This window comes from Berghia stephanieae, chromosome 4 (genome assembly GCF_034508935.2).
Source record: "Berghia stephanieae isolate SIO BIC M18660-M18661 chromosome 4, UCSD_Bste_1.3, whole genome shotgun sequence".
In the NCBI taxonomy this organism is placed as follows: Eukaryota; Metazoa; Mollusca; class Gastropoda; order Nudibranchia; family Aeolidiidae; genus Berghia; species Berghia stephanieae.
Window position 1 is genome coordinate 36,174,388 of NC_088363.1, and position 72,089 is coordinate 36,246,476.

General features: G+C 36.1%; 4 protein-coding genes across 6 annotated transcripts in view; 3 read left to right on the forward strand and 1 right to left on the reverse strand.

Moving 5' to 3' along the window:
- The window catches only part of LOC144970484 (uncharacterized), an 8,543-nt gene extending 3,940 nt beyond the window's left edge, over positions 1-4,603 (forward strand). Inside the window, exon 3 of the mRNA XM_078910181.1 lies at positions 643-4,603. Coding sequence (XP_078766307.1) covers positions 643-854 — 212 coding nt within the window. The 3' untranslated portion in view covers positions 855-4,603. The remainder of the gene's footprint in view (positions 1-642) is intronic.
- Positions 4,604-10,178: 5,575 nt separating this feature from the next.
- Positions 10,179-43,071, reverse strand: LOC144970485 (uncharacterized). Of its 3 annotated transcripts, none has more exons than XM_078910182.1 (27): positions 42,785-43,071; positions 37,117-37,325; positions 36,560-36,637; positions 35,321-35,376; positions 33,442-33,509; positions 32,304-32,431; positions 31,411-31,529; positions 30,840-30,910; positions 29,826-30,154; positions 29,379-29,469; positions 28,448-28,640; positions 27,835-27,937; positions 26,958-27,084; positions 25,711-25,900; positions 24,759-24,819; positions 23,810-23,984; positions 23,259-23,365; positions 22,138-22,261; positions 21,106-21,179; positions 19,074-20,129; positions 18,761-18,842; positions 17,873-18,109; positions 16,910-17,164; positions 14,732-14,854; positions 14,148-14,209; positions 13,359-13,484; positions 10,179-11,626 (listed from the first exon to the last, which is right to left on the reverse strand). In XM_078910182.1, exons 2-27 carry the CDS (start codon positions 37,264-37,266, stop codon positions 11,189-11,191), a joined length of 4,623 nt encoding a protein of 1,540 aa, XP_078766308.1. In that variant the 5' UTR covers positions 37,267-37,325; positions 42,785-43,071; the 3' UTR covers positions 10,179-11,188. The 3 variants fall into 3 exon arrangements, with proteins under 3 accessions (XP_078766308.1, XP_078766309.1, XP_078766310.1); XM_078910183.1 differs by having other exon boundaries at positions 42,767-42,864; XM_078910184.1 differs by having other exon boundaries at positions 42,771-42,844.
- Positions 43,072-43,536: 465 nt separating this feature from the next.
- On the forward strand, positions 43,537-55,313 carry LOC144970486 (eukaryotic translation initiation factor 3 subunit F-like). Its single transcript, XM_078910185.1, has 8 exons — positions 43,537-43,682; positions 48,724-48,794; positions 49,402-49,481; positions 51,020-51,157; positions 51,896-51,987; positions 52,875-53,011; positions 53,659-53,772; positions 55,132-55,313. Exons 1-8 carry the CDS (start codon positions 43,574-43,576, stop codon positions 55,207-55,209), a joined length of 819 nt encoding a protein of 272 aa, XP_078766311.1. The 5' UTR covers positions 43,537-43,573; the 3' UTR covers positions 55,210-55,313.
- Positions 55,314-63,659: 8,346 nt separating this feature from the next.
- The window catches only part of LOC144970488 (uncharacterized), a 15,976-nt gene continuing 7,546 nt past the window's right edge, over positions 63,660-72,089 (forward strand). The window contains exons 1-8 of the mRNA XM_078910186.1: positions 63,660-63,917; positions 65,504-65,604; positions 66,501-66,570; positions 68,116-68,246; positions 69,211-69,299; positions 70,100-70,243; positions 70,732-70,809; positions 71,744-71,996. Coding sequence (XP_078766312.1) covers positions 63,734-63,917; positions 65,504-65,604; positions 66,501-66,570; positions 68,116-68,246; positions 69,211-69,299; positions 70,100-70,243; positions 70,732-70,809; positions 71,744-71,996 — 1,050 coding nt within the window. The 5' untranslated portion in view covers positions 63,660-63,733. The remainder of the gene's footprint in view (positions 63,918-65,503; positions 65,605-66,500; positions 66,571-68,115; positions 68,247-69,210; positions 69,300-70,099; positions 70,244-70,731; positions 70,810-71,743; positions 71,997-72,089) is intronic.

Here is a 72,089-nt window from a genome sequence, read left to right on the forward strand (position 1 = left end):
GCAAATTTGAGCTAGGGCGAGGTGACTTGCTCAAGGCCACACAGCGCAGCAGCAGCGGGTGATCAAACTCGGTAGCTTTCGGGGACGAAGCAAAGACTGTACCGCTGAGCCACGCCGACCCCTTAAGAAAGGGTGACTTTATCCATTATCAATGAAACATACTTAGATAAAGACTAACAAGACGTGTTGACTTTATGCAGAAATTGATTTTAAGAGGGTTGACTTTATGCAGATTCCACTGTAATTGTGGTGATTATAATTGTTGTTCTTTCTCTATCCAGGCCATTCATTTTTATTGACTTATTATTTTTTTATTTTACAATAACCAGTACTGAAACAGTTGAATAAATTGGCAGGGTGTGATTGTTATGTTTTATATTATAGTGAATAGGGATGATATAGTATGTTAGTTTTCTTATGCAAGAAGTATTTAGTAGCAGTAGTGCTTTCAAGTTTGTTGGGTCTTTTCATAACAAGAAATGGAGTGAGTAGGAAAGTGCCAGAAGACAACAGAGAATTAAAATTTTGCGGCAGCAGTTGGGGGGGGGGGGGGCTCGAACCCGCAACCTTACTGGTACGTCAACTCCGCCTGGGTTTTTTTAAAGTTTTATTTTCTCACATAGTTGTTTGTGTTTCTTGCAGGTGGAGGTGGAGAGGTCAGACGTGTGGAAGTCTGGAGAGGATGTATAGCACGCCAAGAAGACCGTTGCTTTTCTGAAAAAGCCAACGGATTGGATCAGCACACGTGTGTGTGTAACACCAATTTTTGTAACACTGCAGCAGTCCCTCATGTGCCAAAATATTTATTCTTTTTTTGTATTTTATTAACACTGTTCTCATTGAATTATCATTGAAAGGCATGCACATTTATAAGTAAGAAACTAATATGATATTTCTTTCAAAAAATGGTCATAATACAGTAGAACACACTTATATGAACATGCTTGAAACAAATTGATGGAAATAACAAATGCATGTTTGTGCTTCATTATTTCTCATTCTTTTTTTTTTCAACCATTGATATCAGTGATGCAATTGATTTTTGAAAAAACAAATAAAAAAACAAAAAAAAATGAACATGAGCGGAAGCTTCACATCTCATCTAAAACGAACCTTGTAAATGAACAAATAAAAACATCTCTCTTAACTCTCCCCTTTCCGTTCCTAAGCAGATGTATGGAACCAGTAAAGTCCAATAAATATATCTGTGTGGCTATGTGGTCTAGTGGTATGATACTCGCTTTCGGATCAGAAGTTCCTGAGTCGAGCCTCACTTGGCACATAGTTGAGTCTTTGGAAAAGGCTCTCTACTCACATTCTCTCACCATACTCAGTGTAAAAATGAGTAGGCCTACCTGCCCGTTAACAGCTTTGTCTCTGTCGGGGAAAAAAAATGTAATATCACTTAACAGGCGTCATGTCTCGTTTTACATGTTATGTGTTGCTGTTGGCGAGGGACCCTCTGTAAAGTGATTTGAGCATATTTAGTGGATATTGCGCTATATAAAAGCTCACATATTTTTTTTTGTTTGTATTTGTTTGCTTTTTAAAGATGGCTTGTAAATGTGATGAGAGAGTCATAGAGATTTTATTATCCTTGATTTATTGAACTGAGGAAAGTAAACAAACCAACAAAATGGAAAAGAATTAAATTGCCCTTCATTGATCTCTTTTATGAAGTGTTCTGATCCTACTGAATGTTTCCTGTGTCCCAAATATTGGAATATAGGTGATCATATTGATTGTCCTTCAGACCCATAAGACATGTAGAGTTTATTCCGGCTTCTATATCTTAAAAAAGACTATAGTAATTGTTGCCCTTTGGATAGAATGCAAAGTACGGTCCATCTGATCTAAAAGACACAGCTACCCTATCACTGCTGGATGAGCTGATGGGTCAGACACAATCTCGACTGTACTAATGGTCGACACCGGGCCTTTGCATGTGGAGTGAAAACAAAATGAGTTTATTTTCCTCTAAGCATAGTTTTAGTTGGGTCTCTGCTTGTTGAATCAGATTTTTACTATATGGTGATTTTGTTTTATGGCACATGACGTTTCCATTTGAAATTATAATAATATAAAATATATATTAAATTATCATAAAAACTGCTGAACTGTAACTTCTTGTCAGAGATGAGATGTATTATCTGGTATTCATCTTATTTAATTTATGATTTGTTAAAACTTCCCATCCATTCAAATGTCAATGTGTTTATTTTAATTTTATAGTTGCTATATGTGTTAATTAAGCAAATTTAAAATTAAAAAATACTATATATTGCTATTCACGAATGCTTGCTCAAAATGTAATTCTCCAAACTTCTGGCAGTTATAAAGTTACATGTTCAGTCTTTTCTTTCTTTCTGGGTGGGGTTCCTACCTCCCATAGCGGGCAGGGAGGTACTTGCTGTGTCTTCTATCCCCTCTTATGCTCTCCAATTGCTTTCTGTCTTTATCTTGGAATGGGATTGTTTGGTCTTTTTCCTGACCCTGGTCGGAGTCCTGGCTGGGAGAGAAACAGTCAAATGCATAGTTATTATTGTTTTGTTAGATGATATTTTTTTTCCCTTGTAAATCTGTTATGCATTGTATTATCATTAGTTTACATATTATATTATATGATTGGTAAACATTTGAGTGTATTCCTCTTAGTTGGGACCCGTGCTTGTGTCTGGATGAGACTTTTAGGTGATCTCAAACTAAGTACTTTGACGGTGTGTTCTTGGAATCTACATCTGTTCCCTATTTGAACCAATTCCCCTTTGTCTTACCTTTTCTTTTGTGCTGTAATTGTAATTCTAGAACTTTTTACTATCCCATTTTCTTCCTTTTTATTGGCGCTGATATGACCTTAATGTGTTGCAAGCGCCGTAAAACCCTTAAAAACATAAAACATTTTCTTTCTTTTATTGATACATTGTACAAAGCTATCATTTATAGCTGTGGTATAGGAATTATGACTCGCAATGTAACTGTTCTTATTATCTGGGATAAAATAGTTTTGTCAGAAGTTTTCCTTTTGTTTTTTCTTTTCTAAATGATAAACAAGAAAGCAGTAATTATGTATCTTTATTTTGAGATAAAACTATTAATATCCTTTATTATAGAGGTGTGGGAACTTTTACACAAACAAAACAGGAAAAAATCCTGGTTTAAAGATGAAGTCGAGGTATGGTAACTCATAGCCATGGGTTTGTTTTTTTTTTTGCAGACAATTTTTTTCTCCTTACATGTAAATAATTTCTTCGATGTCTCATGCATGTCCTTTATTTGTCTATTTTATATTGTTGTAAGTGACACAGAGATGATCTCAGTTTCAGCTCAGCCTTGGTCACCGTATCTTATAACTGCCTTTTCAGAATTCCGTTGACATTGATGTATTTTGCCATAGTGATACCAGGCTGTTAGAAGCTGTGGACTGTAAAAAGTAATAAACAAAAATGAATATAACAGCTTCAAAATAGAACAAAATACCACACCCGGAACGTTTCAGGCTCAAAACCCTTCTTCAGCCAACAACAAAATACAATAAAGACATAAATACATTACTAAATTCTAGATAGACAACAGCGATATTTTGTAGGTCCTCTCTGTAGAAAAAATGTTTCCGACTAATTCCCCTTTGTCTTCCGTTTTCTTGGACACTTTAATTGTAATTCTATAACTTTTTACTATCCCATTTTCTTCCTTTTTACTGGTGCTGATAAGACCTAAATGTGTTGCAAGAGCAGTAAAACCCTTCAAAACAAACCAAAAAAAAAGACAGTAATGTGTATTTCTGCCAAGAATATTGCTATTAGCAATCTTTGAAGCAGTCAGATTTTTTTTTGGTATGTATCTTAGATTTTAAATTGGCTTCCGTTGTCTCGTGAATGGAGAGAAGAAGGCTTTCTAAACATTGTTTTCATCAAATTTTATACTTCGATTATGTAAAAAGCTCAGGGACATATGAGGTATTGATTTGGCACTTATAAATAATGTGTATTATAATGATTTATTATTTAATTATATTATTATTACTGTTGTTATTTTTACTATTATTATCATCAATATTAGAGCATTGATCATTGAGCAAAATGTTAAAAAAGTGTCATGTCAATAAACGATCTCGACCAAAAAAATTTTCTGATCTTGTAAACTCTCATCTTCAGCTGTATGATGATTTGAACCAGGATGTTAGCAACAGTTTCGTCAATGGAGACTTCCCACTGTGTTCCCTTATTTTATAGGGGACAGCGCGCTGTGTGTCCTTAAGCAAGTCATCTCGCCCTAGCTGACGTTGCAGCGTTTGGAATAGAACCTAAAGACAAATTTCCCCTTTGGGATAAATAAAGGGAATTTTAATTTTGACTTGGTTCTCAGGTTCTGCCCCCAGAGGAATGCTTCTGAGCCCTTGACGCAATTTCCTTAAAACTGATGTTACTTCATAACTTCTGCCTGTTACACAAATATATTCACCTTATTTTTAATATATATATGTAGAGCAGCAGACGATAAACATTCCACTATTTGAATTAAATTATGCCTTGATATTATTTAAGTTAAATTTTTATATATATACACTCGTTTCAATAAAACATTTATATTTGATCAAATAAAAGTTTGGATTGTTAAATTTATCCTTTCTTTTTTGCTTATATGATGACATGTATAAAATTTCAACATGCTCAACTCATTTTGTTCATTACACAGGCAAGACCGCAATATTTTCTCAGAAAAGAGTCAAATTGTGTTTATTTTTTTGTTTTAAAATGCCAATTACATTTTATGGTCATCTTAACACAGTTTTTGATAGGACTCTACCTTGTGTCCCAATTCTGAATTGCAACACAAATGAAGAACCACGTGGCTGTCTGTTCGCAACTGGCTGTTGCCAAGGTTTGACGTCTTTTGTCCTTGTGGTGCTATCTGTTTAGATTCTGTTGTTTTTACTTTTCATTGGATTACTTCTATTGTTGTATTGAAATAACACTATTGCTGTCTAATATTTTTCAACAAACCCCCCCTCCCCCAACCTTATTCTTGATATATATATATATATATGACGTAATGATATAAAAACTGTATATATATATACAGTAGAATTACTTTAAACCGAAATTTTGGGGACCTTCTAAACCATTTCGGTTTAAAGACATTTTGGTTTAAAGCAAGTTCCCGTTTTGCAATGTTTTTCAAAGGTAGTAACTATAATTTAAGGAATTTGCTCATTTAATCGTATCATGGGTTTCCCGTTAAATGGAGTTGTTGAATAAATGCCGTCTTCGTAACCATTAATTATTTTTTTTGTGTGTGTTTTAAAAATATTTTTGGGGGTTTTCGTTTTAAATTCAAAATTGTTGAAAGAGTTGAGTTCGGGATGCCGTGTATTTTACATATCTCCGTCTTGATCAACTTTTTTTTTCATCGACTTCACATGGTATTTTGATTTTAAACTCAAACGTGTAAGCACAGTGTTTAGTTTAGACATCTTTTAGTAAAATGCAAAGCTAAAATAAGATCGAAAGTTCTTGTGCGATAATTGATAATGAATGATGCGCAGCTACTCAGAGGTGAAGTGAAATGGAAATGAAAAGGCGTGTCAATGCTAAGCTGTCCACTACACATCTCTCTTTTGTTGAAAAGCCATTAGGTTCAAAGGCCTAATTACATAGAACCTCCCCCCCCCTCCCTCTCACACACACATTTAAACAAAGTGGAAATGAAATGGCATGTCAATGGTAAGTTGTCTACCACCCCCCTCCTTATCGTCGTGTTGAAAATCCAGTCAGTTCCAAAGCATCAACACACGAGCGAGAACATCTCGCTTGCGTGATTCTACACCCCAACTCCCCCTCTTTCCTCATTTTTCGCCTGCCAGTCACCTGCTGTCTTCCTTTTCCAGTCTGTGCGACTGTGGTGTTGGCCAAGCCCAAGTGCAGTGATTGAAGTGTTTGCCTACCCCTCACCCCTACCCATCACCCTCATCTTATACTTACACTCTGTTTAATATCGCCGGGCATTATTACGTGTGGCCTCCTTCCCGAATTTTTGAAGAAAAATATAGAGAGAAAAAGGGAAGATGCTCTCAAGTTGTTTCGGTTTAAAGAAAGTCCTGCTTAGAAGTATTTCGGTTCATCGTAAGAATTAGTACAAAGAAAATGAAGAAACTAGTACAATTTATTAAATTCTTTGCGGTTTAAGGTATTTTTCGGTTTAGCTTCTTTCGGTTTAAAGTAATTTTACTGTATATATATAATATATATATATATATATATATATATATATATATATATATATATATATAATATATATATATGTTTTTATATCATTACGTCATCTCATTGTCACTCTCTCTTCCATTGCACACACACACACACACATTTACAAATTTTCACCTATATTATTATGACAATCTAATATAAATATATATGTATTTTGTGTTTACTTGAAAAAGGCCAAGGTTGTTCATTCATGAGTCAGATTTACTCCCTTTATCTTTATCTGGCATCTGTTTCGTCAATAAAGCATGCAATACAACAATAGAAAGAAAAATTTGTCTACTTCTTTAAGATATATCAGTGCTGATGGTGACAAAAAGTGAAAAAGTAGGAAAATATTGAACGATTGCCTTTAAGCCCCATTTCTACTGCACTAAGCCCCACTTTTAGAGCAATTGAGATGATAATCATTGATACTCTAGCTAACTTCTGGAGAATGGGAAACTGCAACTGTGTGTTCCACCACACATCAACTCTCTCATTGCTAGCACATTGTTTCAAGAAAATGTAATTTTTAAAAGGAGGAAATTCCTCCTCTGGACTCCAAAATTGCGGATCCGAGGAACACCATCAGCACTGATATGTATACTATTTACCACTTTCTTTTCTCTTATGCGAGAAAATAGCATATACAAACTGTCTAGTTTCTATTGAAAATGACTATATACGAGGGCTCTTTCAGAAATAACCGAAAAATGCCCATTGCTCAGCAACCAGTGGAGATTTTAAAATTCTGTAAACATGATATTCCTTATTTCCTTACGGATATTCCCAGAAATTATGAAGTGCATAATTTTGCACAATGAATTTCTAGACGATTTTAAAGATGGCGGCCCACCTTGAAACTTGGTCAAAGGAGGAAATCAGAGCTGTCATACGTTTTTTGAACGCCAAAAGTCTGAATCCTACTGAAATTCATAAAGAACTTCAGAGTGTATATGGTGAGCATGTTATAAGCTGTACACAAGTCTATCACTGGTGTAATTTGTTTGAAGCCGGCCATTCCGACTTGACAGACAGGGAAGGGAGAGGGCGTTCGATAACTGCGACGTCAGAAGACAATGTGAAGCGAGTTGATGAGCTTATTCGTCAAGACAGGAGGTTGAAACTTCATGAAATCGCAAGCAGTCTTGAAATTTCGGAAACTTCTGCCCATAGAATTGTATTTGATGAACTCGGCTACAGAAAAGTCAGCGCAAGATGGGTTCCTAAGCAATTGACAGACAATCATAAAGAACAAAGATTGGACATCTGCAGGGAACTTTTGAGAAGAAGCAAGAGCTCATGCAGGGTTCACGGGCATACTGCCAACGCCGGCGGAGACTTTCTAGGGTACGATGTGACTTTTCTTGACAGCATAGTCACCGGTGATAAGACTTGGTTGCACCAATGCACCCCAGAAACAAAGCAAGATTCGATGACATGGAAACATCCATCCTCACCTGTCGCGAAGAAATTCAAAGTCATGCGGACAGCAAAGAAAATAATGGGAACTGTTTTCTGGGACAGTCGTGGTGTTATTCTGTTCGAAACCTTACAACCTGGAGAAACAATCAATGCTGCAAGGTACTGCCAAACTCTTGACAAGCTTAGGGAGGCCATTCACAGAAAGCGCCCAGGGCAGTTGACCAATGGGGTCATTTTGCAACACGACAACGCTACACCCCACACAGCACGAGTGACGCAAGGTTGGCTAGAGAAATATGGATGGGAGATTTTGCCACACCCACCACACAGTCCAGACCTCGCACCATCTGATTATCACCTCTTTGGGCCACTGAAACGTGAGCTGGCAGGAAAGCGCTTTGATGTCGATGAAGAGCTTGTTGACCATGTGCGGAAATGGCTACAAAACCTTGACGGAAATTTCTTCCGAGAGGGTATCTATTCCATGGTGCGGCGTTGCAGAAGTGTGTCGACAGACTTGGCTGTTACGTAGAGAAATGAAGGACGAATCAAGGTATGAACACGTGCAAGAATTTTGTTGATAGCATAAAAAACGCGGATTTTACAGGCATTTTTCGGTTAATTATGAAAGAGCCCTTGTATATATATGTAAAACAAAAATAATACCGTGCACAATAGAGAGATGATTAAGACAAAAAATATCATCTCCCAAAACTATACATTTGACTTTCTGATTCCCTCCCAGACAAAGCCAAGTAATCTCATTCCAAGACAAAGACAGAAAGCAAGTTGGAAATCAGATATAGAGGGATAGAAGACACAGTTAGTGCCTCCCTGCCCACTATGGGAGGTCAGGAACCTCACCCAGTACAATTGAAAGCACACAAGAAAAAGGGGGATGGTTCAAATAGGGAACAGATGTAGATTCCAAAGTCTCGTCCAGACATAAGCACAGAAGCCCACCATGAGGAATACAATCAAATGTTTACAACCCACTATATATTAAAAACAAAACATTTAACAATACATAACAAGAGAGATGGTTTACACGTGAAAATACAGTAAAATTACTTTAAACCGAAAGAAGCTAAACCGAAAAATACCTTAAACCGCAAAGAATTTAATAAATTGTGCTAGTTTCTTCATTATCTTTGTACTAATTCTTACGATGAACCGAAATAATTCTAAGCAGGACTTTCTTTAAACCGAAACAACTTGAGAGCACCTTCCCTTTTTCTCTTTCTCTATTTTTCTTCAAAAATTCGGGAAGGTGGCCACCCGGAATAATGCCCGGCGATGTTAAACAAAGAGCATAAGTATAAGATGAGGGTGAGGGGTGGAATGGGGGGGGGGGGTAGGCAAACACTTCAATCGCTGCACTTGGGCTTGGCCAACACCACAATAATCGAGCAGACTGGAAAAGGAAGACAACGGGTGCCTGGCAGGCGAAAAATTAGGAAAGAGAGAGAGTTGGGGTGTAGAATCACGTAAACGAAATGTTCTCGCTCATGTGTTGATGCTTTGGAACTGACAAATTTTCAACATGACAATATGGGGGGGGGGGGGTGGTAGTGAACATACCATTGACATGCCATTTCATTTCCACTTAGTTTAAATGTGTGTGTGTGTGTGTGATGGGCTAAAGGGGAGGGGGAGGTTCTATGTAATTGGGCCTTTGAACCTAATGGCTTTTCAAGAAAAGAGGGGAGTGTAGTAGACAGCTTAGCATTGACACTCCTTTTCATTTCCATTTCACTTCACCTCTGAGTAGCTGCGCATCATTCATTATCAATTATCGCACATTTTAGCTTTACATTTTACTAAAAGATGTCTACAAGAAAGCACTGTGCTTACACGTTTGAGTTTAAAATGAAAATACTATGTGAAGTCAATGAAAAAAAAGTTGATCAAGGCGGAGATATGTAAGAAAACAAACTCAACTCTTTCAACAATTTTGAATGAAAAACGAAAACCCAAAAATATTTTTAAAGTACGCCAAAAAAAAAATACAATTTAAAAAAATCATTTTAAAAATGGTTACGAAGATGGCATTTATTCAACAACTCCATTTAAAGGGAAACCCATGATACGATTTAATTAGCAAATTCCTTAAATAGTTACTACCCTTAAAAAACATCGCAAAATGGGAACTTGCTTTAAACCAAGATGTCTTTAAACTGAAATAGTTTAGAAGGTCCCCAAAATTTCGGTTTAAAGTAATTCTACTGTATCTCCCAAAGCTAATACTACACATTTGACTGTGTTTACACCTTTAATTGCAATAGGAAAGACAACACATTCGGTGATGAATACCTAATTTGATCAACCTTGAATGGCAATCCAAGACGTGACTCGATTGTTACTTCAGGTGTGACAGATCTTTTGCGTGTCAGTATTGAAGGGGGGGGGGGGGGATAGACGACATGGCACAGTTAGCCAGTTAGCCGATCATCATTAGTTTCTTAAATTCTTGGAGCAAAAAAAAAAGTAAAGTCGAAAACAGCTTAATTCATTCATTACATTTTATTCAAACAACTCACTGTTGTTTTCAATACACATTATCACTATTTTATATACAATTTTTCTAAATTACAAAAGAAATGAATAGTTTAACTGTGACATTCTATTACCAAAATACTTTTTTGCCCCAATAGCATGACTAAAATGAAGAGTGTTTGCATTAACATTTCAAATCAAGACTTCTATGATTCCCTGTTATGCTGGCATGTATATGTTTTCCAACATAATGCTATAAAATGAGATTCAGTACCTTAAAAAATGATCTAAATTTTTTTTAAAAATCAAAACAACTGTACTGACTTTTCATCACCTTCATCTTCTGAAATCAGCTGAGATCAAAAATCTAAAACCTTGACAATCTTTATAAAACTATCATTTTCCCCACTATCACTGACACAAAACTGAAATATAATAGGCATCAATAAGAGGACACTTCAGATGAAGGAACAATAATAATTGTAATAAAAATGTATTTTGTTGACGAACGGTTTACACCAAAACTGTTTTCATTTTTATGATGTTATCCTTTGAAGCCTATTCACCATTTCAAACTTCAAGCAATCCCCTATTGCTCTTTGCTATTCTCAATATTACATATATGTCTCAAACATAAAATATACAACGTAAGATACACACCTGTAATACCAACCAATACGTTTTTCCTTCTACATTCAATAATTGCTTTTACATGAATAACTAATTAAAGATTTCTATAAGAATAATCTGCTGCTTTTCAATAAGTTTCCCTGTATATCTAGTGATTTCATGTTTAATTGAGCATGTGTAAACGTGTGTGTGGGTCAGTATTTTCTTTTCATATTTTAATTGCTTTGCAATTTCTGAGAAATTGTCTGAAAAATGATCACAGGATTTTTTTATTTCTCCGAAAAGTGTTAAATGTATAAAAATAAATAATATTGTTTTTCGATGAGATGGAAAATTAAAAAAAAAAAAAAAAGAATAAAAATTACAAAACACAGATAGGTTTGGGACGTATATCAGCTTTGTCCATTTTCACCCAATTTCTTTGCTGCAGCAGCAGCCAAAAGGCTGGTGCCAGCAGGTGTATTACTATTGGAGTTATCTCCCACTGCCCCTGCAACCAACATGGCTACTGTATTATTGTCATCACCCCTGGGCCCTGCCATGTGGATGGTTGTGGTGGCACTCCCTGCTTGGGCTGGCATTGCCAGTGTGACCACAGGCAGTTGATGAGTGCTGGCACCAATCTTCGATGTGGATGCAGCCAGTAACTTGCCCATGGTTTGAATAACATTCACCCCTCCAGGTGCTGCAACAGACCCCGACACAGGAACATTGGCTAGTTTGAGTCCTGGGGGTGGAGTGATAATGCGAGCATACACTGGTTGACCCTTTCCTTTCGGTGACCCTCGACCTGTGGTCGTTTTAGATGTGGAAGTTGTCTGTTGGATCATCTGAAGATAGAGGAAAATACAAATCCCCAAAGTTTATTATCATGCAATGGAATTGGTCATTGAAACAACAACGATTTTAAAATGGGCATGTGTAAAGTGCATATCCACAGATTCATCACGCTAAATGCTTAATTAATTCCCCCAGCAGATCATATGGAATTAAATTTTCATTTGATATAGTACAAATTACATGTAAGGTGTCCTTTGTTTGTTTGTTTGTTTGTTGTTGCTTTAGGTCTCTTCCAACACAATTGAGGTTATATGAGAGACCGCTGAAACAAAAAAACAAGCAATCTAACAAAAATAGTACAAATGTAAATCAAAATCATAACCTAAAGATATCATAAGCTAAATTATAAATAACCAACAACAAACAGGCAGAAGATTTACAGAAAAAAAAATATCCCCTGTCAAAAATACAATCACAAACCAAAGAAGCAGGATAGGCTAGTAAAGAGAAGAAGAAACGACATCACTATCGGATCGTACACCTATGCGAACATCATAGGTATATGATTCAAGGGTGATGCTCCCATCCAACCACCCGCTAAACCTGTTTTATTTGACGAGAAAGACAAAATTATTGATCAATTGGAAGTCCAATTAGAAATTAAAAAGAAAAGAGTCCTTTTTATGGAAGCAGTCTTACACTAGGTAGCAGCCAGATACACATTTCATTTACACCTGAGTCAAGTTGGCTTTTGTCCAAAAACACAATGTCAAGGCCAGAGTTTTGTCTCATCACTAATGTGGTCTGTGATCAGACTCAAAATTGCGTCAATTTTATTACAGAACAAGACTTGGTACTGATAAAAGCTGTTGTGGCTACAATTTGCTTTTCTTTATACAAGGAGAATAACAATTGACTTAAAATGAATCTTACAAAACAGAATTGATCCAAGCACCCAAGGATTCACAGCCAGATGATAGAAAATACATAAATCTTGCTAATCAATGTTTTCCTTGCTTTCTAATATATAAAAGCAACTAAAGTTCAATAAGAGGCTTGAAACAATTTTAGTAATGCGTCAAAAAAAAATTGAAAATGGAAAAGTTGCTTATTTTTAACATTTGACTTTTCGACCAGGTAAAATGTTGACATATCTTGTGGATCAATAAACTCACATCCCCATCATTTTATTGTGTGATACTGAAATGAGAACCATAAACTGCTTCAGGCTCATTTTAGATTACTTTCACGGAAATATAATGTATCATAATCACTATGTCAAATGAGACCTTTCTTGTATAGTTTTCTTGCCATAAAACTATTATTGTATAGTTTTCTAGCACAATATCCACTAAATGTGCTCAAAGCACTTTACAAAGGGTCGCCGACCAATAGCAACATGTAACATGTAGAACGACACATGACACCTGTTAGGCGATATTACAATTTTTCCGACATAGACAACGTTGTTGACGACCAGGTACTCATTTTACACCCGAGTATGGTGAGAGAATGTGAGTAAAGAGTCTAATCCAAGGTCTCAACTATGCGCAGAGCGAGGCTTGAACCCAGGATCCTCTGATCCGAAAGCGAGTGTCATGTCACAAGACCACATATCTCAACTCTAAAGAGGCCAAAAGTAACTGACTTCCCTTCTAATCCTGTCATATGTCTTAAACTTTTTCACCCTAGCCCTAACCTTTAAAAACGGACAGACACGCATACACAAATAAACAAAAAACAAAAACAAAAGGCATAGTGAGAAAAGGTAAAATGACCCACTTGTGTGGAGGTTGATGCAACAACTGGTGAGGATGCCACACTCTGTGCCATGGTAGGTTGTGATATCAAAATGGTGGCTTGCCCTGCTTTCAGATTGCCATGGGGGGATAGCACTGTTCTCATAACCTGGAGACATTTTTGAAAAAGAAAATAAAATAAAAATTATGACGGAAACTGGGTGTATATCGATTTGTTTGCTGTCTGAACTATTAGTTTGAGAATTTTAAAATTTTCAATGCTGTTTCCATAAAATAATGATCAATTTTTGATAATTTGGTTTGAAAGACAGTAATCTTCATACACTTTTAATATATTACACTCAAAATGGTGACAGCGGATAATTGAATTTTCACAGCTAGGTGGGTAGTCTAACCAATTTTTAATCATGAAACCAAATTCATCGAGGACACTCCAAGTATCAAACTTGAAAGCGGGAAAGAGATGTCGGTGGAAAAACGATCCTATCTATCTATCAATATTTCTAAAAGTAAAAAACAAAACAAAACAAAGCCTGTCAAAAACAACACACAAATTATCTTTATTTGTTTTGTAAAACAAATCTGAACTTCAAGACTGAAAAATAAAAAAAAATTGGTATCAGTTCAAGATGCCCGATTTCCACCCCATTGTAATGATACTGAAAATCAAGCAATACTTGCAATTTTTCATGTTCTCTGTTATGATTGTATTCATATTTGGCTTATGACAGAAATTGCTAAAAAAAAAAAAAATTGGATGAGCGTAGCTAGAGATGTCGGACAATAAGCGACCCATTATCAATAATCTTACCTGTAGATTTTGGCCTCCTTTTCCACCAGCATTACTGACTATAAGAGGAGCGGTTGCCATATCTGTCAAAATATGTTTTAAAATTTCTAAAAGTGAAATATTTCATTTTCAAACAGGGGGAGAGATGAAAAGTTGTTTTTGTAACATTTTACACCAAAAAAAAACCAAAACCAAACAATAATATTAAATTATAAGTAGAGGAAAAATTAAGTATTAATCATTTTCTCTGGGATGAATAATGAAAAAAATAAACTAATAACTAACAGTCTAGCAAAGAAATAGAAATTGCTTCTCAAACAGTTGATCAAATGTTTAAACTTTAAAAATCGATTATTGATATTCTTTTTAAAATGCAGACCCTCTGTTTTATTTATCATTCATCCGATGAATAAACACATTGAAACAAATCAGTCAAATAAACAATTGATCTAAACGATTTTTTGCTCTTGAGAGCTGAAATTGAGATTTGTGTGGCTGAAAAGAAAATAGCGTTCTAGTACAATTGCAGATTAAAACCTTGATAATTAGTGTCTATTTTTAAATCAATAATTTTGCATTGTACACATTTCTTGTGTCAATCTTACTCTGTCCTCCAGATCCCTGAGAGTTGGAGCCAGCTGTAGGTGCTGCCTGCTGTAAGAAGAATTGTGTGGGGACCAGATTGGTCTGTCCTGAAATCATCTTGGCACCGCCTGGCACAGGAGTGCCTGAAACAGAATAAGAAACATCAATTATGTGAACAGATTCTTAAGATTAGCCATTCTTTCATGTAGTCCTCCATGATGCAGAGCTGTCTACTTGAAATTTTTAAAATTCGTCGTTTCCAAGAGAAAAAATGAAAAGTCACTATAAATAGCTTTACAAATAGACCTGTAAATGAGCTCTATAAAAATTGACTGAAACTCTTCGTAACTCGTAGCGGAAAAATCCAAAGAATCGAAATCGAAATGAATAGTAATAGTAAACAGCAAGCTCGCTTGAGCAAAACAATGGCAGAAAACTAATTTGCAAGGGAATTAATTAGGCTACTTACCATTGTTCCGTATAATTAGTTACCCAATCAGTGAAGAAACTAGAAACGGTCAACCAATTTGTTTACAATATGAGACAATCGAGATGTGCTTGTAGCAATCATTTAACTTTCGATTTGAAGGTGTCTACATAACACACTTCCGACGTTCGAATTTTTCTTTTTCATACTTTTACTGTCCTCCAGGTCAATGTGGTCAATTTTGGCTTAGACGAAACAGTGAAATTTATCGCTCAGCAGCTCAGTTAAAATTGGCTACCATTGAGATCACGACAGGTTTGGAAAGTGAAAACATAATTTCATGAAGGCTGTGTAAAAATACACTGGGATGTGTTCAGACATGGCAATTATAAAAAGTGTTACTTTGCAATATATCCATTGTTAATATAAACGGCCCATGAGCTATGCATAGTGCTGTGGAACATTTCTAATTAAGTTTATGGTCATTCAACTGCCATTCATGAATTCTTTCTTTATTCAATTCTTTCTTTCCTTTTGAATTCGACGAATTGACTGATTTCAGCTAATTGACTGAGAAATTACAGGTCTATACAAATCAATAATTTGCCATCACCATGATCCACAAATACACCAAAGTCCTGAATATAGGATCTAAGTAACTAAATTTTACTTTTCAAGAAGATTTATTGAGTCAAAGATATGAATGCATCTCTGTAGCTGCAGTAAAAAATTCGTAGTACTAGACAGGTCTGCATGATGTCCATAGAGCCAGAGTTTAATCATAGTTTCTGTAGTGTTAAATGCAGTTACTGTTTTTGTTTTTGGTTTTTGCGTTCTTTGGATAGGACTTTGATTTATTACAAGAGCTTCCAAATGCATAAAATAGACTTGGTTACTTAACCATTTCTTTGGTGGGTGCATATATATTTATATATATAATGAGTTCTGGTTCCATGTGAGTCAAACAATCTACAAATCAAGATACTAAGTACCATTTAGAAACAACACCTGTCCTTCTCTTTATTTTGGTAACCCAGTTATGATCCCCTGTTCATGGGAGACTTGGGTCTAATTTAATAATTGAGCTTTTATATAGCTTGATATCCACTAAACATGCTCAAAGCGCTTTACAAGGGTCCCTGACCAACAGCAACATAACATGTAGAACGAGACGTGACGCCTGTTAGGCAATATTATAATTTTTTTCAGACACAGACAACGCTGTTATACACCTGAGTACAGTGAGAGAATGTGAGTAAAGAGCCTTTTCCAAGGACTCAACTATGCGCTGAGTGAGGCTCGAACCCAGGACCTTCCGATCCGAAAGCGAGTGTCATACCACAAGACCACATAGCCGCACATTAATTGGAGAGTGCATTGGAATAGGTATCCTATCCGATCCAAAAGATGGCTACAGAGGAATCAAATCAAAGGCCTTGCCACATTCCATAAATTAAAAAAACAAAAACTTATGAATAAAAATAAAATAAAAAGATCAATAGTTTGCAGAAACTGTGCACACTTATACTACCCCCTCTTGTAACAAGAGAAATGTTTGGAAATATAACTTCACAACTTTTATTCATGAGATTCTCCAAAGATAAAGTATCTCAAATGATACATTTTAACTTCATCCTGCTAATCTAGCAAATTCTCAATTTAATGATGAGAAGTAAACATATTGATTTAAAGATAAAACTATTTGCTTTACCACAAACTATGCATAACCCAAACATATATAGGGTTTTACTGTTGTAAGAAGGCTACTTACCTGATCTTAAAGCTAGTCCCCCTTGTGCCAGCTGAGTGACTACGATACCCGTGTGAGCTTGATTGATGACTTTGGCCTGACTGGCTGCTACAGCAGTTGCCCCAATGGCCTGCTGGCCAGCAGCAGGTGAACCCCCTCGCAGGATAGAGACATTGGAGGCCGCTGTGCTCGTCACTTGGGCCGTCAAGAGAGATCCTGCAGCCTGACTCAGGGATTGGTTGGCTTGTTGGCCTACAGAAGCGGGGCTTCCCACTGCTATAAGGAGATTGAACACGTAGATGGTTAAAATGATTCTAAAAATGTGAATTAGTAATTTGTTTTCAGCACTAGTAAAAAAAAAAAAGGGAAAATTAAGGGATTTAAAGTCTGCACTTTGTCACATACAAGAGAGATAAAGGAGAACTATCCAAAACAGAGGACAGATAAGGCTTGAGCACTTAATGTCCCAAAACTCAAATGGGTGCAAAAATATATTAATAACTTATCAATATCATTAGGCTAAAGAGAGATATTTATACTAAAAGAAATATGGATCTATGGATCTCTCACAAAACGATCCAACCATCTGGTTTCTTCCCTCCCAGCTAAAGACCCTTAGCAGCCATGTGGAAAGGACAAGTGATATAGGGGAAGGCAGACACAGAAAAGATGGACCAAGATAGCTCCTCCAGTCCAGGAGCCAAAGCTGCCCAACCCTGGGGAATTCCATCCAAGCCATACATTTGCCATTATTATCAGTGATAATGGGGATAATAATGATACAATGACGATATAAGGATGATGGTAGCAATGGCGATAATGCTGATAATAGTGGATAAACAGACATATGTTTTTGAAAAATGATATTTTAAATGATAAAGAAATAAATGAGCAAATATCCAAATTTGCTCTTTAAAAAACTTTTAAAATAAACAAAACTTAGGAAAAAAACGAAATAAAGCTAACAATTAATATCTTAATTACCAAGGACAGTTGCTGACTTTCCACTCCCTGCGGCTCCACCCGCTGATCCCCCTGGTAAAGTTGTGAAAGTTTGGGGGATCAGATTGATGGTAGAGATGGGTCCATGAGGGGTTCGTATCACACCCAGAGGTTGGCCTCCCTTCCCTGCTAGTTGAACCAGACCCTTGGCTTGAGCAAGGGGTTTGCCACTCAACTGGATGGGTTTACCACCAATTACTGGCTGAACCAAATTGCCTCCTGTGTAAGTGATGAAAAAAAAATGAAATTGAAAGCGTGGTTAATTCTTATTTTGCGGATCCAGACAATAGTTTAAAAGTTCATAAATTCAAAAAGGCACATTTCAACAAACACACTGTGATGCTTTCATTCTTTTGTATTTTTTGTGAGGCTATGTGGTCTTGTGGTATGACACTTGCTTTTGGATCAGAAGGTCCTGGGTTCGAGCCTCGCTCAGCGCATAATTGAGTCCTTGGAAAAGGCTCTTTACTCACGTTCTCTCACCATACTCAGGTGTAAAATGAGTATCTGGTCGTTAACAATGTTGTCTCTGTCGGAAAAATTGTAACATTGCCTAACAGGCATCATGTCAATATTGCCTAACAGGCATCATGTCTCGTTCTATATGTTATGTGTTGCTGTTGGTCAGGGACTGTTTGTAAAGCGCTTTGAGCATGTTCAGTGGATAATGCGCTATATAAAAGCTTTTTTTTTTTGGTATTTTTTTCCACCTCTGTCCACCACTTCAAGGTTGTAAATTTGAAAAATGTATTATTTTTTTTTAGAATAGTTAACATGTAAAGTGTAATTATGTTAAAGGATTTTAAGAGAAGATTTATAATCTGAAAATATTATCTAATGAAGTGAGCAATGTCCATTTTATCCTCTTACCGGGTAATTTAAGGGCTTGTGGTCGGACACCTCTGGCAGCATTGACTTGTACAGCAGTTGGTTGTTTAATAAGAACAGCTCCCTTTGAAAAGAAAATGCAAATAGATCATGAAAAGTGAATATAAAAAAATATCCCCCCCCCCCCGCCAAAAAAAACAACAACTTTAAAACACACAGACACACACTCACTATCTCTTTCGTTCTCTCTCTCTCTCTCTCTCTCTCTCTCTCTCTCTCTCTCTCTCTCTCTCTCTCTCTCTCTCTCTCTCTCTCTCTCTCTCTCTCTCTTTTCACAAATTTTAGAAGTACTCACCTCCCCTGCACCAGCTCCAGTATTCAGAGTGACCAACTTGCCACCTTGCTGTGCTATCAATGATGACTGGGATGCTGACAGATTGGCCACGGCTTCTTGAGAGAGGATCAACGAAGTCTGCTTCAACCCTGCAGGAACCGTCTTGGAATTCACCAAGCTGGTTTGGTTTTTCTGCAGAGCCACTGGATTGTTGGCTTGTTGAGATGCCTGCTGTTTTGCTGCCAAGGAGAGAGTCTGTTTTAAATTAGCACTAGCTGCCTGTTTCCCTGCACCCGATACAACTGGAGAATTAGCCGCTGAGGCAACAGTTTGCCCAACTGCAGCGATTAAAGAAGCATTTTGTTTCAGCATGCTTTGAGACGCCGACTGTTGTTGTTTAAGAAGTTTTTGATTTTGTAGCATGCTTATTGTCGATACAGGAGTTGTTGCCGGCCTCGTTGCGGCAGTCGCAGTTTGAGACGGATTCATGGTTGTGACGAGATTAAATGTTGTGACACAGGTAGGTGCAGATGTGGCTCCTGCGAGTTTCGATGATATAGTAGATGACGATAACTTCCCAGAAGCTGTCAAGCGGGGTGAATATAAAAGCTGTGCTGCTAATGATGAAGTTGTGCTCAAACCGACCGATGTGACTGTTAATATGGATGAAGTAACATTTGTAATAGTTGAGGCTGTTGTAACCCCAGATGTTAATTGTTTAATTGTCTGTTTTCCAGAAGAAACCGCTGGAGATCTCGCTAACGCTGCCTGAGCAGCTCGCAATTGAGCCACTGTGGGCTGTGTTAGACTTGAAGACGACGAAGCTCCCGCTGCTGCTTTGGAGGATTTAGATGCAGCTTTAGTGGGTTTTGTGAGTACAGATGTGGGTGGGGTTAATAATGGCTCTAATGGGTTTAGAGGGTCACTGAGCCCTGGGATGGCAGCGGTGGTGTTTGGTATCTGTGTCTTTGATGAGGGGGCTGAAAGGGTGGATAAGGTGAATGTGGGTTTGACGAGGTTGATGCTGGTGGATGGAGTGGTGGCCGACGTGGGCTGGGTGGTTGATGAATCTTTATTCTGGAGATGGATAAAAGAAAAATGGTTTGTATACAAGAATCAAACGTGAAGTCTGTCCTACTGTATGGATGTGAAATGGAATGCATCGCAGGCATGTTTAAGTAGAATACAGATTTTCCTAAACAGGTGCATGCATAAGCCACTCAGAATAAAATGGATGGATAGAATTAAGAACGAAGAAGTATGGAAAAGAACACAACAGAAATCAGTGGGAGATGAAATAGGAAGATGATGGAAGTGGATTTAGAAAGAATGACTCCACTATAACAAAGAAAGTATTGGACTGGAACCCTCAGGGCCACAGGGAACATGGAGAAGAATTAAAGAAGCTGATATACAGAGAAGTGATAAGACATGGAACGAGATATAAAAGTTAGCTCAGGATAAAGAAGGATTGAAACTGTTTGTCTGTGGCCTATACCCTGACCCAGGATGAAATAGGCAATGATGATGATGATGATACAAAGAATGTTTCAAAGTAAAATAAAACTTTTCTGGAAGGGGAAACATTTATACTGGAATCCACATTAAGTCAACTTCTGCTTACAGTCAACATCTTTTGTTGGTCCCAAATTTTCTGTTCTTTATCTAACTGTGTTCCACTGATAATTGATATGGTCACATTGTTTAATGCCATTCAATCTTTCTGGTCTGGCAGTGTTGGCTTCATCAGGAATCCACTGTATTATGACTAGGCAGCCAACTCCAAATAGCTTTCTTATTTGTCTGGTCTGTATTTCTCATTACTTATGCTCTAATTCTGTATAGAGGTAATGACTTCATCTATGGGATGAAAGCCAAATGTTTGTTGTCAAAATTATAACTGGATAATGATGACCTACCAATTTCTGAACAGTGATCCAATCATAATGACTGCCTATAGCTTCTAGGATTCTATGCTTCAAAAATTTTTAATATTTCGATTTAAAAAATTCTATTTCTAAATCAAAGCGGAGAGTAGAAAAATGGCACTTACTGCTTTTCCTCCCTTTGGTCTTGTTAATGTCTTTTTAGCCTTTGCTGCAGCACCTTGGGCTTGATGTATTCGCTCTGGGATTAATAAAATAGGAAGCGATTTAATTTCACAACAACACAAAATCATAAACTTGCCTTCCTCCATGATATGTGGTGATAAAAACAATGGTTTTCCCAAGTTACAAGACTGCATCACCTTTGAAGTGCATGATATAATTCTACCAAAAATAACCGCTACCTAGAAACTTTTATCATATTCTAATATCTAAATACACATATTGTTTCTTCAAGTGTCATAAATTTTGCTAATTTGTTTGAGATTTTAAATATTTATCTTCTCAATTTGTACGGCAACGAAAAATATAAGACCACAAACTTTTTCTTATTCAATCAATGCCTGATGAATTTTTATAAGTCAGGAATGGATGTTTGTTTATTAATGGATAAAGTATAGAGCAGTAAAGTTAGTTGCCCCAAACGTAAACAATAACAAGTTGCTAGTGATTTCCGTTAGGGACCGGAATAATTTACGCACAATATAGGTCTCCCAATTTTGTAGTTTGAGTTGTAGGCAATACACTTTCAGTATTGAAAATATGTTTACATAAAATCTAACAGTTGCAGAAATAATAATATAAGGCTAAATTATTATGAAAATCAGGCTTCGAATAATTCTCGTTTTGTTCACACCAGCGCAATAATTTGCTCTGGTCTAAAAATAGATAGACTGTAACTTTTGATAAATTTTAGAAAATTTTACCTTTTGTTCCATAAAATATCCATATCTAGACATTATTTGATGCATGATCGAGTATTTATGAATATGTGTTTCTTTTGCCACCTAACAGCCAAATTTTAAAGGTTATTTTTTTCTATTATTTACATTGGAACGTGAGCTGTCAAGACAGGAACATGTGGTTTGCCACGTGCTTCTCGACCTTTGTTTACGTTTGGGGCACCTAACTTTACTGCTCTATAAGATTCATTATTTTTTTCAAAACTAGTCTGTTAAACAATTGCAGACATGTCTCACCAAACTCATCCTCTGTTCGATTTCTATGCAGGTAAATCCACAGCTTTCTATTGACATCATATTTCACACACGGATCCTTCTCTGAGTGAAGTCTGTCCAAAGCACCACTAACCACAGCGTTTATCTGTTAACAATAACAAATATGCACTGACAATAATACAACACAATTCCAGTTTCCATCACACTCAATACGATAACCCTTTCACATACAGACCAATTAGAAGTAAATTCTAATTCGTATTGTAAAAGCAACTGTAAAGCATGCCTTTAAACAGGGATGTCTTTTGTTAAAATTTTAAAATCCTGAAAATGTTCTTGTAAAGAGCACAAAACATTTCGTGCAAAGCTTCTTATCATCAAATAAAATCATAGAAAAGGATCGAGCTTCCCCTTAACTGTTGCTTTAAACAACCAGTGCTTTCATCTTTCAAAAGATCAACTCACCAATACCAAACAAGGTCAGCTGGAAAATTTCAAAGAGCCAGTTTTCTGGGTTTAGCCAAAAAAAGGGCATCCCTGAATATTATCCCCCACTGCCAGAAGCAAGATTCTTATTGAAACAATAATAAGGGTAATGCTGGGGTTAGAAGAATATGTGAGACTGGCTGAGAAAACCCAGGAAGATGTGGCAAGCTTCGATTTGAGATGTGAGCCAAAATCAAAGATAAAGTGTTTCCCATAGCAAAATATTTTATTCAGAAAAAAATTCATAACTTGGGTTCTAATAGACGTAGAAAGAAAATTTAAAGCGGTAACTGATCAGAAAGATGTGGTCTACATCACTGCATACACAACTCAATTTATGAAATCTGCACATCTTTCCGGGTTTTCTCAGCCAGCCATATGATTCTACAGTTATTGTCATCAACAGTCACTGACTGTCAGAAGACAATACTCTAACAACTGAACCACTGACACAGAAAAAAAGGAATTTAAAAGTAAATTAAATGGCTGTAACAAACAGATCAAAGGCAGCAAGAAGGGTGAAGGTAGACATATGGAAAAGATGACACAATAACCAAATATTAAGACCTTATCATTAGACTTGAGTATTCGAAAAATTAGTAAATTTAATGAATAAATGAAATAAAAGATGTTTTTATCTCCATGCAAATGTCTACCTGGCTGTCTGTAACAGCAGGGGCCAGAAATTGGGAATCCTTTAACAATTCACAGATGTCCCCTCTGGTCCCTTCCCCATTTGGCAACCTGGCAGCAGCATCCCTCACTGGCAATAAAAGGGGAGAGAACAAAGAAACAATGAAAGATATGTACAGGTGTTTAAAAATAAATTTACAATAAACTGGGGAAAAAAGGGTAGGGTTGTCACTCATGTCATTCACGATAAAAAATATCCTGTTTCTGACTACTCATTACAACATAATAGCATTAATGCTATTTTTTTGGTTAAATTGATCCTAAAATGTCAATTCCTAATTGTTGTCTCCCTTCCCTCTTTTAATTCAAATCAAACCACAAAACTGTGGTCGCTATTATACCATGTCAAAATGAAGTTAACAGTATCAAGATTATCTTGTTTTGATATAGTTTGAAATGACATGCATGGTGAAATGTGTCAATCTAAATTTAAGAAATTGTAAACCATAGTCTGTATCATCTAATCAAGAAGCTACTACAAAAACCCAAGAGGAAGAGGATAGTCATATCATACCCAAAGTGAGAATGGTGACAAAAGGAGGTCTTTCTGAGATGAGTAAATTGTGTTCCCTCGCTTTGTTAGTGCCACTGTCTTTGTCATACACTCCTTTCACAGGTCCCACCACCGAGTCGTAACCATGCATCATGAAGGTAAATGCCTTGTGAGGGGTGGCAAACCGTTGTCTCTCCTGACAAAATGAATAGAGAGGAACTCACAACTATCCTTAAAACTTATTTTTAAGTTGAAAAAAATGTAATAAAAACTTAGAATCAATTATCTTCTTTTAAAGTAAAGAATTAAATATACAAAGAAAAATAGATGTCAAATTTCATGAATATCACGAACATAGAGCTCAACAATATTTTCAGACGACTTTTTTTTTTTTGTTTGTTTGTTGCTTTAGGTCTCTTCCAACACAATTGAGGTTATATGAGAGACCGCTGAAACAAAAAAACAAGCAATCTAGCAAAAATAGTACAAATGTCAATCAAAATCATAACCTAAAGATGTCATAAGCTAAATTATAAATAACCAAGAACAAACAGGCAGAAGATTTACAGGGAAAAAAATATCCCCTGTCAAAAATACAATCACAAACCAAAGAAGCAGGATAGGCTAGTAAAGAGAAGAAGAAACGACATCAATATCGGATCGTACACCCATGCGAACATCATAGGTATATGAATCAAGGGTGATGCTCCCATCCAACCACCCGCCAGACGACTTTTAATTTGTTTTCCAAAAAGACAGTGGATATATTTAATTGGGGTTGAAGATTATTTATAATGAGCACTATTTATAGTGTTATCAAGAGTGATGTAAAGCAAGATTCAACATGTCATTGAAATCAGAGAGAATACATTATCAGCACACATCTATGAAAAGATCTTTTCCGGACAAAGATGATGAAAATTATACACAAAGTAAACAAGTAACAATATGTCTTGTTGAAAAATGTTACCTGTTCTCTGAACAAAGCCTTTTCATTGCTTGAAGTAGGGCGTACTATAAAATTTGTTTTTCTAAAAAGAGAGAAAAAGAAAAACAACATAAATAACGAGTTGAAAATGTGAAACGGCAAATAAATTAATACAGACGCACACAAAATAAATCCTCTTAAATCCTCCTCTTGACATGGTGTGGAGTCTTACAGAATATGGTTGTAAAGGCTTTGGTAAAGGGGTCCAACCCTTTTGAAGAAGTACCATATATGAATTACTCTTTTCTTTTGATAATATGTAGGTCGCAAAATGTACACCATTTCTCACTGTCAACTGGTTACAATATTTTTAGACATGTGACAGCTGATCACTGGTCTTGCTGGTAAAAAAAAATAATAACTAAATAAATTATAACAAACAAAAATAACAGTGGGGAGACATTTACAAATTTAAGTTTGCTTTATATGCAAAACAAAAATCATTTATGTCTTTCAGGTTTATCATGAAATACTGACAGGTCAAGGCCTGTTAGGAAATTGTTTAACACTTACACGGGTGAAGGCCTGTCAGAGACTGTTCTACAGTTATATTGGTAAAGGCCTGTTAGGGAAACTGTTTTACACATACAAAGGTAAAGGCCTGTCAGGAAACTTTTATATTTACATGGGTCAAGGCCTGTTAGAGAAACAGTTTAACACTTACACAGGTCAAGGCCTGTCAGGAAACTTTTATATGTATACGGGTCAAGGCCTGTTAAGGAAACAGTTTTAAACTTACACAGGTCAAGGCCTGTTAGAGAAACGGTTTTACAATTACACAGGTCAAGGCCTGTTAGAGAAACTGTTTTACATTTACACAGGTCAAGGCCTAACAGGGAAACGGTTTTATACTTAAACAGGTCAAGGCCTGTTAGGGAAACTGTTTTACACGTACACAGGTCAAGCCCTGTTAGTGAAACTGTTTTACACTTACGCTTTGGGTGGAGGTGGGGAACCCTGGACCATCTCGTGAGTTTCTATATTTACATCATCTTTGTGCTGCAGCCAGAATCGAAACACTGAGGTAAGTTCTGGATCAGAATCCCGCCCTGATGCAATCCATCGCCATTGCTGTATCCTTTCCTTGTGGTCAACGAATGGTATAAACCCCTCCATGGTCTGACCTGTTTAAACGAATAAAATAAGATTTACATGATAACATATCATAATAAGAAAAAAAAAAATAATAAAATTCCTTTTATTGTTAACCAAGGGGAAAAATTTGTCTTTAGGGTCTATTCCAAGGGAAGACTGGAATAACCAAGGTGTTAGCCGTAGTGCAACGCCGCAAAGTGAGCAAGGGCGAGGTGACTTGCTCAAGGCCAAGCAGCGCAGCGGATAGTCGAATTCAGTACCTTTCAGACACGAAGCAAATACCGTACCGCTGAGCCATGTTGCCCCTTAACAATGCCTTGATATTGAGGGGTTTTTTTTAGCTTTTTTATAGAGCGCAATATCCACTAAATATGCTCAAAGAGCTTAACAAGGGGTCCCTGGTCAACAGCAACATTTAACATGTAGGACGGGACACGACGCCTGTTAGGCGACGAGTGAGGCACGAACCCAGGACCTACTGGTCCGAAAGCGAGTGTCATACAAGACCACATAGCTGCACGGTATAATTATTCATCTGACAAGAAATTAAAGATTTACTTCAGATTACTAGTCTTGAAAATGTGATGATGATACATTACATCACATTACAAACTCCATCTGTTACATTCATGCCATCTCTACATATAAAAGGGGTGCATTTGTCTAAAAAAAAAATTGATTAAAAAATAGGACAAAAAGTTTTTTAAATGACCAAAATCAAAATCCAAAATATGTGAGGGTGAAAAGAAACAATGGATCCCTAACAATTTTACTTATGAAGACTGTCATAGTTGAGATTTTCATCCAAAATTGATAATTGTAGTAATTTTTAAAAGATTTGTTATAAAAAAAAGTCTGCGCCCGGCAGCAATTTCATACATCTATAGCTGTCAAGGTTTACACTTTTATGTTTAACAACCTGAATTGAACAAATATATAATCAGTGCCGATTGTGAAGAAATTTTCATACAATTATGAATTGTTCACAACAGTTGGCAGGTAGATCCACTGACAAAGGAGAAGACAGACAGTTTGTTGGTGATGCTTAACCTAGCAATGTAAATCATATCACCTTAAGAATCTTACCTAATTCATTTCCTCCAAGGAATTTGAGGGCAGAAGGTATGAGTTCCAACCAGTTTTTCTCCAAGGCAAGCCAAGGATTGGATATTTCATCATTCAATTCTAGCCAGTCACGAACTTGCTCTTCAAGCTATGGAAATAATTCAAATAAAATCAAGTTTTATTAAAAGCTCTTGATAGAAAAAGGTAGATTTTCTGATATAAGAAAACATGAAATTCATTTGACTAACCTCTCTGTGAGAATAAAAAGTGTTAAAATGTTGAAAAATATAGTGTATAGATAAAATATCAGTTAATTGGTTAAACCAAATCGAGGCAAATTTGATTCACAAGGCATATATCTACATAAAAAATTGAAATGCAAGATTTACAACAGAAGAGTAATCAGTGTTATATGTTATATACTGAAGGCTCATCTGTTGTGAATCGTATGAAGGAATGAAGAAGCAGGCACCATTTTAAGATAAAGATCTGAACAAGTGTGTATGAAAGGTGCCAGACGAAGCAAGAAAGAAAAATAGAAGAAAAAAAAATACCATCCCAAAAAATCAGTCCAATCCCCAGATGAGCTTGACATGTAATGGTAGCACATCTGACTGGTAATCAGAAGGTCTGAGGTTCGATCCCCAATCGAGTAGGCTGAATTTTTTTGATTTTTTTTTTCTTCTATTTTTCTTTCTTGCTTTGTCTTGGCACCTTTCATACACACTTGTTCGGATCTTTGTGAATTGTAGCATTTCAATTTTTATGTTGATATAATCTTATAAACGAAATGATAATCAAACATGCGTAACATTGACTTACAAATAAATATTTTTTTTAAATAACAATGAGGAAAATAGAGACCAGACTACTAAATTTTTAAGCTGTGAACCCTAACCTTTTGGGTCGATGATTTCATTTCTGGAAACTCCATCAGTTTATCTCGAAGGAGACACATAAAATTGGTTGCTGTTGACTGACTAGTTCTTATGATCGGCGGCCTATTAGGAAAACAAAAGTTTTGAAAATATTAAATGGATAGGCATATCAATGTTTAAAAAATATAAGTTGAAATATGAAATTAAAAAATAAAAAGAATGATATACATCTTAGCCTTTAAGGATGAGTTGTACAATACAATAGGGCAAGGATAGATAATAAAAAGTTTGTTGTTCAGCTGTTGAATAGTTTGCCTGATTATAAGATATGCACAAAAAAAATAATTTTGAATTCGTTTAAAAATAGACTTGACAAATACTGGAAGCAGCAAAAAATATTACATAACTACAAACAAAAAATTAACACTGGCCATATGAGGACTGGCCTGATAAAGAACAACTGGAGCTCAGCGAAGAGGATCTATTAGAACCTGTGCTGGAAATCATCGTTAGGTATCACTTAAGTAAGCATGTATGTAATTTTTTTCTCCTTGGTTTATGGTTAAATTCATACACAGCATTTCTCGAGATGGAATGACAATATTGACAAATTTTTTTTAAGGAGTCACTTACTCTTCCATGGCTTCGTCTGGACCAGTCATGATTGCACTGGTATCTAGAGTAAGACTAGGCGTTAAGGAAGTCACAGAATGCTCCTCTTCTTTCACATCGGATTCCTTATTTTTGGATTTGCCTTTCTTCTCTCCCTTTCCTTTCATCTTCAAGCGTTTCTTGGCAGTGGCAGGACTGCATTCATTTGTCTCCTCTGTTGAAATGAATAATCAGATTAATTGACACACATGAACGTACAAAACTCTATTATGAGTCAAGTTGTTATGAGTAAGATGTATATGGCATTACATCCATAATAAATATAAATACAGAAAGGCAAATAAAGAAGTTATTAACTCATCATTGTGCAGCTATGTGGTCTAGTGGTATGACACTCGCTTTCGAATCAGAAGGTCCTGGGTTCGAGCCTCGCTCGCCGCATAGTTGAGTCCTTGGACAAGGCTCTTTACTCACATTCTCTCACCGTACTCAGATGTAAAATGAGTACCTGCCTGTTAACAGCGTTGTCTCCGTCCGAAAACAAAATGTAATATCGCCTAACAGGCATCATGTCCCGTCCTAAATGTTAAATGTTGCTGTTAATCAGGGACCCCTTGTAAAGCGATTTGAGCACGTTTAGTGGATATTGCGCTATATAAAAAAAGCTCAATCAAGTGTGTAACATATGAAGACCCAAATTTTAAAACAAATTAACAAACAATAAGGAAAAAACGCCAATCTTCCAATCTAATTTATTCTTTTTCTTAGAAATTGCTAGTTAATATGGAGGCACAGGCCTGCCTGTATCTGTAATGTGAAATAGAAACTAATAGTGATTTGAACCAAAATTTCTAAAATAGACCCAAACTACCTAAACAATTATACAGTTATACAAAAGGAAAAAAATGGCCTTTCAGGCCTGAAACCGAGATCTATTGTATGATCAACTTACTCAATATGGCCTTGGAATTCTTCTTCTTTGCCTGACATCTAGAGAGAATATCTTGCAACATGATGTTGTTGGAATCGAGTTCAGGCAGGTCCTATAATATACAATGTTAAGGTACAAATTAAAGAATTTTAAAAAATCAATAATAAAGCAATGAAATAATGTGACAACTATTATTTTAGACTTGTAACATGTTAAATAATGGTGATTCGATGGTGATTCATCTTTTATTATGCCTTTCCGTGGTATGGTGCAAGGCAACATTTTCTATGCATGAAAACAAAACATTGAAACGAATCTAATACATCAATGGATAAATAAACTCAACATTATAAAATATTAGTGGGAAATTCGAGTAAAATATGGTTATGGGCAATCTAAAGTATGGTTCCTTTGAGATGATGATGATGATGAAGATTATGATGGTGATTAGGATTCTTGTTTACTTACAGAATCAAGCAGCTTTTTCTTTTTGTGTAACTTCAATAGCATTTTGTAGCTTTCCTCGGTAACTTCAACTGGACTGATAGGGCGTGGACGTTTGATGTGTGCAGAATTTGCATGAGCAGACCCTGGAAGGTTTCCTCCAGGACCAAAGCCTGCTGCTAAAACACCATCTCCTCCAACCTCTTTACTGGTCCCACTTCCAATGCCGGCATCGCCATTCACCAACTGTGGTTTGCTAGCAAATGTGGCCACAACACTAGGAATTGTGGGTTCAGGAGATGGAATGGGGCCTAAGGACTTAAACAGTTGTTTCCTACTTCGTTGAACTGGACCTGTGTCAATGGAAACATTGAAAGGATAAGTAAGGCAATAAATAAATAAATAAAAATAAATCTAAAAATTTAAACAAATGAAAGTAATAAAAAAAAGAAGATATATCAGAAATATAAATGACAAACTCGTGATCGCTACTATGACCAAGACAATGATGATGTATCATTGTTACTCTCACTGCCATAAAAATACTACTTCAATATTTATAATTATACTAATAGTGAATATGAAAACACATTCTACTTTTGCTAATGATTACTACCTATTGCTGAAAATTGTTACTCTGAATTTGGTTCTTCAAATCAAACTTGCCTGGAAAGTGAAATATGGAAGAGGGAGATAGTGTGGAAAACATAATAATAATAATAATAATAATAATAATAATAATAATAATAATAATATTATAATAATAATATATAATAATAATAATAATAATAAAATAATAATAATAATATAATAATATATAATAATAAAATAGAAAGTAATAATAATCAAATAAGAATAATAATAACAATAATAATAATAATAACAATAATTATATGATGATATAACTAAATAATAATAATAATAATATAATGAATAATAATAATAAATAATTAATAATAATAATAATAATTAATAATAATAATAATAATCATAATAATAATAATAATAATGATAATAACAACAATAATCCCAGCTTACTTGATGTTTCCTCATCTTCATCTGATGAGGTATCTGGAACTCCACATTCTTCTCTCACTTCTTTCAAAATCCTGTTTAAAGGAGAAATGTATAAAAACAAATCACATTTCTACTTAAGCATTTGCTCATCAACCATCTATGTATCAAGAACTGGATGATGAAAACGTTCAAAATTCTAGTCCTTCGCAGCTCAAGAAACTGTATTACACACACACACACATTATATATATATACCCCAATTAATTTATGATCACGTATAACCATTAACTATTTAGTGTGGCATGTGAGGTATCTAATTTTTAAAAATTTATAACCACTCCGTCTTATCTTCTTAAAATATAAATTCAAAGAAATTGCAATTGCAGCATTAATCGGTATATGAAACAAGAAATATCACCATTCCTCTTGTGTCTGTATCATGCTAGACTTTCTTAACTAGACATAATTATTTAATATTCACATTTATTACTTATCAATATTCATAGCAAACTGTATGTGAAATGAATTACCCTAAATAGACCTATATGATTTATATACACAAAATATCTCGAGGAATCAAAAGGGTTAATACCTTATTGTTTTCTTTTTCACAACTTCTTCTATATGCAGGATTCTCTTTCTCTCAGGAGGAGGATAATTAAATTTGAAAGGTTCACCAGGAGCCAATGTGGCTGCTTGTTCAAATAATTCCTGAAAACAAAGTTTTTAAAATTGACATCCATAGTGTCTGACGATAGTATTTAAAAGGACAATGTACAGGACTAAATTTAATGTGTAGATTAAATGTGGAAGATTAATTTGGATATAAACATTTTTAATAAATAAATAAAGCCGATGGATCAAAGATTGAAAAAGTTCTATAAGAATAGTGAGAACTAAGATTTATCCATTTTCTTAAAAATAATGTGAAACTAGCAATCAATATGAAATCTATTGAATGATGAAAATAGATGTCCAAAAAGAATGGTGTCATATTACAAGATAATTTTCACTAGGCAGAGGAACCAGAAACAATATAGGGAATGAGATTAGCGGAAGAGTAGCGTCCCTTGATTTGACGTCACCGGCGGAGAAGTTATTTGTAAACAAACCAACTACAAGCCAAGTGCTGCAAATACAAAATATGTTGTAGACTACAAATTAAAAATAAAAGATGTTGATAAATAATACAATACGATGAGACAACCCTTCCTAAACTTACTGAACTTCCCGCTGATGATTGGTACTAATAATGGCGATAGCACCTGTCGGTTGTCAAGACGCGACTTCCAACAAAGGGGCGCTACTCTTAAATTTGTTTTGAAATCTCATTCCCTATATGGGTTAATCATGTGTCAGAGTAGTTGTTATTTATTAAATATCTTCATTTTAAAACATTTCAAATAAATGATTAATACAGCGGGATAAGCTGTGCTTAACAAATGTGAATTATTGTCATTATCAAGGGTTGACCTTTCACCATACCTGTCTTGACAACAAGAGCTGTTTGAGTAAATCTGAAAGTCGACGCTGCTGCCTCATCTTGTAATCCCTGATACGAAACTGACGAGTCTGTTTTTTATACCTTGCAATTTCAGGATGAAGGTATCCCTCTGTTATTTTTTAATAAAAATTTAAAAAAAAAACAAAAATCATACTAAATTACTTTTTTGTTCACTTGACCATTATTTGTCATTCACATCATTCAGACCATATTGTCCAAATGTGACTCGTCACCTCAAAGTGGTATTATGACAGAATGAACCAGGTGCTGAAAATTGACATAAATTTTAAAAATAAAAATTCCCTTTATTCATCCCCAAGGGGAAATTTGTCTTTAGGGTCTATTACAAGGGAAGACTGGAATAACCCAGGCCTCAGCCGCAGTGCAATACAGCAGAATGAGCTAGGGCGAAATTACCTGCTCAAGGCCACACAACGAGGCGGGTAGTCGAACTCGGTACCTTTTGGGTACAAAGCAAAGACCGTACCGCTGAGCCACGCTTCCCCCTAATATATCATATTATAGCCGCAAATATGAACCTTTGCTTTAATTCATTCTATGCTGGAGAATAAATACAATTTCTTAGCTTGCAAAAAAAGTGAAAGTTCATATTTCTTATCATCTATCATTTCAACAAGCATCATGATTCATCCTACATATTAAATGTTACTGTAGGCTAAGGACCCATTGTAAAATGCTTTGATCACATTTAGTGGATATTATGCTTTATCAATGCTCAACCTTTTATTTTTAAAAATTCACATTTCAGGGTCCAATTCATCCTGACATAATACCATTTAGAAACAGTTGGTCACAAACTAGACACTCTTATACACAAACAATTTTTGAAACAAATAAAACTCTGAAATAAACATTTTGCCTGGCCAAAAGGACAAAATAACAACATTTGTGTTTGTGTATATGTGCATCTCTATATTTAAAGCCAAACCTAGAAAAATACTCACAAATTAGACCTTGTCCAATTTAGATGAATCACGCAATTATCCAAGTGTGAATAACAACCAAGCTATAGGCAGTAAGTGACAGCTAGCGTCAAATTGCTAGTATGAAAGAAAAACCTTATAGAGCACTTGTATGATATAAAAAATAATAACATACCTTTTAAGTTCCTCTGGAGCTGTTTCATTGGATTACCAAACCTGAAATCTTCTCCCCCAAGCAACATCCTAAACAGCATTTTGAAAAAAATAAACATTTATTAAACAGAGAAGGCAATTGCAGTAAACACATTTTTATTATTATCAACCATGATCATACAAAAACTATAATACAAATTACAAATATACGAGGGCTCTTTCATAATTAACCGAATGGCCTCCCTAAGCTTGTCAAGAGTTTGGCAGTACCTTGCAGCATTGATTGTTTCTCCAGGTTGTAAGGTTTCGAATAGAATAACACCACGACTGTCCCAGAAAACAGTTCCCATTATTTCTTTGCTGACCGCATGACTTTGAATTTCTTTGCGACAGGTGAGGATGGATGTTTCCATGTCATCGAATCTTGCTTTGTTTCTGGGGTGCAATGGTGCAACCAAGTCTCATCACCGGTGACTATGCTGTCAAGAAAAGTCACATCGTACCCTAGAAAGTCTCCGCCGGCATTGGCGTATGCCCGTGAACCCTGCATGAGCTCTTGCTTCTTCTCAAAAGTTCCCTGCAGATGTTCAATCTTTATTCTTTATGATTGTCTGTCAATTGCTTAGGAACCCATCTTGCGCTGACTTTTCTGTAGCCAAGTTCATCAAATACAATTCTATGGGCAGAAGTTTCCGAAATTTCAAGACTGCTTGCGATTTCATGAAGTTTCAACCTCCTGTCTTGAAGAATAAGCTCATCAACTCGCTCCACATTGTCTTCTGACGTCGCAGTTATCGAACGCCCTCTCCCTTCCCTGTCTGTCAAGTCGGAATGGCCGGCTTCAAACAAATTACACCAGTGATAGACTTGTGTACGGCTTATAACATGCTCACCATATACACTCTGAAGTTCTTTATGAATTTCGGTAGGTATCAGACTTTTGGCGTTCAAAAAACGTATGACAGCTCTGATTTCCTCCTTTGACCAAGTTTCAAGGTGGGCCGCCATCTTTAAAATCGTCTAGAAATTCATTGTGCAAAATGATGCACCTCATAATTTCTGGGAATATCCGTAAGGAAATAAGGAATATCATGTCGTTTACAGAATTAAAAAATCTCCACTGGTTGCTGAGCAATGGGCATTTTTCGGTTATTTCTGAAAGAGCCCTCGTATCTACAAGCAAATGGGTAAAAGGCATCACAATGACTAAATGACAACAAAACATAGAGAAAATAGAGGGAGGGGATGAGGGAGAAAAAATTAAATTAATGGAATGATTGTTATGAATGAAAAAAATTGTAGGATTCTTACGACATTTAAAAATTGTACACATCTGGAATGCAATACACAAAGACGTTTTGAGGAGTTTTATGACAACTTTATCTCTTTCCAATATCCAGAAAATGAAGAAAGTGAATTGTCAAAATTGAACTGATCTACTAGAATTTACCTGCATTTTACAATATTTTGAAAAATTCAGAAAAAAAAGGGAAAAGAAGAAGAAGAAGAAGAAGAAGAAGAAGAAGAAGAAGAAGAAGAAGAAGAAGAAGAAAAAAAAAAAGAAGAAGAAGAAGAGAAGAAGAAAGAAGAAGAAGAAGAAGAAGAAGAAGAAGAAAAGAGAAGAAGAGAAGAGAAGAAGAAGAAGAGAAGAAGAAAGAAGAAGAAGAAAGAAGAAGAAGAGAGAAGAAGAGAGAGAAGAAGAAGAAAGAAAGAAAGAAGAAGAAGAGAAAAAAAAGAAGAAGGAAAAGGAGAAGAAAAGAAGAAGAAGGAGAAAAAGAGAAGAAGAAGAAGAAGAAGAAGAAGAAGAAGAAGAAGAAGAAGAAGAAGAAGAAGAAGAAGAAGAAGAGAAGGAGAAGAAAAAATCAGTTCTGCTGTTTACAATTGTGATGTCACAAACTCACTTTATTGTTTCTCTTTTCCTTTCTTTGTCATTTGCAGGAAAGCTGGGTAAAAATTTCTGGATTAAAAAAAAAAGAATGAAGAAAATTTCTGAATGCATTTTATGTAAACTCACTCAGAATATATTGGGTTTACTGTAGTTAGGCGCTATAAAAACATCATTTTCAAATTCTTCTATTTATTTACAAATGTGTATGTGGTTCAAATAATCTTAGCAAGAAAATCCAAGTCTAAATGGCACTTAAACATCTACGAGGGTGAGCCAAAAGGTAATGGGACTCTGCTTTTTACTATAAAACAAATTGAATCAATATCATGCATTATACCTCGAATTAAAGTTCGGCATTAGCCAAGTAGAATGTTATTTCTCAACATAGTCTCCGCCTCTCTCGATAGCCACAGTCCTCCTTTTTGTAAGGCCATCTATCCTGTCCTTGTAAAACTGAGCTGACTGAACTTTCTGACAATTTTTCACTACTATCTTGGCTTCTTCATCATCTTCAAAGCCATGTTCCCTCATTGCCTCCTTCAGTGGACCAAAAAGATGGAAGCCTGAAAGTGTCAGGTCTAGTGAATATGCAGGGTGAGACAGCATCATCCATCGATTACCTCCTTTTCCCGACATGTGTGTGGAAGGATATTTTCATGAAGCAACAGTACTCGTTCCATCTCCAAATCCGGTCTACCTCGATGACTTCTTGCTTTCAGTCGTTTCAATGTCTATTTGTACCTGCTATCTCATCAAGAGAAGTTCTATCAGATCTGATCAATTCTTGTCTTTATTTGATTCACTGAGCTGACACTGCTTGGACGGCGACGATCACAAGATTTGTCAGATAAAGACAACAGCAACACTTAACATGTGGGATGAGACATGATGACTATAAGCGGTATTACAATTTTTAATGACAGAGACAAAACTGTTAACTGCCAGGCACTCATTTTACACATGAGTATAGTTAGAGAATGTGAGTAAAGAGCCCTTTTCAAGGCTCAACTATGCACCGCTCAAAGCGAAACTTCAACCCTGGACCTATCACTCCAAAGGCAAGTACCATACCACAAGACTACATAGCCGCATTATTACAATGTTATAATTATATGATTAATTCAACTGATTGACTGCATTAATATAAATATGATAATATCAGTACATTGCAGATTTCATCTTTTCCAATGACGAAAAACTATAAAATATTGTCAACATTGAAATTTATTTTTTAAATTATATATTAACACACCTCTAAATAACTTCTGTTTTCATCTGATAAAACATTATCCCATGTATCCATGGACAAAACAGACATAAAGATGTGATTCTGAAAAAGAAAAGAATGAAAAATGAAAACCAATAGTTAGTTATTGATATGCATCATATCATATTTTTCTGAGATATTTCAATAAAAGATTAGAGAGAACAAAAAAATAAAAAGTGAATATCATACTTCAGTTTCTAAATACTCTACATTACATTATTTTTTTTTCTTTTCTCGATATATAAATCATCTCAGCTTAACTGTGTGTGTCTCTATTTGTGTGTGTGTGTGTGTGTGTGTGTGTGTGTGTGTGTGTGCGTACACACGTGTCACTGTCAAACACATTGCAAAAGAAAAACAAAGCTAAAAAAGAAAAAATAAAGAAAAGAAAAAACAAATTCACAATGATACATAAACAATACAAAACTAAAAAAGAAAGCATAAACAAGAAAAAAACCTCAAAAAAAAAAACAACAAAAAACCCCTTAAAAATCTGGCTTTCTTCTTCTATAAAAAGAGTAGCGATTAATTTTCATGACAACCTTTTCCAAGAACAGCTCTGGCAAATTCAAAGTTTTCTTTCCCAACTTGCATTGCTCCATTCTTTCATCTGGTCCAGGTATTGGCCCTGCCCAGGTTTCATTGTCACTATCCATGTCTTCACTCATCATCTCCTGATCTGTCTCATCCATCTCACATCAAAAACAGCATAACAAATCAGTTTCCGAGGAACTTAAAGTTGAGAAGAAATCTGCAAGATAATTTTGATCATAACAGAATTTTTTAAAATTTAATATTCTTACACATTCATAAAGTAAGTGCTTTTCTATGGTTCCAACCTGGTCATGTGTTTTACATTTATAGACACTCTCTTTCGACTCAAATCAAAATAAGACTACAGGTCTACATCAAGGACAAAAGTTTTCAACAGATCTGTCTGAATGAAATACAGCTTAAAAACCATGGAATTTTCTGTCTTCCTTCAACCTTTCACTCTTTTGAACTAAAGCTGTTTAAAATAGCTTTATTTAATCTGGTTTACAGTTTTTCAAAGTAATTTTTTTTAGTGTTATACCCTTTACTTGATTTTCCCTTTGTGAAAATGTATTTTACTGTAAAGCGCCCTGGAGTATGAATTCATGGAATTTGTGCGCTATACAAAAGATTGATTATTATTGTTTTAATAGAACATTCAGCATTCGTTATTCCTACTCCAGGTGATATGGTAACAAATGTTCATTTCATATAATTTTACCTTTGCTTTCACCTGGCACATCCCTATTTCCTGGCTTTAAATATCACCTGTTTGTAGGAATTGGCAACTTGCTTTGCAGATTATCAAGTTCATTCGCAGATCATCATGTTCAATATTGTATTCAAAAGTAGGTATTTGGTAGTTGGGTGCCAGAATTATTTTAGTAAATAAGGATAAGATCTCATGTTTTTATATTTCAGGGGAACAATAATATAAATATTAACTACTTAAACTACTCATGGAAATTAAAAATCACTATTATACTCGTGAGAAAACAATATGTACAAAATTTTGGTTTCCTTGATGGAATATTAGACGCCAATCTGGCATATGTCAAAGTGAAAAGATTGACCTTTCCAATTTTATGACCTCCCACTCAAATTGATGTCTACCAGACCTGGTATGAGAACTACTTGGAGTTTAAATATCTTAAACCAGGAGTGAGAATATATTACAGACTCTGTGTTTGTTGTCAATTAAAAAGTTTCGTTTGGTTGCAAAATCATTCCCTCTCTCTGTCTTCTACGAACAGAGAAGAAAAAAAAAGAAAAAAGAAGGAATAGAAGAACTTGAGCTTTTATTTAGCACAATATCCACTAAACGTGCTCAACACAGGTTGATGTTTGTTTTTGTTATTAAGGGTTTTACAGCAACACATTTAGGTCATATCAGTGCCAGTAAAAAAAAGAAAATGGGAAAGTAAAAATTTCTAGAATTACAAGAAAAAGTAAGACATAGGGGAACTGGGAACAAATAGGGATCAGATGTAGATTCCAAGAGCACACCACCAATGTACTTAGTTTGAGATCACCTAAGTCTCATCCGGACACAAGCACAAAATCCAACAAAGAGGAATACACTCAAATGCTTACATTATACATTCAAAATAACAAATACAGTAGAACATGAAAGTAACGTACTCGGAAATAGCAAGAACTCTGAAATAGCGAGTAAAATCTAAATCCCCGTTTTTTTCTCTTATAATTTGAGTCAATAAAATTAGCATGAAAGTTGCGAGTATGAAAAAGAGGTCAACTCGGAAATAACGAGCATTTCCTGCCCCATCCTAGGACTTCGAAGTAAAGCAAAGCAACAGACAAGGGTGATTTAAATATTTTTAGCCTAGCTTCTTTCCTTTTCTTATTTCTCGTTACGAGTAATATTACATAGTAGCATAGTCTGTAGTGGTACATAGGAGAAACAAATTTGGGTGGGGGTTGGGTGCGTGTGTGTGTGTGTATTGGGGGTGGGGGTCAATTATTCACTCAATGTGGTGCCACGTGACGCGCGAGGTAAGCACTGGCAGCCAACATGTCAACATGCCTCACTTAGCAGCATCGGTCAGCGACGAACGACACGATCAGCGAGAGAAGGGAGCGTGGAACCATCATTTCAGTGGGTCAGTGATTGAGTGATGCGCTTGCTTACCTCATCAAACATGCCTTGTGCATACAAACACTCGCGCGCGCACACACACACAGACACATGAAATCTTGATGGAAATGGAAGGGGTGGGTTTTAGGGGTGGATCAATTTCAACCCGTGGCCATCATTGCGTAGTTAACGAAGGCCGTGTTCAACCCCGCCCCCACCCCACTTTATCCACACACAGTCATTTGCGGCACACACGCACAAACACACACACATTGTCTTTCCATCTTTTTGTACGGCCGAGTGACCTTTTCTGGCAACTCGGGAATAGCGAGAACTCGGAAATAGCGAGTAATCAGGAGTGGACCCGTCGAACTCGCTATTTCCGAGTTCTACTGTATAATAATACATATACATAACAGAGAGATGATTTATAAGGAAAAAAATATAATCTCCCAAAACAATAACTATGCATTTGACTGTTTCCCTCCCAGCTATGACTCCGGTCAGGGCCAGGACAAAACCAAGTAATCTCATTCCAAGACAAAGACAGAAAGCATGTTGGAAAACAGATATAAGGGGATAGAAATAGAAGACACAGTATGTACCTCCCTGCCCGCTATAACTATAACACAGATTGACTTCTGATTCTTGCAATAAAGACCAATTTTCAAACCGCTTGCAAAGAATCAGAGAAAAATTTGATTATTTTCCTAAATTTCTTTTCTCGTCAGTATTATTCATAAATACTGAGTAGGTGTATTGTCAGAATATTGAGTAGGTTTATATCCTAAATTTAAAATTTAAATTATTAAATAATATAATGAATGCTAATCAAATTGACAAAAAATATAATTTTTGATAAAGATTTATAATTTTTTTTAAATGTATTTAATTCTATATATTAAATCATCGAACGTTTTATAGTTCAAGGCTTACAAAATATTTTTTTAATATGAAATAAGGGAGCTCACTCTTTATTTGATAGTGACATCATTGAATCACTGATAGTATCAAGAGAGATTTAAAATTACGTCATCAATTTTTGTTGTAGATATGCCAGAATTGCGTATTTGCGATGGAAGCATGGGTGAAAGTTACTCAATGATATTAATCCTGCAAAGGCAGGTGCTCAGAAAAAAAAATCCTGCAACTACCAATAAGAGGAAAAAACAGAAGTGCGGTTAATTATATTATTATACAGTTGCCGGTTTTTTTCATTTTCGAATTCCGGCGGGACAAAAAAAAAAAACGGCGAGACCTCTTTTTCAAAAATAAAAATCCGGCCATGCCGGATTTTTCCGGCGAACTTTCACCCATGGATGGAAGTCAAAGGTAAAAAAAGGTGTGAGCATTATTAGCAGATTTTCTTCGTATTATTTTGAGTCAACGGATGATAGAAATAGCATGAAATATATGAGAAGGTTCACAAAGTTACTCATATATTAATCTGTAAAAAATATAGTCGTCAATACTTTACCAATACCGGTTTGAAATACGCACAAGGAGTGTCTACGTAAACGGTAACCGGACACCTAGCCTCAGGATCTACGTACACGATAACATACACGGTAACCTTGAACAGTGCTTTGGATGGGAGGGTTGAAGGGGCAGGGGGCATTGAGCTTGGTGCAAGGTAACTTATGACCTTGATTTGCAAACCAAGCAGAAAGTTTTTGTATTAGTTTTACTATGTGATGCGAAGGGGAACGGATGACGGATGACACTAAAACAAGAGAGAGAGATGGGGGGAGGGGCATGGAGGAAGATTTAAAAAAAATAATTGAGCTTTATATAGTGCAATATCCACTAAATGTGCTTGACGCAACATTTAACATGTAGGACGGGACATGCCACCTGTTAGGCGATATTACAATTTTTCGGACAAAGACAACGCCGTTAACAGCCAGGTACTCATTTTACACCTGAGTACGGTGAGAGAATGTGAGTAAAGAGCCTTTTCAAAGGACTCAACTATGCGCCAAACGGGAGGCTCGAACCCAGGACTTTCCAATCCGAAAGCGAGTGTCATACCACAAGACCACATAGCCGCACAAGATGAAAGAAACAATGGGTCGCCTGATGACGTAGATGAAAGGGGTGTTATGGAGGTGCTTTATGATACGTGGTTTGTGCAATGTTAACCTCTTAACAGTAACACTGATTTTTTATTCATACAGATTACAGTTTTCCTATTGTTAATGCAGAATAAATCATTTCCACCAATTAAGCTATAATTGCATAGCTTTTAATGATAACATAAAAGACTAAGATCTGGTGTTAGGTTAAAGTAAGATTGAATCTCGCCTTTAACTTTAATGGTTTAAATTGTATTGTTTGATTTTTTAAAATAAAACACACACACATACAGAACGAGGTCCATCCATTGCTTTTATTGCAGCGGCAAACGAGTTACCGTAGGTATCATGGACATAGATAGATCCTGAGGCTAGGTGCCCGGTTAGCATGTACATACACTCCCATACACCAATTGTACTAATGTATCCCTAACACCAGTTGGGAATAGGCAAATTTTACTATCCCAGTTTGGAATGCAGAGCCTTTTAGTTTTATTATTTTTATATTATTATTCTCAGGCAATCAAACAACATTGATGTCACCATAGTAAACTTATGAAGGTCGTTATAATCAGGGCAAAAATTTCTGAGCGACACTTAGCATGACCTAGCTGGTAACACTAACACTGGACTCTAGATATGCTCCTCACACTCACAGAGCGACACCTAACGCCTGTCTTTGTTGGATAAAAATAAACAGGCAGTGTCTTCGTGCACTGTAACCTGGCATGGTATCTCCGTAACTGGTTTGCCGCTACAAAACAAGCTATGGATAGACTTTCGCTCTGTATGTGTGTTTGTGTGTGTGTGTGTGTTATTTTAAAAAATCAAACAATACAATTTAACCCATTAAAGGCGAGATTCAAAGTTACCTTGTAAAAATGTTACCATGTACTTAGATCCTGAGGCTAGGTCACAGGTGCCCGGTTAGTAACGAAAATAATGATATCAAAATATCTGCGATATTCCTCTTTATAACGAAATTATGCATCTTTAATTGAATCCTTCTAAAGCTTTTAGTAAAAGCGAACGCAATTTCCAGTCATAACTTTCTTATGGGCGAGTTAGGTCACAATTTGACTCCCACTGCTGCTGCTCACTACTAAACTTAAACTGCCTAAAAAAGTTACCGTAGCTAGAGACACTCCGAAATAAAAATGAAAAGTAAAGGCAAAAGTAAAAGCGAGGTTATTCGTTTCAAAGGTTCTGTGACACAATGGACAGCCAACGTTTCACAGTCTGGGGGGGGGGGAGATATTTACTTCAACTTCAACTGACGAGCCCATGGAGATGAGACTTGGAAATGGATTTATAGAGTTTTGAGTTTGAATTGGGTTGTGAGGGTAGGGTTGGAGTTAGGGGAGATCCTGACAGTAACAGTTGTGTCGATGAGACAAGTAAGATTATGAATTGATGATCAGCATAATAAATACACTTTAATGAACACAAGCAAATCATACAATTAGACTTAAAAACCAACATCTTTACCGACTTTGTCGAACTTGCCTGTATACTGTTTAGGTTGGCTGCAGGTGTAACTGAAAAAAAAATCGTATCCTACAAAATTCATGCTCCGGAAATAAACTGAGTGAAAGTAGCAGGAACGGAGCAGAGACTATTTTCACTTAGCCAGTGTAATTAAAATTTCGATTAGACCTGTTTGAAAGTCAATTTCCTCTATATATTTTTTATTGCGTTGTACCACGAAGAAATCTTTATTTGATCGGTAAATGATTTTTTTTTTCGATCGTGATAACCTCGCATTTTGATCTCTTTTTACAAACATCAGGGTTGCCAGTTTGGCATTTTAAATGCCAGATTCCAAAAATCTGGCATTTTTGAAAACCGTTTGGCATTAGAAAAATCATTTGGCATTTGGCATTTTCATTTGGCATTTTCTTTTCTTGTATATTATACTTCAAATGACACCTTTTCTTAATTATTTCTACACGCGTAAAAACAAACATCTTCACATTTTTTTTCATTCTTAAAATCCAACCGTGGTGTAGTGGTTTAGCACTCCACTTAGTAGTCAGTAGGTAAATAATTACCCCAACAGGAAATTTAGTATAATTAAAAAAACAAAAAAAAAAAAAAAAAAAGAAAAAGAAAAGAAAACACGCAAGCCACCAGGATATGATAGTAAATTGTCTATCAAAAGTGAGTAGTTTTCTTAGTGGGGGTGGGAGTCAACAGACTTTGGCATCTTTTTGAGTGTTTTGGCATTTTTTGAGTCTTCCCCTGGCATTTTGTTGAAAAATAATCTGGCAACCCTGTACAACATCCTGTTTCAAAATGGCGTCAAGCACCATATGTAAAGTCCATCCTTTGGTACTTTTCAGTATCATAGACGCATATGAAAGAAGAAATGAAGACGCAAAAAGAGTAATTGGTACCTTATTAGGTGAGATTTTTTTTCCATCAATAGTTTATTTCACTAGTCCCATGATTTTTACACATACACGAAACTTAAATTACACCGGCCGGTACTTGGTACCGATCCTCTAAAATTAAAATCCGTAAAAATAAACGAAGTGGCAATTCGGACTCGAGTCTGAATAATCTCCAGTGGCTCCAATGTGCATGCGGAAACACAGGTTGTACACAGTGCGGGCAGTGAATAGAGGCTGTGATAGAAGCGGAAGAAGAGTTCAGAAATAATTCTGTCTTGCCCCAGAATCTGATTGAGCAGAATCATTTTATAATCTCACATTGGCTTTTGACTTTGACTACTGAACTTGAACTGATACCCTATACTTTATACCTCTACTACTACTACAACTACCTCTACCACTTCTTCAGACTGTAGAAGGATTGTTGCCCGTCTTACACTATCATAAAATGCATTTGTTTTGTTGTGATTTTATTGGGACATGGTAATCATGTTCTAGAAAAGCTTTTCCTTTTGCCACATTGACTTTGACTTTTGTTCCTTTTGAATTTGAAAGCTGAAGTGTATTAATATTACTCTTTTCTTTTTAATTTCTAATTGGACTTCCAATTGATCAATAATTTTGTCTTTCTCGTCAAATAAAACAGGTTTAGACTGCCAGTTGATAGTCATTACAATATCCTTATTATTATTTTCATTTGCTTCAATTTTATGTTATTGTCAATTATTAACCCAAGTGACGCTACAGCGCATTCTGGAAGTTACACTCACAGTGGCTAGTTGATACAGCTAACCAGTGTAATAATGGCAGCTCGCCGCCGAGCAGTAGTTCAACATTTAGCACCGAAGTGGTTATTCAGAGTCGACTCTGGATAACTGTAGGCAGTTATTCAGAGTTGACTCTGGATAACTGTAGATGGTTATTCAGAGTCGACCCTGGATAACCATGTGTACAGATATTTAGAGCCGAGTAGCCTATCGAGTTGAATTCTCGCGAGATGAGTTTCTTTCAATTTGATACAGAAAAGTGAGTGGAGCAGGCACTTATGTTGGTAACAATTTGATACCAGTTTTTTACTACAGTTACTTTGTGACTTTGGCAATTTTAGTGCCAAATTCTTAAAACTTGGCGATTTTTCAACTTCAGTCGCTTATAAATAAGAATCTTTAATCAATTGCAAAACATATTCCATCAACAAAGCAAATTTAAATTAGCCTACTATAAACAATCATTTCTTAAATCGATCAGCCTAACTTATTATCTCTCTATTACCAAATGATATCTATAAACATAATATGAAGAGAGAGAGACAGAGAAAATTAATGCATTGATTTTTAATTTTTTTAAAAATTGTGTTATAATTAGACACAAGTTGTAATGAATTCTATTAACAAATTCAGAACAATCAAACAAAACAAAAATTAAAAAGGAAGAAGAAAAAAAAAGACACGCTTATAAAACTTATAAAATCGCCTAATTAATGTATTATCATGCTACAGCTAAAAAGTACACAAATATTTACACCCATTTGCTCCATCTCCTTCCCTTTCGATCATCTTCTCATTCATGGCCACCATGTGTCTTGTGCTAATTTTGACATTTGGCGTTGGTGTGTCTAGACTAACGTCATAAATAAAGGAGTGTCACCAAAATTCATGCAACTGAGCAGGTGTCAAAAAATGATAGAAGGCATATTATTGTTTTTTTTCCCCTGAACTACTACTGAGCAGAAAATGTTTGACATGACAAAAACAACGGAACATTTATGAACAAATCCTTAAATCTCAGAAATCCGCGGAAGATTATCATCACTGGTCCCCACTATATTTTTTAAAATATTTCTTTTAATTTTTTTTTTTTTTTGCAAATTGCAAAATCTCGAAAATTTGCAAATTTTGCGGTCTCAAGGCAAATCAGCGATGCAAAAAACTGCCATGACAGAAGAGACTAGAAAATACCAAAAAGTAAAACGATTTTTTCCCGTAGGGTTAAACAGAGGTGGGAGAGCAGAAAAAAACCCCAAAAAAACGTGTGGTTGGTAACTGGAAGTTCATCACTCATAACTGTCTACAGTTATTCAGAGTGGACTCCCCGACTCTGAATAACTGTTAGAGTGTTATTCAGAGTCGACTCTGAATAACCGTAGATGCAGTGACTGTATAGAATTTAAAATGATGTGTGTACCAGGCCTCGAAGTGGGCCGGGAAAAGCCGGGAACTTTATTTTGAAATTTCCCGACCGGGAAAAGCCGGGAAAATCGGTGAAAATTGTCTGGGGCCGGGAAAAAGCCGTGAGAAAAATTTAGGTGAACAACAACCCAACATGTATTCTTCCGCGTAATCATTACCCAACCTGCGAACGATCGGCTTAGAGCATGGCAGCAGCCTCTTATGGTTTCCTCACACTACTAGGCCCTATGTTATGACGATCGATCCAATCAGCAAAGTCCGGTCCGCATTCGTAGAGTACACAGACTATTACCATGTTTCCTGTGCATGACGTAATGATAGTGGTTTAGAGTCATCGCTGAAACACTGGAAGACGGCAATGTGATAGTTGCGTCAGTTGTTGAATAAATTATCCAGGCACGGCTGATAAGTAAAAAAAAACAAATTATGTTGTAGTTACATTTGAAACAAACAAAGTATATCACTGATCTCGTCTCATTGAGATATAAAGAATGATATAAAAATCAAGAAAATCGGCCGATAAATAAAAAAGTAGCTAAAAAAATCGAAAATAAACAAAAGCAATTTTTAAAATCGAATTTATTCGTAAAACAGTTGGTTTTCAACCGATTTTTCTGAAACAAGGACCAATGTTCTTCTTTTTTCAAGCCGATTTCAACAATGTGACTTTCAAATTCCTCAGAATTATATTTTTTACTTTTAGATTTTAGCTTTTAGGCCTACTCACAGGCCTGTAAATTCTCAGCCAATTGGCTGATTTCAGACTTTTGCATGTTTATCCAGAAACTGACTTTTAATCTCAGCCTTGATACCTATTTTTGTTATTTTGAACGCAAAACAAACGAATCCCCCACCCCCGTTTAGTTCTCATCTTATTTCGTTTTATTGTCTCTCTATTGTTCTATATTATAATATATTGCCATACGTCATATCGGGAAAACCCGAAAATAAGTTAATTTCGTTCCCTGGATTTTACCGTTCGTGATCTCGTGCTGAACCACGGAAGCTGATCTACTTGTCTGAAATCAGCTAATATTTTATTATAGTTATAGAGTGGCTGATTTCGCTGGGATTTCAGCCACTGTGACCTCACCAGGCCATAACCCGACTCGGCCAAGGTTGCGCATTGAATCATGGGACGGTGTGAAAGTGAGAGTTGCGGTTCCGGTAAAACTTTGTTTACAAACATTTCCAAGTAATCCTGCCCAGTTTTTGACTTTATCCATCTTTGATGATCAGAATTTCATTCTAAAGGAGTAAGCTCACAACTACATCATTCTATTATCTTACAATTTTCAAGTGTTTATACATTGATACGATCTTTATTCATTAAAATGCCTGAGACTTTCGTTGACCGCAATGCCGATATTAAGACAATCGACGCGTCTGTGCGAAACCGTTTTAAGTGGTCGTGGCTTGAAGAGAAGGATTTGCAAGGGAATTTTCTTTCGGATTACATAAGAAAAATTACTGAAGCTGGACTTTGTTATTGTTTAATTTGTAAACGGGCTCTGAGTTACTGTGGTAGAGGCAAAGCATACCTTACTCGCCATGCCCAATCGTCGTATCACAGTATTGTGTCATCAAATTGTAAGTAGATTTAGATATTCGTTATGAACTCTGTATTATTATCTAATCAATACATCCATTTTATATAAATCAGCAGGATTTTATGTTACGTTTTTTTTTTTTGTGTTTTTTTTTTTTTTGGGGGGGGGGGGGGTCATGCGAACATATGGCTGACATTTTTCAGCCTTTTCGCAAATTGTGCATTTACAGGCCTGTACTCAAAAAGGTGTTATATTCCTTGCCACTTGCACAACAATAGCGTAATACATCGACGGCGAGAAGCGTCTTTGTTTCGACCAGCCGGTTCGGTTAGATAGCCTGTGATTGGTCGAAGACTTAAAGACGCTTGATTCACTCAGTCGACTCATCATTGTCGACAAGACAAGAGTGCTAGAAACACACATCCCTCCCCTCATCTTAGTAGTGTGTGTGTGTGAGTGTGTTTTTTGTTTTTTTTTTTGTGTGTGTTTTTGACTTGGTCATGAATGCGATTGTTAGCTAAGCTAAGAAAGACGGTCGATGTCCTTGGGCTACTTTAATTAATTTTCGTGACTTGTTATTCAATTATTTGGAGATGGCAGATTAAGGTCGTTTACTCATTGTAATTTGTACTAAGTTTGTTTTGTCTGTCTCTAGATTAACTAGCTTTATTTCATTCATGTGCAATTCAATAAGTAGGCCACAAGTCTTTGGACGCTACTTTCTCTCTCATAGTAATATTCAAATGTCTTTTTCTCTCTATTGATTTCTCTTCTCTTTGTCTCTTTTCTCCCCATTTCTCTCTCTCTCTGTCTCTCTCTCTCTCTCTCTCTCTCTCTCTCTCTCTCTCTCTCTCTCTCTCTCTCTCTCTCTCTCTCTCTCTCTCTCTCTCTCTCTCTTTTTTTTTTTTTCCTTTTTTTTCCCACGGATGGTGTAGGCTTAGATACTGGATGGCTTGTTATAGTAATATTATGTACTACGAGTCAATAATTTCCCCCTCTTTTCTGATTCTCTCTCTCTCTCTCTCTCTCTCTCTCTCTCTCTCTCTCTCTCTCTCTCTCTCTATATATATATATATATATATATATATATATATATATATATATATATATATATAGGTAGTGGTAACTGGTCTAGAATTGATGAATATGCTTGAAAATTACTACCTTAAAAATTTCCCTAGAGCCTGGAAAAAACCGGGAAAAAGCAGGGAAAAATATTTTCCTGAATCACTTCTAGGCCTGTGTGTATTGCCTGATGTTTCGGAACAAAATTTTTTTATCCATAATGGATTTGTGTTCTTGTCTTTTTGCAGGTAGTGTTGACAACAATGTAATAGAAGTGACAAATTGCTTTGCTATTCCTCACAATGAGTCAGATGATGAGGTAAGTTGGATTTTTTTCCAAATTCCGTTGCATCAAGTGAATGCCAAGTAACTTAGTAATAGTATCTTAATTAGTGTGCTGTTGTCTCAGCTATAGATAGTTCGAAGATGACGTCACTCAGGTCTTTGTAATTGACTATAAACGTTCATGGATACTTCCGGATGGCAATGTTATGAGCTTCTTAGCCAAGCGCATACTATCTATACTTTATGGGCTACATGCTTTGTGAGTTTTGTTCACTCGTTGAAATCATCAAACCCTTGGACCATGGAAATGTTATTTGTGAATTGGCCCCATGTTGGACATAATTAAGGAACAGAAATCAATAACAATTCCATTTCTATAATTAAATCATAGATAGAAGATTTTATACTAAAATATAGGCCTTTCTAAAAACTTTTGTCTTTGGCTCATAAATCACAAAAATTATGAACTTTTATTACCAATTTTGTTATTGATAAATATGTTAGTCTGAAATGTTATTACTATTAGTGGAGACGAAATTATAATAGGATGCTCCACTTTTCATTATCCATCTTTGTAGTAGAATGGGTGTTGTTTTGCTCTTCAATTCATGCATTGTATTGTTATCCGATTTATTTTCCAGGTTGCTGTCGACATTGAGTATGCCCGTAACATGTTTGGACTTCATAAGCGTGTCAACAGTAATGAAGTTATTGTTGGATGGTGAGTATGGTGTTGTGGTTTGCAGTGAGATTGCTAGACACATATGCAGAGTGGCCAACCTTCCCGATTATTTCGGGAAATTCCCTAAATGGATCCACCGTTCCCGATGTCCCGAAACTGCGTTTTTTTTTTCCGAAAAAAAAACCATCGTAAAAAAAGACGAATTGCGAATGAAAATCAGCTAGCCCTGAGTGTTCTTTCAATTCCTCACAGTAATGCAGCATCAGAGAGGATATTTAGTTTGGTTAGGAAGAATAGAACTGAAAGCAGATCTCAGTTGAGCAATGCCACTCTAAACAGTCTTTTAGTTAATAAAGTTAGGGTCTCCTCATCAAGCATGCCACCTGTCCAATTGACTGACAAGTTCTTGCAAAAATGCAAGAGATCCACCATGGATAGCTTGCATTCAGAAGGCAAATAATAGCAGTAAACAAAGCCTGTTATCATGTACATAGTGTAAAAAGTATTGTAGTGATGCTGTGGTCTCAATGTGTGTGTAGTTTTTTAGTTTTAAATTGTCAAGTCATATTTATTAATAGAATAGAGGCTGTGACTTCTGCACCAAATTCAATAGAGGGCATAATGCACCCCCTAAGCTTGGATAGAGGATACATATGTCAAAAGTTACCCCTTTCACTTCCAAGGTTTACAGGTATGTCAACTTAATGTCTGTTTTCATTTTTATTCTTTGTAAAGTATTAAATTAGTATTAGGCTGTGTATTACTTCACTCTTAACATTATTGTGCGGTAACCAAAAATTTTCCCTAATTCAGTTTCTGAAAAGTTGGCCACCCTGCATATGTTATAAACACTTATTGATTCTTACAATGTCATGATAACAGAACTTGATACCTGCTCATTTTATTATCAATAGTTCATTACTAATCTGGATTAGGGGTAATTTGTGTTTTGGTCAGAGTATTTAAAGTTTCTGTCATTTTTGTTCATTTATTTTTCAATTTCAGAAAAGTCTATATTATGTTGTAAAAATATTTTTTTAACAGACTCTCTTATCACAGAGCAGAGTTGTATGTTGGGGGTTTCTTTTCTTTTCTTTTTATCGCTCTGAAAGTTCAGTATTCCAAATCGGTTTGAATTGTAAGTCAGCAAAATGACAATGAAGTTACTTTTTACAATTTTCCATATCATTTCATAGTTATAGTTTGTTGATTTTTTTGTTTCCTTTTTTTATTTCTCTGTTTTATTCTTTTTATTTATAGATAGAATGCGCTTGGCCAAGGAGTTCACAACATTGCCATCCGGAAGTATAACGGACCAACACACAAACTCTGTGTAACCATGAACTTTTATAGTCTGGTTAATACAGTTTAGTGAGAACAACTCACAAACGCGGATGGCAAAAACAATAACAAAGGCCTGAGTGACGTCATCTGCATACTATCTATATGTTTTATTTTTTAAGGAATCGGTTTGACTATTTACCATTTGTGCTTTTGAAAGGACCTTATTATTAAACCCAACTCTTAAATTATTTCGTGAACCCTCATTTACAATGTGTCATGATTTTAATATCTAGGTTTTCAAGTGGCTCTGAAGTGTCTGTTCACTCTGTTCTCATACACGACTACTACTCCCGTGAATGTAAAAGCCCGATACACATGACTGTTGACACCTTCATCAGGGGTGGAAAGATGGGAATACGTGCATATCACAGGTAAGTGAAAGATAATATTTTAGTCTCGTTGATTGCTGTGACTTGATCACTCCGCATATTTTGTATCTTGGCTAGTGTCCCTCTGGGTTTTTTTTTGTTTGTTTTTTTTTTATTTCCTTGAGTAAATCGCCATATTGTGTTGGTAAGTCTTATAGACCATCTGAGCATCTCTTTCTTTCTTTTTTTTAACAATGTCTGTGTAAGATTTCTATTGCATCGAACTGGGAAAGCAAGTCACTTCTGATCTTTCCATCAACTCATCCTCATTTTATATTCCTTTTCTTAGGTGCTGATGTGGTATATGTAACAGACTTACACCTAAATTGAAATATCAGATTGGTGAATCAGTGAGGTTTTCAAAGATAGAACATATGATTTTATTGGAAAGATGAGGAGGGGGAATCACTCCTTTTTGGCCACTTTTGCACTTTTCAATAATGGTAGCAACATCATTGCCTCTGGCTCCTCTTATAATCAGTTGTGCTATCCTTTATGACAGTTGTTGGAGTCTGCTTAGGTTTTTCTATTGCTCTTGAATATGAAATAGTCCCCTTACCCATGTGTAAGTGCACTTAATGGTTTATTTTTTAAAATAATATTGCCGTTTTTTATATTTTTCAATTCAAAATCAATTTTTTATGATATAATTATTTTTTTTTTTAAGAAATGAAAACGTGATTTAATAGTTGGGAGTAGCTATTGTAAAAATGTTTTATATTCATTTTTTATATCTTTCAGTACAACAATTGGTGTGCCAAAGAAAACAACTGGCACCATGTTCACTCCAGTTCAAGTTGAAGTTGTCAGTTATGATCCAGAACAGGTTGGAGGTCAGTAGGCTAGGATAAGACAACCATATAGCGCATTTACTCATTCATTATTAGTCTTTTTGGGGTACTTTATACAATTTTCGTTCATGGCCTGCAACACTTTAGTCCTATTCAACTGTAAAATATATTGCATTGATGTTGGTACAAGTAAGTTGGTGTTAAAATCAACTACATGGCAAATGTTTGGAACAGATCTGGAGGGCCAAACCTCTTTCATTATATTGTTGGTAGGCACCATCCTGCCATCCCCACATGTATACCAGCACATCTGTTTAGAAAGATGTGACACCATATTCATTTCGATGAAATGGATGGTATTAGACCCTACAGAGAAAAAGTTTGTACTTATGAAACACAGATGATTTTAGAATGGTTTATTTGCATAACTGTGTTGATGGTACAAATGTAACAAATAAAATAGAACCATCCTAACAAAGATAAAGACAGTTTAGATGAATGTTTATTTACCATACCTGCCAATCCTTCCATTGTTGATGGAATCGTTCTAGTTTACACTCATCCAATCTGCCACTATCTCTAATATTTCGATTATCAAAATAGTGAGAAAGGGGGGAAAAATGGGGGGAGTTGGGAGTGGTTACCATAAGGAAAGTGTAATTATGAAAATTTATTGCTTCCTGTTCCATTCCTTAACACAAATTGCCAGAATTTCACCTTTATATGCGAGGTGTTAAAGTTGGTGTTAATTTTGATGGTAAATAATGATAGATTTTATGGTAAGTAACATGACAAATTCTTATTTTCTGACGTTCTTATTCCACTTTTAGTATGTGAAGATTTGGCAGGTCTGATTGAGTATTGAAAGGTTTTGTATTGAGTTTGCAACCAATATTTGCCTTCAAGTTGATTTTTTATTGTTTTCCCAGTTGAAACCTTGCAGAAAGGCAAACACAATCAACATCGCATCACACACTTGAAGTCAGATCTGAAGGAGGTAGAATCATCCTCACAGAGACTGCAAGAGATGCTTGCTCATGTTACAGACTATGTTGACGATGTCCTGGTATGTCTTTTTGTGTCCATCAATACAGGTCTTACATCCATGTAGTCTTTGATTTCTGCATTGAATCAAAGGAAATTAGTAATTCAGTAAATATAGGATTTTTCTCTCTAAATTTTTGACAAATTGAAATCATCAATCCAGGATTCCCATTCCGTTGGTACTCATGTATTTACATAACCTTCCCAGAAGAAGACCGGTTTTCCATGATTCCTCACTTTTTACCAGTCAACCCATGATCCGTTGCACAATCTTTGTTCTAAGTTAAACTAACATTTAAATCTATTTAATCTTGATATTATTGTGTATTCAGGGGATATTTTTTAATTTTGCTATATTTGATGGAAATATCTGCTTTCAGAAATGATAATCATAATGATGAGTAAAACATATGTGTGACCTTCGGGCATAAATTTTATATATCAAGGGAAAGTATGCGTGCAAACAGATTTGTTGTCATTATTAATTTTCAGTTGATATTAATGATTCATTTATTATTCAGAAGTTTAATATTGTTTGATGAGCTATTCTTTATGTGTCCTAAGATACTTATTTTTCCCCATCTCTTGCGTATACAACAAAGCTGCTCAATCTTTTTTTTTTGTTAAATTATACCTAAATATGTTATGTCATTTAAATATCAAACTCAGGCTGGCAAGATTCCTTCTGACACAAGCACTGGACGATTTCTCCTTGACCTTGTGACTGGTGTACCGCAGATTGAACCCGAGAAATTTGAAGAAATGTTGAACTCTAATATGAAGGTTTGTGTGTTATCTTTCTTTTTTTTTCTTTCTTTCTCCTAATATTTTTTCTTTCTTTCTCTTACTTTCATATATATATATATATCTCTAATGCTCAAGAGCCACAAGGTATCCTAATTAATCGGAAAATGGATTCCTTTTCCCATATATACAAAGGGACTGATTAACGACTCTCTGTGCAGTCAAGATTTTTTTTAGCAGTGATTGATTAGCTGGTTCTGTTGGATCTGAATAAAACACTTTGCAGTGGACAAACATCCCATCCAAAGGGCAGCATACAGTTGTTACTGTCTGCTTAACGCTGACAATATGGTCCCATTGAGTTTTAAAAAATAATAATCTTACTTATAAAGCACTTTATATTGAAGTCTCAAAGTGCTGAGTTCTTGATACATGAATTGGATCATAGTTGGGAATTATTCCATGCTGTTTATAGATTAATTGGTAAAGTGCAGTAGAAAGAAACAATTTTATTTTTTATTAACTCTGGATGTCCCTAATACTCATGTGATATATCCTGTATGTCAGATAACCACAAATGTAGCCATCTGTGTATGTTTGTGTTCACGCATATGAGAGAAAGGGAGGAAGAGTGGGTAGAAATGAAATATCTGTTGAATACTATTTTATCATAAAACAAACGTTATAACAAGTGTAACTAAATGACAAATTGCCATATTTATGGACAATAAATATCCATTATTATTATTATTATTATTGTTATTATTATTATTATGCGGGTGGTTGGATGGGAGCATCACCTTTGAATCATATACCTATGATGTTCGCATGGGTGTACGATCCGATAGTGATGTCGTTTCTTCTTCTCTTTACTAGCCTATCCTGCTTCTTTGGTTTGTGATTGTATTTTTGACAGGGGATATTTTTTTTTCCTGTAAATCCTCTGCCTGTTTGTTCTTGGTTATTTATAATTTAGCTTATATCTTTAGGTTATGATTTTGATTTACATTTGTACTATTTTTGTTAGATTGCTTGTTTTTTTGTTTCAGCGGTCTCTCATATAACCTCAATTGTGTTGGAAGAGACCTAAAGAACAAACAAACAAAAAATATTATTATTATTATTATTATTGTTAATATTATTGATATTCAAAGTTGGTACCTGAGTATATTTTATCCCCCTTTTGTTGGCTAGTAATAATCACTAGCCTCCCCCAAAATAGGTCACTACTCACTACTCTATCAAGAGTTTTTTTTTGTATTTTTTTTTTCTAATATCTTTATACTAGACACAGCTTTCCAATTACGTGTTTTTACTCATCAAATTAAATATTTCTGTCAATATATTTTTATGTATTTATTTATTAATTTAGTTTTAATCTTTTTTTTTCTCTCATAGGATCTATTGATGGTGGTGTACCTTTCTAACCTCACAAAGACACAGCTGGTATTGAATGAGAAGCTGAACATGGTCTAGTTTGAATAGTGATTGTATAGTAATATTATTGGGTTTTAGTCAGCTACGTGATCAGGTCAATTAGGAGTGTATGATAAATAAAGTTCGACATTTCATTACCTTGATCTTTGGTTTTATTTTGTTTATTTGCTTAATTTTATTTTAATTATTTTTTATTTTATATTGTCAAATACACTAGCATGATCTTTTCTCAATGATTTTTATTTACTTGGGGGGGGGGGGGGGGGGGGTTCCTTCAGCTCAGTTTGTAGAACACTCACTTCACAATCAAATGGACAGAGATTGATCCCGGGTGCAATCTAGATTTTTTTCTGACCCCCCTGTGTCCCAGCAGTGACTAGGTATTAGCTGGGTCTGTTCGATCTGGCAAGCAATTTCTAGTGACCGTTTCACACTATAGAAACCGGGATAAACTCTGGCTCCATAGGCCAAATGGCTCTGAAGGACTGCTTTTTATTTACTTGCTTATTTCTGACTCTTATACTTAAGCTAATTCTCAGAATACAAAGTAGGAAGATACAGTTCCTTGGGAAAATCTTTATGAATTTTATTTCATGAGAAGACTGAAATAATTCATGTACCAGCTTCAGGACAGTGCTGTAAAGTGAGCAATAGAGTTGTAAGTTTTTAACTTAATCTTACTTGGGGGGGGGGGGGGGGGGAGTCCCTACAACTCAGTTGGTAGAGCCCTCACTTAACAATTAAAAGGACCAAGATCGATCCCGGGTCGGGTGCCGTCAAGATTTTTTTCCTGACCCCCCTGTCAATCCAGCAATGACTGGATAGCTGGGTCTGTTAGATCTGGCAGAAAGTACTTTGCGTTAGACTAGCATCCTATCCAAAGGATAGCAAAAAATTGTTATTGTATGTTTCACACTACAGTAGAACATGAAAGTAACGTATTCGGAAATAGCGAGTAAAATCTAAATCCCCGTTTTTTTCCCTTATTTGAGTCAATAAAATTAACATGAAAGTAGCGAATATGAAAAAGAGGTCAACTCGGAAATAACGAGCATTTCCTGCCCCAGCCTAGGACTGCGAACGAAGTAAAGCAAAACAAGAGACAATGGCAATTTAAATATTTTTAGCCTAGCCTCTTTTCTTTCTTATTTTTCGTTACGAGTAATATTACATAGTAGCCTAGTCTGTAGTAGTACATAATAGGTGAAACAAATTTGGGTGGGGGTTGGGTTTGTGTGCGTGTGTGTGTATTGGGGGTGGGGGTCAATTATTCACCTAATGTGGTGCCACGCGACGCGCGAGGTAAGCACATGTCAACATGCCTCACTTCGCAGCATCGGTCAGCGAGTAGCATCGTTAACGAACGACACAATCAGCGAGAGAGGGGAGTGTGGAACCATTATTTCAATGGGTCAGTGATTGAGTGATGCGCTTCCTTACCTCATCAAACATGCCGAGTGCATACAAACACTCGCGCGCGCACACACACACACACACACACACACTTCTATGTTCTTGTTTTTTTTTCTAGTCATGATTTTACTTGAAAATAAAAACAAAAAACCAAGCATTCTCCCACTTCTGTGAAGAAATTGAAATAGGGGCGACGGCTTTTACTCGAATTACACACTGAGGGGAATAACCAGCAATATTATTATAACCTTTCCTGGCAACTCGGGAATAGCGAGAACTCGGAAATAGCGAGTAATCAGGAGTGGACCCGTCGAACTCGCTATTTCCGAGTTCTACTGTATAGAGACCTGGATAAACTCTGGCTCCATGGGCCTAATGGCTCTGAAGGACTACTTTTTATTACTTGCTTATTTCTGACATACTCATATACTTAATTAAGCTAATTCTCAGAATACAAAGTAGGAAGAAAAAGTTCCTTGGGAAAATTTTTATGAATCCTTATTTCATGAGAAGACTGAAATAATTCCTGTACCAGCTTCAGGACAGTGCTGTAAAGTGAGCAATAGAGTTGTAAGTTTTTTAACTTAATCAAGACACGAATAGCAGGGTTCGAACCCATATCCTCTGGATGTTGATGATTTAAACTTTGATCTCATGGCATGAGAAAAATGCCATTTGATTCGATGACCCCAATGTGAAAAACTGTTTAATAATAAATTTAAAACTTAAAACTTATCGCAGTGTCTATATATGCTCAAATCTCATTATAAAGGTCCCAAGCCAACAGAACATGTTAGAAGGTGAAATTACATTATTATGGACGTTGCTCCTACTGGCCAGGTATTCATTTTACACCTGAGTACAGGGAGAGAATGTGAGTAAAGAGCCCCATCTATGAACTGTACTTTTGTACTGCCCAAACCAGAGACTTGTAAGTCAAAAGCAGAGTGTCATATCACAAATTAGACTCAACAATCCATGTCTTCCCAGACAATAGTAGCTGAACTGAGTGATAAAGAACTGAACAAGTGTATATGAATGGTACCAGTGCCAGACAAAGCAAGAATGAAAAATACAAGGAAAAAAATCAGTGACCTCGACCTCGACTGATTTTTTCTGAGAATTTGCTCAAACTCAAACCCAAATCGCTTAAAAGGGGGAGACCGAAGACAACTACAATCTGTATAAAGGACTGGGCACGATGCAAGGGTGCTATACTATTGCACTTTTTTTTCTATAAAGACAACGCTTTTATTGTTACCCCGGCGAGGTAACTCATTTTAATTTTACATTTGAGAATGGTGAGTAAATACAGTGAACCTCAGTATAACAGATGGAAGTTGGGACCAACCTAAAATGCCTGTTTTACCGAGTCCTGTCATAGCTAAATTTCAAGGGAAATGATATAAATTATATTACCATTTCCCTCAAATTGTATTACCATCTCTCTCTCTCTCTCTCTCTCTCTCTCTCTCTCTCTCTCTCTCTCTCTCTCTCTCTCTCTCTCTCTCTCTCTCTCTCTCTCTCTCTCTCTCTCTCTCTCTCATCTGACGCTGTTTCTGAGCCTATAAGGCAGGGGCTAAGCATATTTGATAGCATTAGTCTCTTTCAGTTTCTCCGCGAGATTTGACAGGCCCAGCAACCCAATCATTTATAATAATATGAGTAACCAAGGACTGCTGTTTTCTTTTCTTCTTAAAAAAAAAATTAATAAATTTTTTTTCTGACATAAAATCGACTCTCCTTTTATATTCTTCTTGCCTGCTCATCTAGCCCCTTTACTCCTTCCTCAATAAAACTATGTTGCCACATTTGTTGTTTTGTGTGATCATTATATCCTATTGATGCTTTGCTCTTAGCCAAAAAGGTCACACCACTCGCCAGTCGGAAATCATGTACCAACACCCAAAAACGATGTGTAACCTTGAACGTTTATAGTCTGATTAATACAGTTAAGTGAGAATGTGGCTTGCTAAAAACAATAACAAAGACCCGCGTGACGCCATCTTTGTTCTATCTATAATTCTTTTGGTCATGTTTGTCTCCTGAGAGGATTAAGGACTTAGTCCCTGAATTTAGTCAAAAATTTAAATAAATCGCCTCTGACGACGGCCAAGGTCCAAAACTTTGTCGTTTGTCTAATCTATAATATAAGTCACATTACCAACTTTATTTTCCTGGCTCATTTATTAGGCACCTTCAGTTTTTAGAATTAATAGGAACGGAGACATAAAAAAAAAAAAAAAGAAAAAGAATCTTTTTCGTGAACACAGGCAACAATAATTAAAGAACCTTTGTGTGGATTTAACAGTAATCATGGAGCTCTCTTGTTTGTTCTCGCTGACAGTAATACATAAATAAGATTTTGGTTTGTATGTATGTCTGTTTGTTTGCTTTTATTCGTGTATAAAACTAAAATTAAATTCGACTCCTTTAGAAATATATTCTGTCGTTCACGAAGAAAAGATGCTAAAGAAGGCCTAAGGCTTAGCCAGAAAATCGTACAACAGGTTCAAGTAAAACTAAACACACACAGATGCACGCACGCACACACACACACACACACGCGCGCGCGCGCACTTCAAAACTAGAACGTTTCGGATAAAAGAACCCTCGCCAGAAAAAACAAAACAAAGAACCATTAAAGCTAGGAATATGATGCAAGTCTCAATTTATTTGTATTACCCAGCGTGAACAGACAATGGTATTACCCTACAAAGAAAACCATAAGTATACTTGCTCTCGTTTAAAATGGAAACCAAAGAAAAGAGACATTGGAAATTTAACCTGATTTTTGACAAGAACCACTTGGATCTTCTGCTCATTGGACTCTGGACCTTGCACTCACCCAAGTACGATTTCTATGTTCGGATACACATTTAGTGCTGGGTCGAGTTTGAAACGATCAAATCGAGCGGGTTTTCGATCGAGTCCTCTAAAATCGAGTCGGTTTCGGGCGGGTTTCGAGTCAGTGACGTCATCGAGCAGTGATTCGTTTGAAAAAAAAAAAAACACGAGTAACTCGTTTGCCACAGGAAACTTCACATACCCCTCCCTCTCTTATGTCTGTGGCTGGCTTGATTGCAGCTGGTTATGATGGGGGCTGCCAGATGGCCAAGTTCAAAATTGGTTACTAAGAAACGCTTTTCTATTATTATTCATTTTAAAAAAAAATCTTTTATTTAAAAAAAAATGAAAAGATAAGTTTATCCAACTGTAGTCGATTGTTTTGTTAATCAAAACAAATGAGTTTTTCAAGGGAGTCAGAATGCTTGTGGTGTTTGGCTATTTGGGGTCTATTTGACTACTTGGGCAAGAAGAAATCTGGCTGTCTGGCAGCCTTGATTATGATCGTTCGTCGCATCACACACACATACACACACACACACACACACACACACACACGCCATCAAACAGTTGTTGATAGTGAAGGGTTGAGACCCCCCCCCCCCCTCCCACCACCATCATCCCGCTGTCACCTTAACATTTCATATTTATGTCGCGCCAAAAGTTGTCGGCCGCCCCCACCTCCCATAATTTGTCACTGGTCGTCATCGCCTCTTGTGTGTGCGGGAAAGGTCGTGCCTTTCATTTCATTATTTGAAAAATAAATGAACAAGGATGGTGTGTTTTTATTAGGTAGGTAGATAATAATAATATTTAGCAGGTTCCACACCCAGACACCCACGGATTGCCCGGACACGATGATAACGATGCCGACGACAATGGATGACGATGATGATGATGATGATGATGATTCTCGTGTTTCTGTTTAAAAAATGAAATACTTTAGCAGGTTCCACCCCCACCCCCCACACGGATAGACCGGACCCGAAGATGATGATTGTGGTTTTGCTGGCTGTTACGGCTGTGATGAGGATGATGATAATGATGATGATGATGACGATGGCGCAGATGGTGATTATTTGTTCGGTCGCTCAGTGGTACGGTGTCTCTTGTCACAAAATCAAGCCTTGTCAATGGCCGGATGAGTGACAGTGATTGTTAAAAATTGTGATCCAGACGTTAAGTCCGTGTGTCAGGCACTTGACTCAGGTGTGAATGTATTCTTATCTTATAAGCAATGACGGGTATTGTAAAGAGCTTTAATACAAAAAGACTCCAAACAGCGATCGGTACCTACTGTACGAAATGGATGTATGGTCGATATGGCGTGCCGGAGGAATAAATTAAATTAAATATTGTGAAGTTCATTGAGCATGGTAAATCCTTGGAAATGCGCTTTGAACTAATACACCTGCTAGACAACTCCGATTCCAATATAAACGACTGATTAATATTCCCATATATAAACTATAGTTAGCTGAAAATCTTTCTTTGTCGGGACTCCAAAAGTATGGAACGAATTAGACAAAGAAATCAAAGGGTCTTTTAGGAGCACTGATTGATTTTAGATTGATTATTACATTGAAATGTGTTGATATTTATTTTATCCATTATTATTAGGGTCGTGGTGGTGGTGGTGGTGATGATGATGATCCCGCTGATATGATGGTGATGATAAATAAATTAAACATAATTCCCTTTATGCGTGAAAGAAAGAGAGGAAGAGAGAGAGAGAGAGAGAGAGAGAGAGAGAGAGAGAGAGAGAGAGAGAGAGAGAGAGAGAGAGAGAGAGAGAGAGAGAGAGAGAATGGGTAGGAGTGAGGTGTCTGTTCAATGTTATAGTTATCATATAACGTTATGACAAGTGTAACTAAATGACAAATTGCCATATTTGTGGACAATAAAGATCTATTATTATTATTATTATTATTATCCCATAGGGGAGATTCGTCTTTCGGGTCTATTCTAAGGGAAGACTGGAATAACCCAAGCGATAGCCGCAGTGCAGTGCCGCAAATTTAGTTGGGCAAGGTGACTTGCTCAAGACCACTCAGCGGCGGGTGATCGAACTCGGTACCTTTCGGGTGCCAACCAAAGACCGTACCGCTGCCCCTGATGATGATGATGATGATGATGATGATGATGATGATGATGATGGTGATGATGATGATGGGAACTAACAAAGAATACACAGGCATCTAAAATTGAAACATTCCATATTCAAAGCTAATGTTTTACTTTAAAAAATTGAGCTTTACAATATCCACTAAATGTGATCAAAGCGCTTTGTAAAGGGGTCCCCGGTCAACAGCAACATTTAATATGAAGGACGGGACATGCCGCCTGTTAGGCGATATTACAATTTTTCAGACAAAGACAACGCTGTTAACGGCCAGGTACTCATTTTACACCTGAGTACGGTGAGAGAATGTGAGTAAAGAGCCTTGTCCAAAGACTCAACTATGCACCGAGCGCGAGGCTTGAACCCAGGACTTTCCGATCCCAAAGCGGGTGTCATACCACTAGACCATTATAATGCACGAGACCCATGGTCGACTAGAGTACTACCTATAGTTACGTCATGACTAGACCACATAGCCGCACTACTGTAGGAGTGTTCATTGATAGAGAGATGCGTGTGTGTCATAGAAATAGCCTTAGTGTGTGTGTGTGTGTGTATGTGTGTGTGTGTGATAGTCAAACTTTAGTAGGTTTAATGAAGTCTTGTCACACACGCGTGATACACCTATACGAATTTCCCTGCCACTGCCACCCAGACACACTAACATCTGACAAGGAGTGAGGGCTGTGGAAGAACCACAGACTACCGTGTGCAAACATTGGCGATTGGTATCGGATGGCAAACTGTGATCGTTTGAATTTGAAATGATTCGAAACACTCGTTACCCCTCCGCTCGCTCGAATCCTGATCGTCTCAAGCTCGTCTCACGTGTCAAGATCGTCTCAAGCTCACAACCCGCCTGATCGTTTTACGATCGAGTGATCGTTTTACTAACTCGCTCTTCCGGCATTGAGATCGAGCACTGACTCGTGGCTTGGCGCTCGGTCGTCGATCGAGTAAAAGCGATCAAATAGCCCAACACTAATTAGGGGAGGGCATTCGGGTCACCAAAAGGTCAACGATGCTTTAGGTTTTGAGAAGTCAGGTCATCGAGTACCGAGAAGGTACCGACCTCCACTTAGTTCTCGATGCTTTTCTCGTCTCGAGAATCTTGGTCGTCGATGCTTCTCGTATTGAGTCCCGAGTCCCGAGTCTCGAGACTATAGAAGAGTAAAGTTTGCTGCCCCAAACGTAAACAATAACAAGTTGCTAGTGACTTCCGTTAGGGACCGGAATAATTTACGCACAATATAGGTCTCCCAATTTTGTAGTTTGAGTTGTAGGCAATACACTTTCAGTATTGAAAATATGTTTACATAAAATCTAACAGTTGCAAAAATAATAATATAAGGCTAAATTATTATGAAAATCAGGCTCCGAATAATTCTCGTTTTGTTCACACCAGCGCAGTAATTTGCTCTGGTCTAAAAATAGATAGACTGTAACTTTTGATAAATTTTAGAAAATGTTACCTTTTGTTCCATAAAATATCCATATCTAGACATTATTTGATGCATGATCGAGTATTTATGAATATGTGTTTCTTTTGCCACCTAACAGCCAAATTTTAAAGGTTATTTTTTTCTATTATTTACATTGGAACGTGAGCTGTCAAGACAGGAACATGTGGTTTGCCACGTGCTTCTCGACCTTTGTTTACGTTTGGGGCACCTAACTTTACTGCTCAATACTGCGCGAGCGACGCACGCTTTACTAACAATGTGTACTATCTGCATTGTTCACCCCTCTCTCGTCGGCGATGATTCCAGCGAAGCTCGAGACTTTTTTGCGTCTCGATGCTTTTTTGAGTCTTGAGACTCAAAAAAGTCTCGAGCATCGCTCTAGTCATCGGTGCTTTCATTCAATACCTAGTCATTGGTATTGGGTATTGACGTTATATCATATTTTAAACAGCTAACAAAACACAAACGTCGTAAATAGATCAAAATGGATATAGGTATCAATGTTTTATTATTATACAAAGTGAATTTATTTAATGTATTTTAAGTTTTAATACAAAAAAGCCATCCAAAGCTCAGTTGAAGTGCTACTTCTCGGGAATTCCCGACTTTTCCTTGGTCATCGAGTTCGGGAAGTTTTGAGTGTTGGTGGCCGATGACTTGAGGTATCATCGAGACTTCCGCTCGACACTAACACTAATACACATGAATGTGAAGAAAAATGGCAGGCGTTCAATGTATACGAATCCTAGGGCTCCGCAAGATAGGAGCCGCTTCCAGCATTCTGGGATGTGCACATCATAAAATTAACATCATATACCCTAGAAGATATGCACACGACAACATCAACAAAGAAGTCAAGATAGGATGTGCCAGCGGCTTTTGGGGAGACACTGCGGTTGCCGGTAAGCGCTTACTCACAGTTTACACACACAGAGAAGAGTCAGCAGAGTACAGTCAGTTACTGATACTGTTACTGTTACAATTACTATTACAGATATTAGATATCTATCTATCATAAAAACTCTACTTCTACCTATCTAGATAACCTGGGTGGGGTTCCTGACCCCAATAGAGGGCAGGGAGGTACATACTGTGTCTTCTATCCCCTTACATCTGTTTTCCAACATGCTTTCTGTCTTTGTCTTGGAATGAGATTACTTGGTTTTGTCCTGGCCCTAGTCGGAGTCCTGGCTGGGAGGGAAACAGTCGAATTCATAGTTATTGTTTTGGGAGATGATATTTTTTTCCTTCTAAATCATCTCTCTGTTATGTATTATTATATTTGTTATTTTGAATGTATAATGTAAGCATTTGGAGTGTATTCCTCTTTGTTGGATTTTGTGCTTGTGTCCGGATGAGACTTATACTTATAGTTATAGGTGATCTCAAACTAAGTACATTAGTGGTGTGCTCTTGGAACCTACACCTGATCCCTATTTGTTCCCAGTTCCCCTTTGTCTTACTTTCTCTTGGATGCTTTAATTGTAATTCTAGAACTTTTTACTACCCCATTTTCTTCCTTTTTACTGGCGCTGGTATAACCTAAATGTGTTGCAAGCGTCGTAAAACCCTTCATGGGTGCCAGTTTTCCGGTTCATGCCGGAATTTCGGTTTCACGATATCTCGAAGTCAAATACCTCCAGTTCAATGTTTTGAGTAAATTTTTCAAAACATGTGTAGGGAGTATCTCTGGTACTCTCTGTCTCTCTCTGTTCTTTGTCTCCCCTAGAGAGAGACAACTGCACTGTGAGTATTTCATTATGTATTATACGTTGGTTTTAAAATCAAATTAATTTCCTTATTGTGTCAATATGTTTGCTGTGTAATCATTTAATTGATAATGATATAAAAACGGTGATGAAATAAGAGTAAAGTTTAGGCCGCATTTTCAGTAGGAGTAGGAACATTTTCAGGTTTGGCAAAGTGTTGAGATTTTAGTTTCAGGTTTCAGCACTTCTTCCTGCTGGCACACATGAAACCCTTAAAAAAACAAACAAATATCTAGATAATAATACTTTAAATAATGCATATATATAACCTATCTAGATCTAGATCTAAACAAACCCATTCATCATCGACATGGTCCCAACTCATTCATGGTAAGGCTGAATTTCTTTATCAAATCATGATGCAGCTATAGAATCTTTGGAGTTGGAGTTGGCGAGTTGGAGTGATGCCAGTGATACTTCTTGGCCTAATCTGACTCTGACTCTGGCCTCTGGTCCCGGTAGGTTCCTAGTCCTAGTTCGAGTTGTAGTTCTTGCGAGAAAGTGAAAAGGCTGAAAAAAAATAAATGATAATAATACCTTACAGTACAGGTATGGTTTATCATAGTTTATGTCATGTTGCAGTTGGGTTGGGACACGTTATAAAGTGTCTTGAGCATATTTAATGGATGTTTCCCTAGAAAAGACCATGTTCTTTTTTTAATTAAAAAAAAGGCACCCATGTTTGAATTTTTTAATTCATATAATGTTTTCATTTACAGCCCCCCAGTTAATCTATGGATCAAAAGTCAACTACATTGTGTTTGATTATCTTTCGGAGATAACAATGTCTCTTCTCACTGCTGCAAGGAAGAAAAATCCCGTGAGTGTCATTGAAAGAATTCATAGATAGACTGATTGAAACGTTTCACTCAGCTCCTAATTAAATGGATTAAAAATAATTCATGACAAAAGTGATAGTAAAATAAGAATAATTTAAATTATTTGCTTAAAATTTAGTTCTCACTTTGTACATACTACGTTGAATTGTATATTTTGATTCTAATTCACTGTTCAAAACCTCTCTATTGTTTCTTTATACTAATTTATACATGCTACACAATACATACCTTAAAACTCACTGCCATTCTCTAAAGTTGTTAGATAATATTAAGCAGCAATGGGTCTTCTATTTTAATGCATTGCATCATCAAGTCATAAGGCTCTTGACACTTTACTTCATCACAAATCATTAAAAAAAAAATACTTATTTTAAAAAGAAAGTTAAAAAAATATCCAATGCTCTGTGAAGCATTGTGTTGCATATAGAAGGACTAAATTAAGACAGGGGCAATGTAACTGCCTTTTTTAGGACAGGCCAGATACAGCCAAATGGTTTGGATCATTTGAGGAAAAGGTTGATTATTTCTTAAGTACTTCTGTAAGATAGGAATGGGCAGCATTTTTTGACAGTGCTAACCAATGACATAATATGCTATCATATAAATTAAATGAAAATTGATTGTATTATTAATATATATAATATATATATATATATATATATATATATATATATATATATATATATTATATATATATATATATATATATATATATATATATATATATATATATTAAAAAATGTTTTTTTGCTTTTCTTCTTTCTTCTATTTTATTTATTATTGCTTGTTTTCCTTTCTTTCTTTCTTTCTTTCATCCTTCCTCTTGTAAGTGTAAGTCCTATCAGTTTATTTCCCCGTTTTATATGTTTGTATACAGGAAATGGGATATGTTCCGGACTTTGTACAAGTGTCATTTGCACCTTTTGTAAAGGACATCAAACAGAGAGGTGGGCTAATATATTTTGTAGTAGTTCGAGCATAATCTAAGTATCACTTTAACTTTATATTTTATTTTTGTAGGTAGTATTAAATTTTATGACCTGCATTAATAGCAAACTTTACATACATTTATGTAGAATTCATGAAACTCCTAATTTATGAAGAAGTAAGTTAGAGTCTTTTGGAGCCCATGGATCGGATTATTTTTTTTTATCCCAATTTTTGTAGCATCAAACGGGCAACAGAAACTGTTTATTTGAAACATATCATATCACACAGTACATTAAGTTTGATCTGAAACTAAACCTTGCTACCCAATCACGGTTGAGTGGATCTGGAGGCCCAAAAAATAAGTCTGATTTAATGCAGTGTTTCAGGGCTGCCAATTGTAAGCCAAAAAAGCATACTTTGTATACTTTTCTTCACCTTTGTAAGATTGTATCGTTTTTCTCTCAGATTGTACATTTTAAAAAAAATGAAAAAAGTGGTTGGAAGCCTTGGGGTTTGAATCTGTCTGTTTGCAGATTCGGAAAAGTGAGTGGAGCAGGCACTTAACTTGATAATAACAAGAAATGAAGTGAGAAGGAAAAAAGTACCAGAAGACAACAGAGAATAAAAACTTCGTGGTGGCAATGGGGGAGCGAATCCTCGACCTTACTGGTACAACTCTGCCTGGCCGGGGAGATCATGACTCTACCATATGAGCTATCCACTACCCCATCAGAGAAGTCGACCAGTAAGGTCGCAGGTTCAAGCCCTCATTGCAGCTGTGAAGTTTTTACTCTCTGTTATCTTGTGGCACTTTCCTACTGACTTCATTTTTTGCAGATTCGATACTCTATATTTGAACAATGAGAATGAGTTTAAGTTTAAGAGCTTTTTTGTATTTTGTATAAAATATAATTAAAGTCAAGCAGTCCATGGAGCTAGATTTTATCCCAATTTATGTAGCAAGGAATTAAATCTGTCCATTCTAATATGGCTATTAGTTTGGTTTATTGCAGAGTAATTTCTACATTAGTTGCTTAAGATAGTGGGTCCTTATATAATGAATAATCTGATATAAATAGTTTCACTGGATTCAAGCACGCTCTGCAATACGACATGCTGGAGTTTGGTGATCAAATTTTATCTACATAATAAGTCGTTACCTCCCATGACCATCAGATTTTCAATACATTCGGATTCTAGCACACCACACTTTTTGGCTTTTCCCAAAAGCATGCTAGAATCCAGTGAGTATTGTATTACACTGTTGGTGCTAAAAGTTATGAATAGGTGACCACTATTGCCGGTCTTTGAAGTAAAAAGGAAGAACATTTTGTTAGACAAGACCTGTTTTTTTTTTTTTTTACATCAATTTATTAGGCACAGGGGAACAATCCCTCAGAACAACAATGGTCTTTGTGGACATGACAAGAGCTGACATATTGTCATCAGACAATGAAAGCAAAAGAGCAGTAATAGAAGAAAAAGATAATTAATGATTTACTTAATGAATTATGAGGCCCTGTCAATTAAGAATGTGCCTCTCTACCATCTGTATTTCACAGGCATCAAGATGGTCGCCAATGCTGGAGGCATCAATCCGTCAGGGTGTAGTGACGCATTGAAGAAGATCTGCGAGGCAGAAGGCGTTGACTTAAACATTGCTGTCGTCAAAGGAGATGACCTGATGCCTCAAGTTGGTGATTGTGTGTTAAATAAAATAAATTCTAAGTTACTTAAAATTATTGAACAAAATTATAAATTAGCTGGTGATATTGATTTTATTGGGTAATGAGGAAAACTTTGATCCTGAAACAATTATTTTTGTGTACAAATATGAAGTTGCTGTATGTTTATGACTATTTATGGTTTACAACATTCTTCATTAGTCATTTGATTTTAGAGCATTTCGTGATGAAATCAAGCTGATTTATTTTTTAAAAAGATGTCTTAGTGATGGTTGACCCTAAAAAAAAAAGAATCAAAACCTAATGGTGCTTGAATGAGCCCGATGATTAATCTAAGAGGTAATAAAAGGCTCAAACTCATGGTTTTTCTGTTCCTGGTCCTGTACATTTCGGAAAGACACTATTTATTTATCAACCAATTCTATTCAAGATTGAATAGATAAATTGCCATTGTCAGTGATGGATATTATCAAGGGAATGCCTCACATGTGACTTGTATAATTTTAACTGAAAATATATTTCTGTTTGACCTGTTCTTAGGAATGAAAATAGCAGAGCAACACAAAGTAAGATATTTAAGGGGCTAAATTCTACCTTAGACTTACTTTGTAATTGAAAGGCTAGCATTTAATGAGTGCTGAAAAGATTGTTTATCAAGAGTAAATAATTTAAAGGAACAGCGTGGCTCAGCGTTATGGTCTTCGCTTCGTACCAGAAAGGTACTGAGTTCTACTACCTGCCGCACTGTGTGGCCTTGAGCAAGTCACCTAACCTTAGCTCACTTAGCAGCTCTGCACAGTGGCTGACACTTGGGTTATTCCAGTCTTCTCTTGGAATAAACCCTAAAGAAAAATTTCCCCTGAGGGATGAATAAAGGGCATTATTATTATTTTATTATTAAAAAATTTATATCGAGAGTGCTTGTTCGATAGATCACCCATTCATATTTAATTTTTTTTGGTCATTGTACAGGTGTCTGATATCCAGCAACGTGGAATTTGTGACATGGACTCTGAGAGGAAGTTTCCAGACAGAGTTCAGAGTATGAATGCTTATTTAGGGTAAGTGGCTATTGGCTTAAGGAGTTAAGTTTTTTTTTGTTTCCATTTATTTTGCTTTTCATATGCTTAATCAGTCCAATATTAAATATATCACATACTACATAATATTTTTTGGGATTCGAGCTACCAGAATGTTAGAAAAATATTTATGAAAATACCTTTCACTCACTTAAAACAGCCTGCTTTTATTATTTTAAAGAAGTCAAATACAAATTTTGTCCAAAATGAACAATTGACACTTTCGTACATTAATAGAATGAGCCATTTATATCAATCTGGGCTCTGTGTCGATATCATGGTAAATGTTGTTAATTTAAAAACAAAAAACGACTCTTGAACTTGAACAATATTATTTTAAAAAAAACAAAAAAGAAGAAGAAAGTTATTTGGCGGTCTAGGACAGTTTTCAAAAGTGTTGATATGTTTTTCAGACCACATCTGTTTTAAATCACTGTTTGAATGTACCGATAATGAGTGTTTAAAACAAGTTTGAAATCTGGTGTCAGATACATATTTTTTTCTCCTGAATTAGATTTTGTTAATGAGGGAAATAAAGATTTTGCTTGTTTCAGGTCTTTTATATAATAGATAATCTGATATATACTGTTTCACTGGATTCAAGCACGCTTTGCAATACGACATGTTGGAGTTTGGTGATCAAGTTTTTATGAGGGAAATAAAGATTTTGCTTGTTTCAGGTCTTTTATATGTCTTCTCTATTTCCTTGTCTGTTTTTTTGTAATAAATGTGCATGATGATATTGTGAGATATTTATGATCGTTTGGTTTGAATCATTTCAGAGCTGGCCCCATAGCCAAGGCCCTAGACATGGGGGCAGACATCGTCATCACTGGAAGATGTACAGACAGTGCTTTAGTACTGGGACCTCTCATTCATGAATTTGGGTGGCAGATGGACCAATTTGACCTCATGGCCGCTGGAAGGTTAGTCTAGATCTTTACCTGGGATGGAATCTATTTCCCAGTTTATATCTATAAAGCTTTCTTGGTCGTGATACTAATATACAGTCGCATCTCTCTAATCCGTAACTCCACATCTGGATGTCTCAATTATCCGGACAGGTTGCCTGGGAACATTTTTTTTTTCTTTAGGGACTGATTCCACTATCTGTATGTCTCTGTAATCTGGACAACATGCTGGGAACGGAGGTGTTTGGATTAAGGAGACGTGACTGTAATGTTCTTTTATGTCAAAAATTATAAAAACAACCCTTTATCAAGTCTTATTTGCTGGTTTTGAAAATTAACGGTTTCAATTAAAAAAAAAAAATTGGTCTCCTTAAATAACATTGAAAAACTCGTGCTAAAACAAGCTGGTGGTATCAAAATCGCATTTTTAACTTTCAAACAGAGTCTGACAGTGATACAGTTCTATGTTACTTCTCACACCCTGATTTCATTCTCTCTCTTAGTTTGGCAGGTCACTTGATTGAATGTGGTGCTCAGGCCACAGGTGGGATTTTCACAGACTGGGACACGGTCCATAATTGGTGTGTAATTCAATCTTTAAAAAATATTTTGATCACATTCAATTTACATTTGATGCCACTGACTTAAAAAAAAAATATTTTGTTTCTCTAGTATTTATAATGGCAAATCATGTGAATAGAAGTGTTTATACAATGTATAATACCGTATCCTTATTATCATAATGAGTCCTTGGGAAAGACTCTGTACTCACATTCTCTCACTATACTCAGGTATAAAATGAATACCTGGCCCTAAACAGTGTTGTCTCTGTTGCAAAAATAATTGTAATATCACCAAACAGGTGTCATTTCTCTTCCTACATGTTAAGTGTTGCTGTTGGTTAGGGACCCCTTGTAAAGCACTTTGAGCATGTTTAGTGGATATTGTGCTATATAAGTGCTCTTATACTATATTATAAGGAAAGATTTGAGGCATTTTGGTTACTTGTACAATATTTAAAAACTCTCTCCTAACTGACCATATTCTTGATGTTCCCTGACACGTCCTCCCAATCCAACATTAATATTTATTTTAAAAACTCTAACACAAAAGAAATAAGTACATGCTATATACATCCTTTTTTTCAGCAAAACAAGATGTACAACACAGCCTTATGTTCTTATATCTATTTGTGTTGTATAAAGGAAATCTAAATGAGAAAATTGTTGGTTGTATCGTAACAAATGGGACGATTTTCCTATGATTGGTAAGGAGAGGGTTAAGTGAAGGGCCGAGTGTTTTACATCAAGACGACCCCTGAATTTTATGCCCATCTTCTACAGGATTTTAAACACTTCTCGATTTATAGTAGCAGTACAAGAAATCACATATCATAATTATTGTTGTTAACATCATCATCATTATCATCAGCATCGTTGTTATTGTCATCATAACCATCATCATCATTTTCATCACCACCCTTGTAATCATTATTATCTTTATTATCATCACCAGGGACCAAATTGGTTTCCCTGTAGTGACAGTCCAACCAGACGGAAAATTCAAGCTATCCAAGCCACCTAAGACTGGCGGTGTCGTCTCCAAGGGTGCTGCCAGTGAACAGCTGCTGTATGAGATAGGGGACCCCCGGCAGTACTTTCTGCCAGATGTGGTGTGTGACTTTAGCCAGGTGTCCATTGATGATGTGGATAAGGACGTTGTACATGTAGAAGGGGCGAGGGGAAACCCCCCTTCTGGTGAGTATAAGGTAGGTCCTCCTTGTTTTTCTTTTCTTCTTTCCTTTGCAGCCAGCACTATCTCATTGGTGCTGTGCACTGCGGTTAACATTTTTTATGTTGTG

Excerpts from the sequence above, each read along its gene's own strand:
- LOC144970485 (XM_078910182.1), bottom strand. The coding sequence starts at position 37,266 with ATGGATGAGACAGATCAGGAGATGATGAGTGAAGACATGGATAGTGAC. Across the intron at positions 35,377-36,559 it reads AAAACAGAAGTTATTTAGAG|AAATTTTTACCCAGCTTTCC; the intron begins GTGTGTTAATAT and ends TTTTTAATCCAG. Across the intron at positions 32,432-33,441 it reads GCTCCAGAGGAACTTAAAAG|AGGGATACCTTCATCCTGAA; the intron begins GTATGTTATTAT and ends AAAAAATAACAG.
- LOC144970486 (XM_078910185.1), top strand. The coding sequence starts at position 43,574 with ATGGCGTCAAGCACCATATGTAAAGTCCATCCTTTGGTACTTTTCAGT. Across the intron at positions 51,158-51,895 it reads GGAATACGTGCATATCACAG|TACAACAATTGGTGTGCCAA; the intron begins GTAAGTGAAAGA and ends TATATCTTTCAG. Across the intron at positions 51,988-52,874 it reads TGATCCAGAACAGGTTGGAG|TTGAAACCTTGCAGAAAGGC; the intron begins GTCAGTAGGCTA and ends TTGTTTTCCCAG.